At 39.4% G+C, this 72,089-nt stretch overlaps 1 protein-coding gene across 1 annotated transcript; it reads right to left on the bottom strand.

Annotated features, from left to right (window-relative positions):
• Positions 1 to 23,755: 23,755 nt before the first annotated feature.
• On the bottom strand, positions 23,756 to 53,569 carry Itm2b (integral membrane protein 2B). The gene is made up of 6 exons (XM_004665880.2): positions 53,322 to 53,569; positions 30,357 to 30,485; positions 27,241 to 27,447; positions 25,822 to 25,932; positions 25,139 to 25,289; positions 23,756 to 23,990 (listed from the first exon to the last, which is right to left on the bottom strand). Exons 1-6 carry the CDS (start codon positions 53,436 to 53,438, stop codon positions 23,905 to 23,907), a joined length of 801 nt encoding a protein of 266 aa, XP_004665937.2. The 5' UTR covers positions 53,439 to 53,569; the 3' UTR covers positions 23,756 to 23,904.
• Positions 53,570 to 72,089: the final 18,520 nt, after the last annotated feature.

Genomic DNA, 72,089 nt, shown 5'->3' with positions numbered 1-72,089 from the left:
GAATGTTCCAAAGGAGTTTCTATGGACCAGCTGGTCTTTTGATTAATTACATTGTGTAATCCTCATCTGCAAACAAACACAATATCCTCAAACAAACAAGTAGTGTAACAATGCCAGTGCATGCATAAAGGAGTTGTTTAAACCAGTGAAGTAGGTTCCAAGTCCAAATACATGTTGTATCCAGGCATGCTAGTCTTCCAAGTGTGTCCAAACAGGTGCAGTGTCCAATGTCTCAAACCTTAGGGACCCAGGCCAGAGTGTCAATCTGTAAAACATGCATCACATGAGATATAAGATTGACCTGTTTCTCATAGTTTTAGAAATATTGTTTGATAGTATCGTCCATGTTGGTAAACTGTCTCTGGTTATGCTGCAGGAGGTCTGTTAACTTTTGTATAGAGGCTTCTGCCTCCTTATAATACTTGGCATCACTGAGTTGATTAGCTTCATACATCGTAGAATCAAAGATGTGAGATTGTGATACTGTTATTGTGGAGATACAAGTCATGGACATAGTCGAGAAGTTGGTGATCACTTTATACGAGTTAGAAGCCAAATGGCATCCTTCTGGTAACCACCATAAGGATGACGAGTATTCCCATGATGTAACATTGGAAAAATAAGTGGTGATGTTAAATGGCATACTTCCACAAATTGAGAATACAAAGTTACCTAGATCATTCATGATGTTATAAAAGGTGGTCAACGAGACTCCTGAAATCTGTAAGTCAGTAAGCAGAGGTTTGGTGGCTACGTAGGTATTGGCCTCAAGATGCAAAGTGTAGTCTAAATGATAGTACTGGGGTTCGTTAGAAATGTTTGCCCAGATGTATAATCACATAGGTTGGACAAACACATTGCCCAGATTTTGTGGTAATGGTATGGTCAGCTCTGTAGGTACTACTCTGTCCAGAAAGACCTGTAGGTAATTGATTACACATACACCATTTTCACAGTATGACATTTTGTGGCCATCCAGAATAGATTTAAATGTCAGGGTTTCTGCACCCATGCCAGTAGAGAACAAAATGTTCAATTCATTTCAAGCTTATTCATAAGTAATTGAAATTGCATGCATTGTTTTGTGGATCTGGTGTCCTTAACAAGAATCAATAAATTGTCCAGGGACTCATGAGTAGACTTTACATATGACTTCATAGATTCCTGCAATAGTTGTACTTTGTTCTGCACTTGAGTGACTAAAGCATGAGCAGTCTGCAGAGCATCTGGCAACGATGTAATTGTTTGTGCCTGTTCCTATGTCAAGTGTTTAATATCTTTGGTATCTGCTTGTATGGGTGACATAAAGGCTGATGCAATGCTAGTGCCTATAGCTGTGCCTGCTATGAATGCACCAACTGCCAAGAATTGAAGTGGCTTCCTTGCTGACCATCTATTAGTAGAAGAGTAGGAAAATACTGGAAGAAGCTGTTCTGGGCACAACCCCTTAGGTGATGCCCAGTCCTTTCAAAAAAAAAAAAAAAGTCACTGTAATGGGTTGCATATGAGGTTGAATGACACGTCTTACTGGAGTTGATAGGTCAGGAACCAACGTCGGTGCCTCTGTGACTTTATATGGATCTAGCAAAAACCTGGTGTCTCTCATCATCAATAGGAAGGAAATGTTGATGAAAGGTGAATGAGTCACTAAATCCATAAGTCCCCATTTTTGCACTCTAGGTAAAGGCAAAATCATATAGAAATAGTACAGGAGATCATGGTGATGCCAGAAGGAAATGAGTCAAGATCTAAACCATATTCCAGCCAAGTTTCACCAATGCAGAGTTTTCTGGTCAGCCTGTTTAATGGAGTATCTCACTTGTAGTCTGTCCAATGGGTCAAATCTTTGGAAAGGCCATTGGGTGACATCCAGTCTGGGAAAGATGTACTTAATCGCAGACATGTTGTAATTTGTGCTACTCTAATTCCTGCATGATTTATAATGTATTTATATTATTTACAATGTATCTGATTGTTCATATGCACATCCAAAGGTACAGGGTAAAGTGTAGATGAATTTTCTGCTGTGATGTGGATGGTATCGCATAAAGTTCTAATTGTCTGTTGGAAGAAATCTGCATCCATGATGCCACCTGTTGGTCATGCTTGAGCCAGATCAAAGAAGAACATGGAGTACTCATAAAGTGAGGAAGCTGGGTTTGCAACCTTATAAGGCATTGCAGGTTTTATTGATTCTGTTGCAAAAAAATACTGGTACAGTCAGGTTGGGAACCATTTCTGTTGTTTGCCATCATGTACAAACATGTAGGTGGCATCATATGTCATGTTGACATAATGTCATAGGTGTGGTTGGGTCACTGTGAACATCCAATTGACTGCTGTCCCATTCAAACAAAACCTATTAGGGCTGATAAAAGTAGTTGTCATATTGTTTGGAAATAAAGAGTAATAATTATCCTTGGACATAATCATCACATTATGTGCAATCCACAAGTAAATATTCATGGTAAAAGGTAAAGTCTCTGAATGTTGTACACATAGGGCTGCAGGGTACACCTGGGTTTTGGAAGATTTATATAACCCAGGGGCTGCCAGACCCACAATACATAAGGTACATTCAAGAAATTTATAATTTATCTGGGGAGCAACATCATAAGTGGCATAAAGTTGTGACATTGGGTCAGTAAGGATAATTGGGAATTTACAATATTGGGTACCCAAGGTCAGTATCTTACGCCAATCTGGTTGTATTAGTCAGGGTTCTCTAGAGGAACAGAATTACTAGAATGAATTATTTTATAAAGGGAATTTATTGGATTAGCTTACAGTAGTCCAATAGCAGTTGCAGGCCTGAGAATCACCGAACCTGGTAGCTGCTCAGTCCACGTGGCCAGATGCCTCAGCAGTCCCGACCGGCACTGCAGATGGTGCCGGAAAACCTGGAGGCCTCCTGAGGAGCCAGAAAGCCTGGAGGCTTCCTGAGGAGCCGCTGGGTTTCGATCCACGTGGGTCTTCAGTTGATGTTGGTCTTTAGTCCGCACTGGTCTTCAATCCACGCTAGAAGGTAGGGAGCAGCTCTGGCAGCCAAGTGGAAGGAAGGAAGGAAAAGGGAACTCTTCTACCCAGAGCTTCCTTATATCAAGTCCCTCTCTGAGCGGGACCGCCCACTCTGGGGGAAGGGGGAAGTCTTAGCTTCCAGTTCAATAGAATGTTCTTTGTGTCTCCTGGCAAAAGCACTCCCCCCTCTGGGACCAAGACTTGTAGTCCAGCAGAGCATAAGGTTGCGGGAACAGGAAGCAAAAATCTAGCTAACGGGTCACTTGGGGTGATGGCAAGTGGGACCATTCCCATTTCCACCCCTTGATTCCTGGACCCGTGAATCCGGGCTATAGGAGAAACAGTACCATATATAGGACGCTGATTCAGAGCATATACAGCCTGCTGGAAGAGCTGGAAAGCCTGGAGGCTTCCTGAGGAGCCGCTGGGTTTCGATCCATGTGGGTCTTCAGTTGATGTTGGTCTTTAGTCCGCACTGGTCTTCACTCCACGCTAGAAGGTAGGGAGCAGCTCTGGCAGCCAAGTGGAAGGAAGGAAGGAAAAGGGAACTCTTCTACCCAGAGCTTCCTTATATCAAGTCCCTCTCTGAGCGGGACCGCCCACTCTAGGGGAAGGGCTCACCCTGGGAGAAAGACCTCCTCCTTTAGTTGATCCTTCCTAGAAGCAGCCTGTGGATTACTAAACAGATCAAGTTGACAACACCTTAACTATCACAGGTACCCAAGGTCAGTATCTTACACCAATCTGGTACTGGTAGGAAACTGTTATTAGTGATACCCATATCTATTATCTGTGAATTCCATTGCTCAAATTTTCCATAATATGGCAAATTGGAAAGCCAGCTACACATAAAATAGTGTAATTAGTTGAGTTTAACCTCAGGTATAATCCAAACAGTTCCCTGGGGCAAGAAGCCCCATATGGTGATGGGATTGGTGTCCACTTAAAACTATCAATCAGTTGTCTAGCTTCCCAATTGGAAGTCCAGGGATAAGCAGTGGGGGTAGTTAGTGGATCATCCATCATCATCTTGTCTGTGCTATTATCAGTCATAAGAATCATCAGCAAGATCAAGCATCTGTATTGTCTGTCCATGGCACGAAGGAAGCTGACAAAAATTTTGTCTCTGCTCCATAGTTACATGTGAAGGTTTGATCTGTATCTTCATTGTCCCATTCAAAAGTGTATCTGGGGCTGGAGAGATGGCTTAGCGGTTAAGTGCTTGCCTGTGAAGCCTAAGGACCCCGGTTTGAGGCTCAGTTCCCCAGGTCCCACGTTAGCCAGATGCACAAGGGGGCGCACACGTCTGGAGTTCGTTTGCAGAGGCTGGAAGCCCTGGCGCGCCCATTCTCTCTCTCTCCCTCTATCTGTCTTTCTCTCTGTGTCTGTCGCTCTCAAATAAATAAATAAATAAATAAATAAAAAAGAAGTAGAAACTATAAGCCAAAAGAATACGTTTAAAAAAAAAAAAGTGTATCTGGAGGCTCCTCCATTGCGGTGGACTTCCATGATGTGTCTGGTGCGGACATCAACCTGGCATATGTGTATTACATAAATTGCAAAAGCTGCTGTGACCTGGTGCCAGAGTTAAGTACCATGGTAACATAATGGGTTTTCAACATGAATATTCATTTGATCTATATCTTTTAGAGAAGCTCTGACTATTGGGCTATGCTGGGCAGTTGCCTTTCTGTACTGTTCACAGTAAGAATAGTAAACGAGGTGGCCCACATGTTGGCACCAGGCATATTTAACCCAAAAGGAGTGTCTTGCATATGTGACATTGAGACCAATATGGTAATGGTTCCAATACTGTGGGACTAAGCCCTCAGAATCCTGTAACTCTGGATGGGATTTAGTTGGTATTACTGGTGATGCAGCTGTGCTGGTGACTGTGTTGGCTATGATGTCACTGCCAACAGCCCACTTGTCTTGAGTAATAATAGCAAAATATAAAAAGCCATCACACCTATCCTTCTGCAGTCTTGATCCACAGGCTCCATATATCATTGTGTAAAGGTGTCTATCATACAGAGAGTGTAATTGGTTACCCATGTATGGGACTACAGAGTGGTCTCATTATTTTATTTTCTGTTGTCACCAAAGGAATAGTGTCCCAGCAGCAGGACCATTACTATCAATGTACATACTAGTTAGTCCTACTATTTTCATGTTGACTAAAGTCCAATGATATCTTTTAATTTTGTCATGCATAGATTGTCATTTACTTCTGCTGTTCAAACTGTGTTTGCCTTGTTCTTCTTTTTCCAAGGCTTTGAGGTGAAGCATTAGGTCATTTACTTGCGACCTTTTGAATTTCTTAATATAGACACTTAAGGCTATAAATTTACCTCTTAGAACTGCCTTCATTGTGTCCCAGAGATTTTGATATGTTGTGTTCTCATTATCGTTTGACTCCATAAATTTTTTGATTTCCTTCTTGATTTCTTCATTGACCCATTCATCATTTAGTAGTGTACTGTTTAGTTTCCATGATTTTGTGTATGCTCTATAGCCGTTCTTGCTACTGATTTGTAGTTTAATTCCATTGTGGTCAGATAGAATGCAAGGAATTATTTCAATTTTCCTGAATTTGCTAAGATTTGCTTTGTGTCCTAATCTATGGTCTATTTTAGACAATGTTCCATGTGCTGCTGAAAAGAATGTATATTCTGTAGCCTTTGGATGAAATGTCCTGTATATATCTGTTAAGTCCATTCCTTCTATGATCTCATTTAGTCCAGTTGCTTCTCTGTTTATTTTTTCCTGGGATGACCTGTCAATTGACGAGAGTGGAGTGTTAAAATCACCCACCACCACTGTGGTGTTATCTGTGACCTTAGTTCTAATAGTGTTTGTTTGACGAATTTGGGAGCCCCCATGTTAGGTGCATATATGTTTAGGATTGTAATGTCCTCCTGTTGGAGTGTGCCCTTAATCCATATAAAGTGACCTTCCTCATCTTTCTTTTTTTTTTTAATTTATTTGAGAGCGACAGACACAGAGTGAAAGACAGATAGAGGGAGAGAGAGAGAATGGGCACGCCAGGGCTTCCAGCCTCTGCAAATGAACTCCAGACGCATGCACCCCCTTGTGCATCTGGCTAACGTGGGACCTGGGGAACTGAGCCTCGAACCGGGGTCCTTAGGCTTCACAGGCAAGCGCTTAACTGCTAAGCCATCTCTCCAGCCCCCTTATCTTTCTTGACTAATGTTGGACTGAAGTCTGCCTTGTCAGATATTAAGATAGCAACACCTGCTTGTTTTCTAGGCCCATTTGCTTGAAACACCGTCTTCCAACCTTTCACCCTAAGATAATGTCTATCCTTTGTAGAAAGGTGAGTTTCTTGGAGACAACAAATTGTAGGATCCTGCTTTTTAACCCAGTCTGCAAACCTATGTCTTTTCATTGGGGCACTGAGGCCATTGATGTTAAGAGATATTATTGAAAGGTGTGTATTTATGTTTGCCAATTTTTTTGTGGTTCCGGTTCTATCTGTGCTCTCTTGTGTTAACTAGTATTTGAGTATTGCTTGTTTTTTCTATGTTCCTTATATGTGTGCTTTTCCTTTTCTTCAGCATGGAAGATTCTATCAAATATTTTCTGTAGAGCTGGTTTTGTTTTCAAATACTCCTTTAACCTGCTTTTGTCATGGAATGTCTTTATTTCTCCGTCTATTTGAATGGACAGCTTTTCAGGATAAAGTAACCTTGGTTGACAGTTGTTATCTTTCAGAACTTGGAATACATCACTCCAAGCCCTTCTGGCTTTTAAAGTTTGTGTTGAATAATCTGCTGTGATCCTGATGGGCTTGCCTTTGTAGGTAACTTGATTTTTCTCTCTAACTGCTTTCAATATTTTTTCTTTGGTGTGTGTGTTTGGAAGTTTGATTATGATATGGTGAGGAGAGGTTCTTTGCAGGTTTTGTCTGGCTGGGGTTCTAAAGGCTACCTGTATCTGCATTGGCACCTCTTTCCCAATTTGGGGGACATTTTCTTCTATGATTTTGTTGAAGACTCCCACAATGCCTTTGGAGTGGAATTCTTCTCCTTCTACTATGCCCTGAATTCTTATATTGGATCTTTTCATAGTGTCCCGAATATCTTGAAATTCCCACTCATACTTTTGTATAAGTTTGTCTTTCTCTTTGTTGGGCTGTATTAGATCTGCCACCTGGTCTTCTAGCTTAGATATTCTGTTCTCTCCCTCATCCATCCTACTGGTGAGATTTTCTACAGAGTTTTTTATTTCATTAACTGTGTTCTTCATTGCTAGTAATTCTGACTGGTTTTTCTTTATTATTTCTATTTCCTTATTTATGTCTTGTATTGCCTTCTTTATTTCATGAAATTGGTGTCCTGTGTCTTCTTTGATTCCTTTGATTTCCTCTTTGATTCTTTTGATTTGTTCTTTGACCTCTTTGAACATATTTACAATCATTCTTTTGAACTCTTTCTCAGGCATTTCCTCTAACTCGTTCTCACTGGAGGATATTTCTGATGCATTAATACTTTTAGGTGGATTTATATCATCTTGCTTTTTAGTGTTTCTTGTGTTATAATGTATATATTTTTGCATCTTGGATTAAGTTAAAGTTTGGATTTTCTTGTTAGCTGGGTATTCTTAGCTGTATCAATTGATTTGATGTTATATATTTTCAGGGTAGGAGCTTAAGGTGTTAGGTGTGGCTCTTAAGACTCTCAGAGTATCTACAAAGTTGTTCCTAGGGGTTGAGTTTCCCTGCAATGGGAGTATTCAAGCAGGCTGAGTGGAATAAAATACAGGTAGATTCTAAAATTTAACTAAACACTGTACACATTCAATCAAAAACAGCCCAAGTATGCATGCAAGAGTAGTTATATAATGACCAGATCCTCTATCAACAAAGTGGTTAAGATTTATGGTCTGTTGAGGGATCCAAGTCAGCTTGTGACCAAGTGAGACCCTTCCCTGGTGCAATCCCAGTTACCTTGGATGATTTTGGTCTCAGTCAAGTTGCTGCCTGGGTCGTCAGGCTGCTGTTCTGATTTCTGGAGCTGGGCACTGGCTTTTCCTGCAGGGAAAACCAAGCCTGGCAAGTGTGGCCCTGCAGATCAGCACCCCTGCTGCTGGAACTGCTGCTAAAGCTGCCGCTGCTGGGTCTGTAGCCACTGCTGCTGAAGCTGCTGCTGGGTCCATCTCTGCTGCTGCCTCTGCTGCTGCTGCTGGGTCCACTGCTGCTGCTTCCACTGAAGCTGCTGCTGCGGGATCTACTGCTGCTACTGCTCCTGGGTCTGCTGCTGCTGGATCTGCCGCTACTGCCACTGGTGCTGCTACTGGATCTGGTACTGCTGGGGCCACTGTTACCAGTGCCGGAGCCACTGATGTTGCTGCCGAAGTCTGCTCCTGCTTGAGTCCTGCTGTCGGCCCAAGTTAGCGTGGCTGGGTCCCAGGACCACTGCTCTGTTCACTGGAGCTGGGCTCAGGTGGTGTGGGAGGGGAGGGAGCCACAGCTGCTCTGGTTCTCTCGCTGTTCCACGTGTTCTTCTACCTCATGGTCTGCTCCTCCGTTGCTCACTTCCACTCTCCCTTCACGTTTCCTGAGTTGCGGAGAGCGCCGGCGTGAGTGGAAAATCCCTGCACCTGACTTTTCCTGCGTCTGGAGCTGAGCCTGGCGGCTTTGTGGTGTGCTGCCGCCGCGCTTGCCGGAGCTGCCAGGGCTGCTTTTACCAGCCTGTGTGGGCTCTGGATGCTCTGGATCTCTCCTACTTATCTGCTGCTGCTTCAATTTCCTATACACCTCACTTTTCAGTAAAAGTGTGTACTTTGCTGAGTTTTTTCGGTCTTCCCCCCACCCCCCCAGGCTGCTTTGGCGTGGTACCTACGCCGTGATCTTAACCGGAAGTCCTCAAACTGTGTTTGTATCACCGGGTGCCACAATTTCCTGTGGGGAGGGAGACTTGTTAGCATTATTCTGTGTAATTTTGTGTGGTAAAAACATTACAGTTTTACCACTTATTTTGGGGAGTTCAATGACCCCAGGCCCATATACCTCCTCTAAGGAGCTGATTCTGTGCTGTTTATATCTGGAATTTAACTCAAAACAGGCTATTTTCAATGTCTTTTTAAAAGGGGTTTTAACTAATGTTTGAAGTTTATGTTTTAAAAGGCCATTAAAACATTCTAAATTCCCTGCTGCTGTTGGGTTATATGGTAGGTGAAAATCCCAGAGTATATCCATTATGCTTACCCATTTTTGTACTACATTCCCTGTAAAGTGAGATCCCCGATCTGAAGTAGTTATCATGGGGTGCCCATGTTGTATAATCCAAGTCCACAATGTATAAATGGTTATGACCTGATTTGGCTTGTCACGTGCTTTGGCACTTTCCAAACCTGGACAAATGTCTATGATAGTATACACATATTGATTATGGAAAGAAGACGAAGGACCAATAAAATCAATCTGAATAGCATAATTAAATATTTCAGGCTTGGAGATATCACTAGGCAGGTTATGCCTAAAATTCAACTCAGTTCTAGGACAGTCCTCACATAGGGTAATTTCCTTTTACATTTCTGCCAAATTAGCAGTAGATTTTTGCATTGCATCCTCGTAAACATGGAGTGTGTTCCCAAGTGTCCCAAAGTCTTATGCAGCTTTATTAATTCCTCTCTAGTAATTGGTACCTCATTTTCCTGTACTATTTGCCATTGCCTAGGGCCTTTAAGCATCATGCACAAATCTCTATTATCTATAATCTTTCATGGGGCTTTATTTGTAATTCTTAGAGTCATAATTTGAGTTTACTTGTCTGCTTTACTGTTATGAATATTAGTGGTGTCTTGCCTACCCATGTGTGTGTTCACATGTGTTATAAGGAGTTTTATACCTTCTGCCCATTTACTAATCTCTATCCAATCTTAATTAGACAAAATATCTCTGCCATTGATTTTCAAATTAGTTATTTTCACTTATCCGACCAGAGGACTATTCCATTAACCAGACACCATGAGTCAGAGTAAATGTGGATTAATTGCTTTCCTTCCTTTGCTGACTGACATAATAGTAGCAAGGCTGCATACACTTCTGCATGCTGTGCGGACTTTGTCACCCTCTCATCCATCAGGATATACCCATCAGATGATCTCTAGATTGCAGATTTCCATCACAGCTTGACCCTCCCCATGTTTGCAAATGATCCATCTGTGAACCATGTGTTTATTTGCCTAGGGTCTCATTTGGTCATCCCCCATGTTCCGATAGATGCCTCTCTTTGGGGAGGGGCATTCATGATGAATGACAGCTTGGGTATAAGAGGTAGCTGTGCCAACTCTTCTATCCAACCAGGCATGTCCCCTTTGGCTGACACTATATGGTCCCTAATAAATGCCTAAAGGTGCTATTTCCATTTGTAATACTTTCGGCTCTGTTTTCGTTCCAGCCAAGGCTTCGCATGTCATGTGCACCCATTCTAGCAGGGGCACTGGGGTTCTAACTATTAGGCATTGATCCTGGATATTGGGGCTAAATGTCCTTCGTGCCTTATACAGGGTCCATGCTAATTTTTCAAAGAAGGAATACTTATTCTCTGAAAATGGAAACCTTTTGCAATAGAATGTCACTGGTCATCTAATTCCCTGTGGGTTTTTAGTAAAAATGTTCATTATCATAATTGTTAAGAAACAGTATATCCATATATATGTCATCTCAGATTGGATAGCATATAGTTGACAAACTCAAATATATATGCACCTATTTGATCAAAAGCTTGTTGTTGCTCTCCTCATTGGTCAGCAGCCTTTCTGGTGACATCATATAGTGGTTCCAATATTAATTGAAAATTTCGTATATGGAGGCAACAATATCCAGATAAACCAATTAAATGCTGCCTTATGGTTTATTTTCAGGTGGTTTAAAATTAGCATTTTTATTGATAACATCAGAGGGAATCTTGGGGCTCTCACTAGTCCAAATCACCCTTAAGAACTTAACACTAGTGTTGGGCGAGGTGGTGATGGACCTTTTCATTATAAATCATCTATCCATCCCCTTTCAAAGTTTTTACTAGCGCATCTAACACTTCCTGCACCTTCTCCTTGGTATGCCCACAAACAATTATGTCATCCACATAAGATAATATCAGGATATTAGGTGAATGTTTTACCTTATCTAGGCTCCACTGCAGACTGATAAATGCAATGATTAGGCTGTTGTGATATCCCTGCAGGACTCTAGTAAACTGGTACTGTTTATTTTGCCATGTGAATGTAGTACATTCTCTACTATTAGGATGTGCAGAGGAATGCAGAACATGTCTGAAAAATCCACCCTTGCAAAATATTGTGCATTGAAATTCCTAATTTTGTTAAAAATTTCCTCCACTTCAGGTAAATTCCCAGGCTTGGTTGGTGTTTTTGTGTTTAAATTTCTGTAGTCCACTGTGAACCTATATTGCCCATTAGGCTTCTTTACCAGCCATACCGAACTATTATATGAAAAGGATTGGGTGCATTCAATAATACCTTCCTCTAAAATTTTCTTCACATTCTCAGTATTTCCTCATGCCCTTCTCTCAATGGATATTGTTTAGTAAAAGACGGAGGGACTTTTGGTAGTTCTATTTGCAATAGGTGGACAGTATTGCATTGGCCTCCTTTAACCACTTATGTGGTATCCATTGAGGGATGATTATATTTACCATATCCATCCCTAATATTCTGTTGGAGCTGACATATAAACAGCATTGCAAGGTATATTGGTATCAACCACTTTAAAATTTATTCTATGGGAGCTCTCTGGCTAGTTTGGTGGATGCCTTCAATTTCTATTTCCTTTCCAGTTTCATGGGCTGGTAGGTTAGTTATTACCATAACTTGGTTCCCTGTGTCCACCAGAAATGTGAAGCAGTGAAGACTGTCTCTTATTATCTGCACATAGGGGTGGAGGCCCTGTGTGGCCCCCTTGGATACCCTGTGATGAGTTTCAGGGGCGTGCATGGCCCTTGCCTGCTGGGCCTGTCTGATAACAAGGTCCTCTCTTCCTCTCAGGGGTGGTGGCCCCCAAATGGCCTGATGTTCTTGAAAACCCCCTGGGGAACATAACATCCCCAGGGGCCCCACCAATTGTTTTTTTCTCTCCTGCATTTACACAGTCCTTGATTACATCAGGGACATTTATGTGGCTGGGGCACTGCTTGCACCATTGGATTGCATTGCATTGGATTGGACCATAAAGTTGGCTCTTGCCTCTGTAGGCTTAGCAGTTAATGTCACCACCACCTTATTAGTTTCTAACTCTCTTGTTTAAAGAACTCAATTGCTGTGGCTATAGTCTGACATATAGCCAGGGCTGTAGACAGGGTCATTCTCATATGCTGAGGTGGCCCTTTATCACTATTTTCTTCATTCCTGGTGTGAATGGTGCCACTTGTGGAGTAATTATCCTCACATTATAAATCTTGTATAACATCCCTAACTTGCGACATAGCCCCACGGCTTCTTGCATCGTCCTCCACTGTTCCTTAGCCTCGAAAGCTGCAAAATCTAAATTGGGGAAGGCATGGGCCCACACAAGCACTGTCCAAGCAAACAACGAATGTTGATCACTGGCCTGCTCCTCAAGGATTGTGCTAAGACGTTTGTGAATATGTGGATTTTCCATTATGCTGGCCAGGCTACTCATTTCATCTGCCTTCAGAATTAATGTGTCACCGCCTTTCCCCCAAATTCTAGTTATTTAAGTGACTTCTTTTTCTGCTCTTTGAGCAAACTCTTGCCTGTATGTTTGCAATTCTGCTCTAGGTAAAGTTCCGGTTTCCACTATTTGTTCTGTTTCCGTTTCCAGTCCTCTATCAGCTCTGTGGGGAGTACTCACCACTTTCTGAGTTGAAATTGGAAGGCTAGCCACAGAGGTTTTGTCCCCTTCCCATTCTTCAATTGCATCCTTCAAGAATGGGTTATTTTTACATCTCTCAAACACTTGTTGGACAAGTTTTTTTTTTCCTTTCATTCTGTCTTCCTCAATATCATTTATAATTTTACATAAAATGGCGGGTACTTTTTTCTTAGCTCAAGCTGTGATTGGTTCTACAACTTTTGGCTTGTGGAGTGGAATTTCTATCTTACTCCCTTTCTCATACCTAGGTAATTTTCATTCAACTATTTTTTTTTTTTAATGTTTTTCTCCATTCTGACTGTGGCTTAAGCTCCTAGCTCGCTGTACATCTTTGTCTCCACCATTTCTTAAGGTGGTACATTTTGTGGCAAGGCTAAATGAGAATTTCACGGACTTTTTTCTGAAATACCAGCTATAGGAATTTGCACTGTATATTTCTGAGGTCAGGGTTTCCAATTTTTTTTTCAGACAATCTGAATATTATTTGGCAAACCAGTTTCCCATATGGCGGTTGCTTGTGCCTGAGTGCCGTGGGCCCACTCCAGCTACCAGTCTTAGAACTTTTACAAGCCTGTGCCAACTTAGGAGTCTTGCCTCTCGTCCAGAGTGGCCCCCTGCATCCACGTGGTTGTAGGGTCTGTACACTTCCCTGGGTGGCACTCACTCTGCTTCCCTCTGAGTGACCCCCACCATTTCCACTTAAGTTCCAGTGCCCAAATAGAACTAAGGCGCTACCGTGTGGCTAACTGCCGCTCACCTCATTGAAGGACTGTGATGGAGGGGTAAGGAGAAACCTCTTCAGGCAACTGCCTATTGCCAGGGTAATGGTTTGCCCTATGCCAAGTGCACCCAGAAAAGCATGTAATTTAGTTCCACCTTAAGTCATTCTGCCAACTATGTCACCCATTGGGAGCACTAAACTCAGTAGTTAAGAGGCAGATTATGTTCAGTTGCCCCACTTCCTTCACTCTTCACACGTTAATTAAGCCAGGGCCCCTTCTCCTTTATCCTCTCAACTAGCCTAAACCCCTGAGGTACTCACTTGTGATGTCACTTGGCAGGCAGTTGGCTTTCGAGTTCTGCTCTGTCCACTCCATGCCAGGATGCCACGGGGGTCCTGGAGAGGGACCTGGAGTCTGCCTGAGTTGAGTGACAGTGTTCTGAGCGGTTGCTGGGGTTTTTACACCCATTTTTTCCTGTCATCCTGGCTGCTGATAGCCACCTTGGGGTTAGCTCATTCACATTATCAGCATGCAGAGATCTCTGGTTGTGGCCCCTGGTTGCCAGTGATGTAGTCACTGCTGATTGGAGTGCCCCATTTTTACTCCTAATTATTGCTCCTAACACTGCTTTACATTAAAGCAATGGAGAGGATACCCCAGGAAAGACTATGATAAGAATGCAAACTCTTGGAAAGAGTTGAGTGTAAAAGGAACCTGCTCTTCAGGGTTATGATTTATTTCCTTCCTGAATTAAGAATATGGCTGTGTCCTGCAAACCTGATATGTTGGTTTTAGAAACATAAAAAAAAAAAAAAAAAGAAATCCATGGAGTAGTCATGAATTATACATGGTTCCAGGAGCCACTGCGACATGAAGCAGGCCATGATGAAACTGATAGGCTGGCAAGGCCATTGAAAGATATACTGTGGTTTACATAGAAACCTAAAGACATCTCAGACATACCAAACCTGTACAATGGCTACCATGGAGGTTGTTGGCTATGGATGGAAGTGTTCCCTGGCTACTCAGCCTAGCTGCAGGGGTGGAACTGGAAAATCTGGAGACTGCCTGTCACTAGTTATGATACTGGACTTGAACTGCAAAAGTTTAATGTTTGCTTGATGGTTGAGTTATTATTGTTCTAGTCTCTCCCTGTTATGCCTTATGCCACTTTAAAAACGTTTATTCTGTTCCTTTCTACGTTAAAAGTGTATAACTTGTTTGATTTTACAGGACTCACAGCTAAGACACAATCTTAAATCTCACAGAGATTTGGGACTTTGGAACTATCTTAAGTTGATAAAGACTGTGCAGACCTTTAAAATTGGACGGAATACAACTTACAGTGTAAGATGGTTATAAATATATTGCGGGCCAGGAGTAAAATGTGGTAGTTTGAACAGATGGCCCCCAACACATTCAATGTTTTATTACACTTTGTAATTTAGATTTCCAGCAACTTGGCTAGATGAGGTGTCAGTGGGTGGATCTTAGGGTCCAGCCCTTTGGTGTGATGATAGGATTTGAAATTCCAATCTAAAGATATGCAAAGTTCCTGGAGTTCTTGAAGTGTGCTAGTTTGTGGTATGGTTTTAGGGTTTTGGCTTGGGGTTTCTCTCTCTGCTTGGACTTGTGAAAGCAGGCCAGCTTCCTCTGCCATACGTAACTTCCCTGAATCTGTAAGCTTCAATAAATCCCTTCCTCCATACTTCTGCCTGGTCTGGAAGCTCATCTCAGCGCCTGTAGCTGTCTACTACAACTACATGTTACTTACTAACCACTAGGAAGCTGGATTTTCTGGGTCACTTAGTAGAAAATATTTTACTATAATGAAAGGCTGACTTAAAAAGTCAGTATCTAGCGGGGCATGGTGGCGCATGCCTTTAATTCCAGCACTCAGGAGGCAGAGGTAGGAGGATCACTGAGTTTGAGGCCACCCTGAGACTCCATAGTGAATTCCAGGTCACCCTGGGCTACAGTGAAACCCTACCTCGAAAAAACAAAAAACAAACAAACAAAAAAAGTCAGTATCTGATATGCTGGGCACAACAAAATTGTGTATTGGGATGAATCAGTGAGAAATAGCTCTAAGCTTCTACTTATGAATCTCTCTAATACTTGTGGTGTGATTCAGGTGTCCTCCATAAACTTAGGTGTGTGCTGAATGCTAGATTCCCAGATGATGGAGATTTGGGAATTAATGCCTCCTGGAGTCAGTGCATTGTTGGGGGTGGCCTTATGGGTGTTATAGCCAGTTTCCCCATGCCAATGTTTGGCACTTTCTTGTTGTCCACCTTATGTTGGCCAGGGGGTGATGTCCACCCTCTGCTCATGTCATCATTTTCTCTGCCATCATGGAATTTCCCCCTCGAGCCTGTAAGCCAAAATAAACCTCTTTTTACCCCACAAGCTGGTCTTGGTTGTGTGATTTCTACCAGCAACGTGAACCGGACTGCAACATACCCAGACTGCTAAATATAAGATTTGAAAATAAGTAGAACTTTTCTCAGAGTGCCATCTCCAAAAGGACTTGTACTTATTAATCAGTATGCACTTCAATGCACTCTTCACTGCCATTTTTTTTTCCTCCCAGCTGATCCAACATTATCACATTCAAAGAAATCCCACCATAGAAGGAATCTGAACTTCAGGCATTAAAATATGGTGTTATGCCAGGCATGGTGGTGCACGTCTTTAATCCCAGCACTCGGGAGGCAAAAGGTAGGAGGATTGCCATGAATTTAAGACCACCCTGTGACTACAGAGTGATTTCCAGGTAAGCCTGAGCTAGAGTGAATCCTACCTCAAAAAAGAAAAAAAAAAAAAAAAATTACAGTGTTATGCCCCTAGCAAATAGGAGAGAGCCCTTAACCAAAAAGAGGTGCCATGGTTTGAATAGGATGTTCCCCATAAACTCATGTGGACTGAATGCTTGGACCCCAACTGATAGCAATCTGGGAGGTAAAGCCTTGCTGGAGGAGATATGCTGTTGAGGGCAAACTCAGGGGTGTTATAGGTACCTTTGCGAGAGACTGGCTCCCCCTCCTGTTGCTGTTTTCTACCTGCTGTGGCAAGGAGGTGATGTCCAGCCTCTGGTCATGCCATGCTTTCCCCTACCATCATGAAGCTTCCCGTGGAGATGTAAGCCAAAATTAAAACTTTTCTCCCACTAGTTGTTTTTGGTCAGTTGCTTTGTTCTAGAAGTGAGAAGGTAACAACATAAGGTAACTGATTTTTTATTTTAATGTGAGAGAATTAGTGCACCAGGGCCTCCAGCCACTACAATTAACTCCAGATATGTGCGCCCTCTTGTTCACATGTGTGACATTGTGCCCTTGAGTCAATGTTCAGTTGGTTTATGTGGAATCTGCAGACTCGAACAAGAGCCCTTAGGCTTCACAGGCAAATGCCTTAACCACTAAGCCATCTCTCCAGCTCATAGATTTTTTTTTTTTACTTTACCAAAGACACTGTCGAGTTTACTTTCATAACACAGCAACATAACCAAGTCTGAGGTCTATGTAACTTGCATTCCAATGGCAATTCAAATCCTTACAGACTGAAAGGAAAGAAAAACTGCCCAAAAGAAAAGTTTGATTTGTAGTAGCCCCTGAAGTCTATAAAATCAAGCCAATTTCTCTCTCTCTAACATAATGTGGTACAAGATGGCTGTCATGTATGCTAAGCAAGCTAACAATGGTCTTGAATTCCTCTCCAGATCTTCTGTCCCTGAACTCCTTTCCCAATCCTCCTGCCTTCACCTCCCAAGGGCTAGGATTACAGATACATACCACCATGTGTAACTGAGGCTAATTTCTTACAAGGAGGCTACATAGAATCTTAATAAAGAAATTGAGGGGCTGGAGGGATGGCTTAGTGGTTAAGGCATTTGCCTGCAAAATGAAAGTACCCAGGTTTGATTCCCCAGGATCCATGTTAACCAGATGCACAAGGGAGCACACGCATCTGGAGTTTGTCTGCAGTGGCTGGAGGCCCTGATGTGCCCATTCTCTCTCTCCTTCTCCCCCTTTCTCTGTCAAATAAATAAATACAATATAATTTTTTTTTTAAAAAGAAATTGAGCAAGGGGCTAAGATGTAACTCAGTCAACAGAGTGCTTGCTTAGTATGCATGAAACCTTGGTATCAACCCTTCATACTGCCTAAAACTGGGTATGGTGAGACATGCCTATAATTCCAGCACTTGGAGGTGGAGGCAAGAGGACCACAAGTTCAAGATCATCCTGGCTACATAGTAAGTTTGAGACCAGCCTGGAATACATGAAACCTTGTCTTAAAACAAAACAAACCTAGGGCCAGGCTTGGTGGTGCACGCTTTAATCCCAGCACTTGGGAGGCAGAGGTAGGAGGGTCGCCATGAGTTGAGGCCACCCTAAGACTGCATAGTGAATTCCAGGTCAGCCTGGACTACAGTGAGACCCTACCTCAAAAAAAAAAAAAAAAAAAAAAAAAAAACCTGAGCAAAATTCATTCAGCAAATATTTGAATATTTTATGTGTCTAGGTGTTATTTTCAGAGATCGGGACATAGCATGAACAAAAAAATAAAGTCTCTGATCTAAAAGAATTTACATTTTACCAGGCAAGATACAACAAACAAATACAAAACTAAGTGTGTAATATTTCAAGTGTAACAGGTGGCATGGAGAAAAAGCGGCATCATGGTAGGTCATGGCCAAAAAGGCTTAATAAGAGACAGATAAAAGCTCCGGAAAATGCTGAATACTAAAATGCCTATGCTGATAGTATTAATCTAAGTAAAAAGCTGTTTTGAGTTTTCTATCAATAAAAGTAAAAATGAAGCAAATTATCTAGCTCTAAAAATTTAATTAGTCTGATCAGAAAAGAAAAAAAATTAAAACATTTAATAACTATAGGGCTGGAGAGATGGCACAGTGCAAGCATGAGGGTCTGAGACTGCCTGAGTTCAAATCTCCTGATTATGTTTAATAAAACAAATGGACATGGCCACATGCAGCCCCAGTCCTGCAGGGGAGCAGAAACTCAAAAAACTCTCCTGGCCCAAGCTCTGGAATTAATAAGAGGAGACTCAGTGCAAAACAAGATCAAACAGAAGGCTAGAGCAGTTTACCTAATGTTCCACTACAGGTGAGCATTCAGGGCACCACAGGGGCACATACATGTGCATTCAATACATGCATACATACACACATGTGCACACACACATCACATGAGTGCACACATGCCAAAAAATGTATAGATAAGAAACTCTAGATGGAATACAGTATTTTTTCTTTCACTAATACTTTCATAAAAGTTGAAGGAACATTTAGGTTCTATTTCTGTCAGTGCTCAACAAGATAGAGAATATTAAATTATGGTTCAAATAAGGCCTTCCTAAGGAGAGTAAAAGGAAGGCATCCAAGATATAGTCATTTTCTAGAGAATAGCTGGTTGCACAGAGCACCAGACTCCTTCCAGGGGGATAGGATTTTGATTTCAGACTCTCTTTTCTGTACAAATTTAGCAGTGTTTGTGATGGGAGTTAGATATCCAATAATTAGGGGTTAATCTGTAATGTTCTCTGGAGTTCAAAAGAACTAGACATGTATGTATTAGTCACTAAATGTATACTTAGCTAATCATAGGTGCCAAATAATGTTCTAAAAACTTGCCACATTTTACCCAGAAGGAAAGAATTCCTGCCTTTATATAGAGGGGGGCTAATGGATACCTTCATCCCTGGCATTCTGAAAACTTTTCTGAGGTGCCTGTCTGCTTCCCAGCAGAAATGTTAACTGACAATTTAGGCAGGGGAAGCATTTATGTACATTTGTGTACAACTCTCTCCCACTCCCCATATTTTTTTGAGTCTCAATGTGCAGCCTAGGCTGGCTTCCAATTCTTGCCTCATCCTTTTGAATGCTAGGATTACAGGAGTATGCCACTACTACACCCAGCTTAGGATTCACTACTTTAAAGACATTTAACCCTGACCCCATCTACTAAATACAAATAGCATCTGCCAGTCTTGTGACAATAAAAAAATAATAATAATCCTTTGGCTGGAAAGATGGCTTAGCAGTTAAGGCACTTGCCATGTAAGCCAGATGCAAAAGGAGGCACGTGTGTCTGTAGTTCGTTTGCAGTGGTTAGAGGCCTTGGTGCACCCCTTCTCTGTCTGAAATAAAAAAAATTGAAGATACTTAAAAAAAAATCCTTAAAAACAAACAAACCAACCAACCAACAAACGTGGCATCATGGCTGCTTAGCTCAGCTCCCAGTCAGAACCCATAAATGACCCCAGTTTAGATCTCTAAGTGGGCTTTACCCACTCCTGCCTTCTCATGGCAGGAACTTTTCATACTATTTTCTCCTTCTCTCTCTTAAACTAATACCATTGGTAGTGGTTTGAATTCAATGTCATCAAAAAACTCTTCTATTCCAAAATCTTGGATTTCAGCTGATGACAATTTGGGAATTGGAACTGTACTGGAGGTATGTCCTTGGGGGCAGACTTATAGGTATTATAGCCAGCTTCCTCTTGCTAGTGTTGGCACACCCCTGCTGCTGTTATCCACCTGAAGTTGGCCAGGAAGAGATGTCCAGCCTCTGCTCATGCCATGCTTTCCCCTGCCATCATGCAGTTGCCCCTCAAATCGGTAAGGCAAATTAAACCCTTTCCTCTCACAAGCTATTTATGGTCAGACGCTTTGTGCCAGCAACGAGAAGGTAACTACAATAGTAAAACTGTTAGCAATGGAATGGAGTTGTTGCTGCTAAAAGCCTAAATGTGGTTTTTAATCTTTTTTTGCAATAGGAATGTGGGTTTGAATCTTTACCCTAAAAGACATCCTGCAGTTGTGAACTCCAACAACAGGTAACTGCAACAACATTTCTCTAAACTTAAAAAAGAAAAAAATCCTTGTACATTTAAAAATATACATTTTATTATTTGCAAGCAGAGAGGGAAAGAGAGAGGGACAGAAGAGGTGCACCAGGGCTTCTGGCCACTGCAAATGGAATTCCAGACGCATGTGCTCTCTTGTGTATCTGGCTAATATGGGTCCTGGTGAATCGAACCTGGGTCCTTTGGCTTTGTAGCCACACGACTTAACTGCTAAGCCACCCCTACAGCCCAAGACTGCCTACTTTTTAGTCTGCCAACGAATAGTTTGGTTTTAAGTGACACCCATAGTGTACTTATTTTCCCTGGGTATAACTGACTAAGGTGTTACTTTTTTTACTGCACTCAGTGGTAAGATCTACCATATACCAAATATTGAGACCATGGTGAGGAGTAACTTTGCAAATGGACTAACAGAAGATTGCATAGGAACATAAATTAACAATTATGGGACTGAGGACTTAATCTCAGGTATGTGAAAGATGAGAACTTACTGAGTGTTTGTTTCTATAGAGAAAGACATAGGGTAGATAAAAACAGTCAGGGCTAATAATAGCTTATATAAAGGCAAACATGAAAAAAAATGAGAATATGAACAAAAATGGTATAAAAAAAAACTCTAGCAAGTTCTGGATGTTAAGGCTTACGAGTAAATGTATTTTTCCCTACATGTAGCAAAACAAACACTAAAGAACTTCATCTCAGCTCTGCAGTGAACAAATGTGAAGCCAGTCTAGATTTTCAGAGAGGTTTTTTATGAAGTGTCCTATCCTCCAACGTAATTCATTCAATAAATATGAGCTTCACATACGTGCAAGGACTAGAGGCCAAGGACTTGGAGTGTAGCTCAGTGGTACAGCATGTGCCTACCATACATGAGGTACTGGGTTCAATTCCTAATACCACCAAAAAAGATACTATTAATTAGTATCTTTAGTCATATTCAATGCCACAAAAGAGAAATGTATAATGCAAATGTGATTATAAAACAACTTTTATTACCATTGGCTCAGGAAAGGGAAATACACTAAGAAAGGAGGACATGTGCAAACCTTGATGTTGAGCAGATGGCAGGGAACCTAACAGCACTATTTTCAAGGGAGAATAGTATTTATCTGCTTAAGATAAATCTGCAAGGCCAAATAAATTAAAATGTGTGGGATCTTGTATCCCTTCAATGGATACACAAGTGGCATTAAAAATAGTTGCATTCACTAATTAGCTCAGCAAATAGTTCAAAAGATCTGAATTTGTTCTTAATAGTTTTTCAATATGATATAAGCTTAAAAATGTTCAAGAGTGCTGAGACAAAACTATGTCTCTTCCTCAAAGAAGAATTAAAATTAAAGACCTGGAGGGTAGAAAGCTGACAATGACTTTAGATAAGATATTCTACAAAATAAGATAGCTCTACGGGGATTAAGGGTTTGTCTTTTCTCTAAATAGACACAATAAAGTCTCAAAGCATTATCATGCAAGGAATGGTGTCCAATGCAGAACAGGATTTCTATAACTGGATGGCAAATCTTGCATAGTAAAAGGAGTATAGAGCACAATGAACTATTAAAAGTGCATCCAGTGCTAGAGATGATGGCTTAGCTGTTAAGGTGCTTGCCTGCAAAGCCTAAAGACCCATGTTCAAATCTCCAGATCCTAGATAAGGTTGCCCATGCCCACTAGGTGGTGCAAGCATATGGAACGCGAGTACTGCTACTGATGGCACCAGCAAGTCCCTCTCTCTCTCTCAAAAAATAAAAAAAGGGTATCCAGAACCTTACAGATTCAGCCCAGCATTAACTCCAGGCCACACTGAAAAGTAGAATTTGGACTGTTTCCATCCAATGATCTATGAGTTTCTTTAAGGTCTACGCTGTTCTGCTTTGTGGGATAAACACCTCTTAGGACATTGTGTACTTTTTTTTTTTTTTACTCAATTACTAAAATGGGTGTTAAAATATTTAAAAGGTCCAGGAAAGGAAGAAATGCAACATCACACATTGAAAAAAATGAATGCTGACTTGCTAACAGCATTAACTGCCAACAAGTGAGCTGAGCTGGACAAAGTACTTTCATACTCATTATTTTATCAACCACCTTTTAAATATACTTTTTATTTATTTATAAGAGAGAAGAAAAAGGAAGGAAGGAAGGAAGGAAAGAGGCAGGAAGAAAGAATGAGCATGCCAGTACCTCTAGCCAGTGTAAAAATCTCCAGATGCATGTGCCACCTTGTGCATCTGGCTTACACGGGTACAGGGATCCTTAGGCTTTGCAGGTAAGCACCTTAACTGCTAAGCTATCTCTTCAGCCCTCAGCTACCTTTTGAGGCAGAGGTTTACATTTCTGTGTCACAGATGAGTGACCAAAGTCCCAACCATTTGCCAAGATTTATTTAATCTTGTTTTCTTACTTCTGTGCTCTTTAATCAACAAGTGCCAATACACAAAGATGAGGTACTGTACAATCTGCATATATAGTGCCCCTCCGCACCAGAATCTATGTTGAAATCCTTACCTTCAAGGTGATGATGGCATGAGAGATGGGACTTTTGGGGCAGCGATACAAAGGTGGAGCCCCATGAATGTCCTCTCACAAAAGAATCCTCAGAAATCTGTTGTGATATGGTTATTAATTGCTTATTTTTATTCTTAAAAAGTTGTGATTTTACTCACTGCATATAGAGAACTAGATTTTTGTAAGATAGTTTCTTTCTGTATGTTTATTGTCTTAAAATATGAAGAATAAAGTTCTTCAGTTTTATTGTATGAGAAAAACAACACACAGTCCAGTCAAAGACCTTTGTGGTATTTATATTCTATTGCAGATATGCATTATACAAATTAGTAATATGAGTTGTTTCTTAAATTCCAAACATTCTAAAATATTATTATAGCAGATGCCTAGGATATTAAAACATCAAGATTAAAATCATACTCTATATAGTTAAATGCAATACTGAAAATACCACACATTTTAATTAAAGGAAGATTAATAGATAAGTGCTGAAATTCTATAATAACCTAGGTAGCAGGGAAGCTTACTAGAAAAAAAGTCATTGTGGCCCATTTTAACATATGATTATTCTTTTGACAACCTTCTTCTTTAAGTGGATAATTAAACCATAAAAGTCCAGATAAATGATTTCAAAAAATTTATATTCTTCCTAATATCCAAGTTTTATGAGCAAGTATTATCTAAGACTTCATACATTTACTCAAATAGAAAAAACACCACACTTTGAGAGAAGAAAATATTTTAAAGATAATGGTTTTAATTGAATTAATGAACGTGAAACCCTGTTTGCTACTCACATGAAAGAAGATTTAAAAAATAATCACTGCACACAATACAAAGGGTGAGTTATGCTATGGTGTTACATTTTCTGTTTCTTCTTGACTGTTCAAGAACAAATTAAAGTTTCCACAGCAAATTTGTTTTCAAAATGTCGAATTGTGACACAAGAACTGACTTCGCGTTTCTGAATACCTGTATGGGAGGGAAGTATTTTAGGTTCATTAGATAGTCACACTAATTCTTAGTTATTTTTGGATCTACAGAAATATTTCACTCTATGTTCCATAAGTTTCTACAGTTTAAGTTTGTTCTGAACTAGAAAATTTTCATAAGAATAGCAATAGTAATAATGTCTTCCAAATTACTTGCAAATTTATAGCTTAAGTATTGGTAATGCTCTACAACTGAGCACAGTTGTCTCTGTATGCCCATGTGTGCATTTGTGGAAATTCAAAATTGTACACTAAGAAAGACAAATTTCAAAGGTAACTTTTAAATGTAAGAAATCAAGTAATAGATTTCAGATGACTCATCAGTCTAAGGTTTAGTTTTGTATTAAAACCCACAAAAAAGAAGAAGAAAAAACAGAATGATGCTGGGCATGGTGGTGCACACCTTTAAACTAAGCACTCAGGAAGTAGAGGTAGGAGGATCACCATCAGTTCAAGGCCAGCCTGAGACTTCATAGTGAACTCCACATCAGCATGGGCTAGGGTGAAACCCTACCTCAAAAAAACAAAATAAAACAAAAGAACAGAAAACACTTTTACTAGGTGACATAATCCCAAGAAATACCCTTGTATACTTTCCATATTTCTGTCACATGGGTTTGTATTTTATTTTTATAATGAAAAGGAAATGGGGACATACTGCTAACCTTATTGTTCAGGACAGAAAATAAAAGTTGAGTGATAGCAGAACTATAACATTAGTTATGTGAATGCTTTTATCTCCTAACTAACTTATGATTATCCTCAATGTGATCCAAAAGGCAGCTGAGAATCCAGACCTGTGAGGATATAAGTGAAAAGCTAAACTTCAGACGTTCTCAGTAATGAGACCCTCTCAGTGTGGGATGAACTCAGATTGGGGAGCTCTGTGGAAAGTGAGGTAATAGTGTGTCAAGACATTTCACACTGACCCATTTCTATCAAAATAGGAGATTTAAGACTAAGTTGATGCTATGAAATCTGGAAATAGAAATATAATGACATATACAACTATTTTTCACTTATGACAATCACATTGGTAATAATGACTAGGGCTTACCTAAGATGGTTAGCAAAATGAAGTAGCAAAATGGAATTTTCCACCAGCATTTTGAAATTACATAGTATTACCTTTAATAGTTTCTCTGCGTTGCAGTTTGTAAGTTTCCTTGTCATGACACAGCCGGTAAATAAAGAAACCCAAGTGATCAACATTTTCAATGCGATCAGTAATAACCATGTGTTCATGAATGAGATACGACTGAGGCAAATAGGTTCCAGCCTGCATTCATAAAACATTACAAGTCAATCTCAAACTGCACTGCACTGAGGAAAGTACAAAAACAGGTGATACACAAAACTTAGCTTTAAGAGGGTTAGAAACTTTGAGTTTTGTTTGTTTTGAGTTGGGGCTCACTAGGTTGCCCAAGCAATTCCCAAACTCTGGGGCTCAAATGATCCTGCTGCCCCAGCTTCCCAAATACCTGGGATTACTTGTACCCTGCTATATGGAATACAGCCGTTCTCGATCACACTATCTGAGTTATCAGAATTCAGTAATTAATATTTACTTTCCTGTCCTTTAGGAAATTTAAAAATAATGAAACAATGTTGTCATACTATGTTTTTAATTTTAAAAGGTTAAATAATAAAGTTATTTTAATTTCAAAATATAAACCATTAAAAAAGGACCCCCCTAAAAAAATCTTAATTCTTTGTAAAACTCTTGACTATATTAGAAAGATGGGATCCAATAACCTAATTTCTCAGCAGGGAATTCCAAGACCTAATCAGAGACAGTAAGATCTTTATACCTTGATGTTAATAAGTAGCTCCAACAGGTTTCTGGGTGGCATAACAATGGAAGTGTTTAGAGGGATCACATAGCACTTGTCCAGGTTAAGATCTAAATAAGCAGTGAGTTTCTGAAGATAAAGGGATACATTTCAGTTAGGTTAGTTACTGTGTATCTCCAAGATATCCGGTAAATGAACTTTTAAGAACTGCTATCATTAAATGAGTTGGCTTTAGCACTTATAAATCACTTGCATTTCAACAAATCAAGACCCTAGTAAGATAGAGATGGAAACAAGAATTGAAAAGAAAATAAAATATTGCTAGTAAATACAGTTTTTATCAGAGGCTCACTTCTATAGTAAGTAATTATAATAACTATTACTATGAATTACAAATACCATCTGATTGAGATATTTAGGGTCCTCACTCAAATCCTGTAAGCTTCTATATCCATTGCAATAAATACTCAATTCTCTTCGATGTATCTGAAATACCAATGCTATCCTTAGAAAAACAAATCTCAAAGAATGGTTTTAAGCATTTAATTAAACCAAACCACATAAGCACTTGGATTTCCAAGAGTGCAATAAATGTTAGCTACTGTTTGTTTTGGCTAAGCAATTTTTCAAAATGGTTTATAAATGTGTATCAGATATATTTAAGACATGACATATTTAGAAAGCTCACTTTTAGTTATATGCTTGAATATTCACATTGGCAAGCTTATGCAGAGACATGGAAAACAAGGGGAATAAGTAAACTTCTGCATCTTGGAATTCTAATTTGAAGAAACAACACTTTGTTTGAGCAAAAGCACCAAAGAAATTTAAATATAAACTAGATAATTTTCTTAAATGTGATGATTTTGGGATTTACAAAACATGCTCAAGCTTTATAGACAAGGGCTAAGTACTTAATGACATAAAAATAAAGCAAATATGGTAAAATGTTAGAGCCAGGTAAATTTATTTATGTAATTCAATCCTGACATACTACATAAAAAAGTTTAAAAGGTGGTAGAAAATATAAAATGAGAACTTATTACTGAATTTTGAAATTGTATGAGGAAATGTGAATACATTTTTAGAGTAAATATGGCTAGAATCAGGTAACAAATAGTAATTTGTCTCCAAGGGAACAAAAGCCAGGTATTGGGTTCTAAGAGTAGGCAAGGGATAGGAGAAAGCACAGCATCATACAAGAAAAAAAGCTAAGTCTTTTGGGTAGAGAATCCCAACTCTAGTTGCTTAGTTTTGTGTTGTGTTTTGTTTTGCTTTGTGGACCAGGCTAGCCTCAAACTTGTGATCCTCTAGCCTCAGCCTCCGCGGCACTGGGTTTAGATTAAAGGCATGCTTGGATTCTCCATTTTTTAAAAAAGTAAAATTATAAAAAGCATGAAGAATCCATATTTTCAAGATTTTGCATACTTGGCTCACCTTGTTAAAGTCATGGACAATGTTGGCAGGATCACTGTCTGAAAACTCAGGCACTGGCACACTGATGAACTCAACCTCATCTTCTTCAAAGATCTTTATGTTTTCTTCAATTGTCTGGTAGCGAGCAGCTGGGACATCTGCAGAAGGCTCATTTAGCATGACATCATCTTTGATGTACTTTATTCCACAGTAGTACACATCATCTGGCTGTAGAGTTCAAACATCCATTTCAGCAATTCAGCATGAGACAGGTTTTTAAATATAAGCATTACTTATGCTGCCACATTTATCTAAATAGTATTTTGCTTACAAACTCTTCCTTTTAGATGTCAGGTCAGACGGTTTAATCATAGAGTTTACACATTCTTTAAGATCAACTGCTGAATTGGCTTTAAAAAAAATAAAAAGGTTTCAGAAGGAAAAGCTGCTAATTTCACCTTTACTCTGGTATATAAAAACAGAACGTAATACATCTGGGGAGCCAGGCTTGGTGGCGCACACTTATAATTTCAGCATTCGGGAGACAGAGGTAGGAGGATGAGTTTCAGGCCACCCTGAGATTGATTACATAGTGAATTCCAGGTCAGCCTGAGCTACAGTGAAACCCTACCTTGAAAAACAAAAAACAAAAAACAACAACAAAAAAACCCATCTGAGCTGGGCGTGGTGGCGCACGCCTTTAATCCCAGCACTCGGGAGACAGAGGTAGGAGGATCGAGGCCACCTGAGACTACATAGTAAATTCCAGGTCAGCCTGAGTCAGAGTGAGACCCTACCTGGGGGGGGGGGGGGGAACCATCTGGTAAGGGAATGATGGCATACACCTTTAATCCCAGCCCTCAGGAGGCAGAGGTTGGAAGATCACTGTGAATTTGAGGCCAGCTTGGGACTGGCCTCAAATATACAATAAAGACTGGGGCTATATAAAAAGACAACCAAATGCTATCTATGGACAAAAGAACTAGAAAATTTTTTTTTCTGTACCTTATGTTTTTTACAAAACAACCCCCCCACCAAAAAATACATCTTTAAGACCCTACCTCACAAAAACAAACAAACAAAAAAAACCAACAAAAAATAAATAAAAGATCTGGTGACAAGTAAATCTCAAGAAACTTTAACCTGTAGGCAGTTTTTCAGACAATATCCAGAAGCAAGTAATATATCCCTCCTTTCTTCCTTCCAGAAAGCTATCATGTAGTCTGGGCTGGCTTCTAACTAGGTAGCCAACATGACCTTAAAATTCTGATTGACCTGCCTCTATCCCCCAAGTGCTGGTATTATAGGTACATAATGACCAGTATATGTGGTGCTGGATTAAACACCGGGCTTTGTGCATGCCAGACAAGAATTCTACAGGGGATATCCCCATGTATTTCAAGAACATATTTGCAAAACTTGAGACCTTTTGCATGTGTATGTTTGTGTATATATGTGTGTGTGAACATGTGCATATGGAGGCCAGAGGAATAAATAAGATGTCTTCAGCTCAGTGTCTCTCTGCCTTATTGAGACAGAACTTCTGGCTGAACCTAAAGCTCACCTTATTCTGCTAGACTAGCTAGCTGCAAGCCCCAGAGATCCTCCTGTCTCCACCTCCCCCACACTACGGTCACAGGCATAAGCCATCATGCTTAGCTTTTATGGAGATGCAGTGAATCTGAGCTCAGATCCTTTGAGTTTGCTCAGTTTACCCACTAAGCCATCTCCCCAATCCTACTTTTAAAACCTGATGTGGTTCATTTATTATTTTCCTTTTGTTAGCAAAACAGAGGATTTACTTTCCTGTTTCTACATGCATACAGTTAATTTTGATATTTTTCCTTGAACACACAATAAAGTGGATATTATGCTATAGCAAATATTTGTAATATTGTCTTTTCCATACATAAAAAGTATATATAAGACTGGAGAGATGGCTTAGCAGTTAAGGTATTTGTCTGCAAAGCCTAAGTCCTGGGATCAATTCTCTGGTACCCGTGTAAAGTCAAATGCACAAAGTGGCACACATGTCTGGAGTTCGTTTGCAGTGGCTAGAGGCTCTGACACACCAATTCTCTCTCTATCTGCCTCTTTCTCTCTATCAAATAAATAAATAAAATAAAGTGATTTTTTTAAAAAAATATATACCTATTTACAATAAAGACTGGGGGGAATATAACAAGATATTTCAGAACCAAATGCTATCTATGGACAATAGAACTAGAGTAAATTTTTTTTCTGTAGGTTATATTTGTTTTGTAAAAAAGAAAGAAAGAAAAAAAAAACCCATCTTTAAAAAGAAATAACTGGTGTGGTGATGGTAGTGATGTATACCTGTAATATGACACTTGGGAGTTGGAGTCAGGAGGATCAGGAACTCAAGGTCTCCTTTGGCTATATAGCACATTTGAGATCAGCCTGGACTAAATGAAACTGTTCTCAAAACAAAACATGCATGGGCTGGAGAGATGGCCCAGTTGTTAATTTCATAAGGGGAAAGAATGAACCCCTGAATTATTGTCAAGAGAAATATATCACAAAAGATCATAATCATAATTAAGTAGAAGAAAAATCTATGCCTTAATTCTCTGGGATTACTATTAAACAATAGTTATAAATTGTCACCCTAAGTTACTTAATATCACTGCTGAAGTCACCAAAGTCTTTAGATAAACCAATAAACAGAAGAGGCAGAGAAACTTGAGGCCAGTCTCCTGTGGGCCCAAGAGTGGAAGGCTACTATGTAGGTGCCCCAAACTAGCAATCAAGTGATAAATCTATCAACATGACACAAATGAGGCTAATGTATTCATACAAATGACAATTCATGATTAGGTATCTCTTAGCCATTATAGTAAGAAAATAAAAGTCTATTTTGAAAAATCATCTATCAATCTAAACTCTTTAGTAAACAATATTTCAAAACACTGACATTCTGCTTTTAGTGACTGTAAGTCTAATTGTGTGGCAAACATATGGTCAGGAGATTTTAAAGCAAATAGGACCATCATGCAGGCTGGCCACAGACAGAAACTACACGCTTAAAACAAGTTAGGGACAATGTTCCAGTACACAGTGGGGTTTTTTTTTTTTTTTTTTTAAGTACGAAGACAGAATACATCTTTTCTGCTTACTTGAAGTGCAAAATATTTGTATAGGTATGCTCCTCCTAGAATGACACCAGCAAGCATGAATGCCAGTCCAAAACACATGCACCAACACCAGGCTCGCCTCTGTCCAATGGGGACCACATCATCTGGGTCCTAAAATGTGAAAAGGACAGCCAATCAATACCTTTACAAAGAAGCACAGAAGGCTCAAGATTAATAAATGAAGACACAAAGAGCAAAGGAGTTAGGTCTTTAGTTAAAATCAACCCAGGTCTCACCCCAATGCCTTTTCAGTCAGAGAACAAAGATTCGGAGGGAGAATTCTGCCTACTTCTCTCAGCACCCCATCTACTAACAATGTGTTGAGCAATAATACACTCCATTTCTATCCTCCCACAACTGTTGGTGGTATCTTCTTACATTTAAAATTCAGAAAGGTTGTTATGATGCATTATATATTATAGCTCTAAGGTTTTTACCAGATCATTTATAAAATCATTAGCATGCTATAAGTAAATTATATTACAAGCAAGCTCTTTTAACCTCTGAGCCATCTCTCCAGGCTGTAATTTATATTTTATACCAAATGTAAAACTGCACCTAACAATCCACAAGAAAAAGTAACAGGAGAATAAATAAAATTGTTTAAACTACTAGAATCTTAAAAATCAGGGCAGGGTTATTTACCTAGAAATAATCTTAAAATTCCACTCTCTAGCCCAAATCCTAGTTTGACAAAGTTCTTAATTTTAGTTTTAAGATAGAAGCAGAGAGAAAAGTGATGAGTTGCTGGGTAAGGTGGCACATGCCTTTAATACCACTCAGGAGGCAAAGGTAGGGAGATCTCCATGAGTTTGAGGTCACCCTGAGACTATAGAGTGAATTCCAGGACAGCTTGGGCTAGAGCCAGATCCTACCTTGAACCCACTCCCCAAAAAGTGATGAGTTATTAATTAAAAAACTAGCTCACGCAAGGCATAGTGGCTTATGTTTGTAATCCCAACTCTTGGGAAGTAGGTAAGATCAAAATTCAAGGCCAGCTTGGGATACATAATAAGGCACTATCTCAAAATAAATAACTCATCACTAATTCAACAGTAAAAAACTGTACATAATATGGACTACCTCATGAGAGAATGAAGTAGACTTAACCTATGTCAATAAAAGTTAGATAGAAAACTACTTAACACAAAAATAGGGTAGATCTATCAGACTGTGGTGGTTTGAATAGAATAGGTGCCCCTCAATATTATATTCAGTTGTTTGTTTGTAGTTTGCATCTGTAGCCACATGCTGGAGGCAATGTCACTGGGTGATCTTAAGGTGTGGTGGTGGGTTTCAGATTTCAGTCTAAAGATATGCAAAGTGTGCCTAGCTGGATTTCCTGAAGTGTGCCGTGCTTTGTGGCTTTTGGCTTTAGGCTTGTACTTCTCTGTCTCTGCGTGGTCCTGTGAAAGCAGGTCAGTTTCTTCTGCCATTATGGAACTTCCCCTGGATCTGTAAGCTTTAACAAATCCCTTCCTCCATAACTGTGCCTGGTCTGGAAGTTCATCTCAGTGAACCTGAAGCTGTCTACAACACAGACCAAGAATCAAATATGGTTAAAGCAACAATTCACCTAAAAATGAAAGCTACAGGGAGGAATTTTGCCTTGACAATACTGGGAAAAGCCCAGTTCCAGATACTGAAGCAAGTAAGAACAATCCAAGGCTAGAATAGTGTGCTCCTAGGTGAAAGCTCTTATTTCTTTTGAGATAGAGTCACTAAGTAGTGCTGGCGGGCCTTGTACTTGTGGTGATCCTCCTGACTTCCCAAGTGTTGGGTTTTTGGCAAGTACCACCATGAATGGCTCAAAGCTCTCTTATTAAACATAGAATTTCATACTGAACAATAAATAATATTAAATCTAAGAATCAGATCAAATGCTGTGAAGAAAATTACATTTTGGGTAGTTCTTGTCAATATACTGTGTGTACATTCATGGCAACAGTTATACAGAAATGTAGTATAAATAAGAACAGGCAGAGAGGAATTTATCACACATCCTATTTGTTTGCAGTTTTAAGAATTCTACATATCATAAGGCATTATAAAACCCAAGAATAAGGCATATAGGTTTTACATGAGCTCTTGTCTGACATAAACATCTCAGTAGATAAGAAACAGTTCTTAATATAATTAATTTCAGGGTGGAGGTTAAGTGGGGGATGACAGATAGAAGTAGTCATTCTCAACATTTGTTAACATGTGCTGAGATAGCCATATTTGTGCACACACCCAACCCTGTCTGGCAGGCTCTATCTTCTACAGTACAAAAATGAATAGCTGAAGACCACAATAGATACCTAAAAGGAATATGTAACCTAAACTGTCAAACTGATGGCAAACTTCAGACTTTCAGATTTATCATTTTGGCTGATCAACAAACAGTAATTTTGAGAATTATAAATGTCAAAAACATTTGTTACTAATATGTACTAAAAAGCTATAGCAGGCACTAAGAATATAGCCTCTGGCAAAGATAAGACTAATCAGTCTGAAAAATAGATAAATAGACAAAATGTTTGCATACAAATATACAGAAAGAGGAAGGTATGGTGCACATCTGTAATTCCAGAGGATTGCCATGGGTGTGAGGCCAGCATAGGCTACATAAGTGAGTTCCAGGTCAACATGGGGAATAGTATGATATCCCGTTATTTTTCTTCCAAAAAGATCAACAACAAAACAAAAAACCCAAAATATATAGATGATATGGACTTGGGAGAGAGAAAATGCCAGGACACATGGAAGGAGGAGTACAGGGAAACTTCTAGGGGAGAAGACTCAAGTGGCACATTAAAGAACAGTTACACATTCCTAGGCAGAAGGTTGTTCCAGGAAATCAAATGAAAGGTAAAGAATGAATAACGTCTAGAATCACAACTTAAACCTGGTGTGGTAGCTGACACTCAATAGTCCCTGCACTTAGAACACTAACATAGGAAAATCAGGAGTTCAAGACCAACCAACAGCAAAGTTGAGGCCAGCCTGGGCTCCATGAGACCCTACCTCAAAGAACTAAAACAAACAAAATGAAAACAAAACAAAATAATTAAAATTTCAAAACCAGAATACACAATATTGCCAAGGGCAACATTTGGTATAAACTGAGGGTCCAATGTGGTGAAAATGAGAAGTGGAGCAGACCACAAAGGAACATGGTATAGAGTTGCATACTCATGTTATTTTAAAAAATAATGTTTTGGGCTGGAGAGATGGCTTAATGGTTAAGGAGCTTACCTGCAAAACCAAGGGACCCAGGCTTGATTCCCCAGGACCCACATAAGCCAAATGCACAAGGTGACATATGCATCTGGAGTTTGTTTGCAGTGGCTGGAGGCCCTGGCACACCTACTCTCTCTTGTCTGTTTCTCTCTTTCTCAAGTAAGTAAATAAACAAAAATTTTAAATGATATTAAAAAAATGTTTCAGGGGCTGGAGAGATGGCTTAGTGGTTAAGGTATTTGCCTGCGAAGCCTGAGGACCCACGTTCAACTCTCCAGGTCCAGACACACAAGGTAACGCAAGCCAGATACAGCAGGTGATGCAAGCACTCAAGGTTGCACATGCATACAAGGTAGCACACACGTCTGGAGTTCAATTACAGTGGCTGGAGGCCCTGGCAAACAAATTTTCTCTCTCTTGCTTGTTCTCATTCCCTGTCATAAAAAGGGGAGGGCAGTCTGTTGGATTAGTTTTGACAAAACAATGTTTCAGGACTATTCTAATAATAACAACAACAAAAGCAATTTCTTAAAGAATTTAATTTGTAAAATACTTATCCAAAAGTCCTTTTTTCAGCATGTCAACAATGTGAAGCAGGGCTTGAAAATAAGGAAATAAACAAGAATCTTAATAGCTAACATATGGACCCAAAATCTGCACACCATCAGAAACTTCACAAGAGCTATCTAATTTTTTAACTCTCTATATAGATCGTATCTCTTGCTAGTAGGTTAAAAGGTTTCCTTAGTGTTTACTCATATTCATTTGACATTATTAGTAACTCTAAGCCAAGGATCATATAAAGAGCTTGACTTTTAACTTTTCATAATGCACAAGTTACATTACATCAGCAGTTAGCAAAATAACGGAGAGGAGAGAAACAATTTATGGTGCACAACTAACTGGCTATTTAACAAAAACAGTCACCCTATTTAACTTAGTTTGACCTCTATTAAGACATGGTTCATACCGACAACATTTTATAGTCAAGAATGAACATTACGTATAATAACTGAATGATTATATATATATATATATATATATATATACACACACATACAATCTGAGTCACTGAAAAGGGATTAAAATGGATTCAAGATTTAAAAACTTTTTAATTAACCTAGACATGGTAGCAGAGGTACAAAGATTCCCACAAGTATGAGACCAAATTGGTATTACACAGTGAGTTGCAGGCCAGCCAGAGCTATAGTTTGAGACCCTGTCTTTAACAAAAAAAAAAGAGGCCAGGCATGCTGGCACACACCTTTAGTCACAGCACTCAAGAGGCTGAGGTAGAAGGATTACCATTTCAAGGCCAGCCAGGAGCTACAGAAGGAGTTCCAGGTCAGCCTGAGCTAGAATGAGACCCTGACTTGAAAAATAAAAACAAAAAGGGGCAGGGGAGATGACTCAGCAATAAAAGGCACATTCTTGCAAAGCCTGTTGGCCAAGGTTCAATTCTCACTGGGTACTCAACCACATAAAGCCAACCACATAAAGCCAAACACACAAAGTGGCACACAACTAACTGGCGCATGTGACTGAAGTTCATTTGCAATGACAAGAGGCTTTGGCACACCTATACACATACACATACACACACACACACACACACTCTCTCTCTCTCTCAAAAAAAAATAAACAAAAAGTCAAGAGAAAACAAAACAAAACAAAACAAAAACCATGGAAAACTTCATCGTTAATTTACTTAAACTTCTATCATAGCCTTTCTAGTCAGAGACAGAGATGCTTACTAAAATTGACTCTTTGTTTCTATGCAACACAGTACTAGATCCCAGACAGCGAGTACACAAATAATAACATGTGTAAGATTAGGAAAAAGAAAACTAAAGTATCATTATTTGTAAATAATCTATTTAGCTGGGTGTGCTGATGCACACCTTTAATCCCGGCACTTGGGAGGCAGAGGTGGGAGAACTGACGTGAGTTCAAGGCCATCCTAACACTACAGAATGAATTCCAGGTCAGCCTGGGCTAAAATGAGACCCTACCTCAAAAAAAAAAAAATAATAATAATAATAATAATATATTCTAAAAAAATCCAACGAAGTCAAATTATTCAAACTAGTAAGAAGTTAGCAAGACTACTAAAAGACAATTATCAAAAATTAACAGTCAGATCTGGAGAATGTAGCTCAGACTGATAAAAAGCTTGTTTTGCTAGGGCATGTACAAAAATCCTGGGCTCAATTCCCAGCACAGCAAAAACCAGGAATGGTAGTGCACAAATTCAATGACATCCTTTACTATGTAGTTTTCAAGGCTAGCCTGAGCTATATGAAACTCTGTCTCCAAAAAATAAAGTAAATCTTTTCACTAAGGAATACAGCTTTACTTGGCCTAATTTAGAAGAAGTCACTTATACATTCCTCTCCATGTACTGCAGTGAAACTGGTGCACCTTAAGCTATGCTTTTATGGGAACAGAATTCCCATAGGTCCTGCACAATTACCTTCTCATTAATCTTCTTGAAGCTTCAAGATGTTAGCTCAATTGATAAATGAAGACAGAGAAGCACACACTGACCTATAACCACCCTCAATAATAGGCATATAAAGACATAGCATTCAGAGACAGGATAGGCCTAGCAGTGCAGGCCTTAAATCCCAGCTACATGGGAGGCTGAGGCAGGCAGATTGCAAGTTAAAGGCCAGCCAGGGCAACTTACTAAGAGCCTATTTCTAAATAAGTAAATAAAAATAAAAGGGCTAGAGATGTAGCTCACCTAGTGCTCACCTAGAATGTATGAAGACTCAAGACATGTATGAATATGCTCAAAATATTCTCATGTCGGCAGCACAATATTTTCTGGTTGAAATAAAGTAAGATGAACCAATTATATATTAAACATAATGTAAGAAAAATTGAGTTGTTCAATTAGTTCAAAATCAGGTCACCTCAATCATTTCCCCATGAGACTTCAATAAATGTACTTCAATTATAAATTTAGTTCAAATAAAATTTAAGTTTCTTTTATATTTTTATTTTGTTCTCAAACTAACAAATAACTTCATACCCTTCACTTCTACTTCAGCTATCTTTATGTGATGAATGAAGTTTTTTAAGAGACTTTACATTATTATAGCAAATGCAACAGCAATGCTTTAGAAAACAGAATGCCAGGATGGAGCTCAGCTGGGCAGAGAGCACTTGCCTACCATGCACATAGTCCTGAGCTCAATCAGCAGCACCACAATACAAATAAATATACAAATAAAAACTAGGTGTGAGTGTCATGCCTGGAATCCCAGTATTTGGGAGATCCAGGCAGGAAGATCAAAAGTTCAAGGTCATCCTCACCTACTCAGTGAGTTAGATCACAGCCTTGGCTACAGGAAACCTGCCTCAAAAACAAACCAATTATAGGTCCAAACAGAAAGTTGGGGACAGAGGAGACAAAGGCATAAAAATACTAATATAAAAAGGATAGAAATATGGAAAGGATCAATACAACTTACTCAGAATAGTATGAGTTACTAAACTAGTAGGGGTTCTACCTAGAAATGCACATTTTAAAGTTGGTAAATATAGGTGTATGTATACAGCTGCCTATGATGTGTTAGACTACGTACTGTTCAAAATAAGAGAATTAGTTACCAGTGTTTAAATAATTAAATAATTATTTCTATTAAATGGTGCCACATTTATTAGAAAAGCAGATTTCTCACTAATGTTCTAATTATTCTAAATTCTTCTCATCACTTTTCTTTCTCCTTAAAAAACAAACATAATGTTATCAGATTTTGAATCCTGGTCTTCATTTTCAGCTATGACTGGGTGAACATAAAATAATTCCAAGGATTTCCTCATATAAAACATTTTGACATTCATGTGAAAACTAAACAATTTTTTTTAGAAAAAAAAGAGACTGACTGACTGCCCCCTTTCCCTCCCCCCTCCCTCCCTTCCCCCCCCTCCCCCCCTCTCTCTCTATATGTATGTATGTATTATATATATAATTCAGGAACAGGAGTAAAGGATGTATGCATGTAGCTCAGTAGTGGAGCCACTTGCCTGCCAGGCACAAAACCATGGATTCTATCCCTAGTACTAAGAGAAAAAGTTGGATAATAAATATTTCTATTCCTTAATCTCTGCTACATTGTAATCTTGGGTTTACTCACCTTAAGATTACTTATTGCCTAAAGAATTTTTCTTCCTTTACAGAAAGTTATAACAAAACATTTCAGGGGCAGCCAGGGATTTCATGATACTCAACACTGTGAATTGTTTCTAGAAAGCACAATTTGGATGTGTGTTACATAAATTTTACCTGAGCTCCTATGTTTACAAAACTCTTACTAAAATTTGGCTTTGTACTATAACCAAGTTTTTGCCAGATTACAATGTAACTGAAAATAAACATTCTTGAAAATAAGTTTTTAAAAAGCGGCCTTAAATCTGGAAAAAGGATATTTTGAGTTGTCTTTTCCCCTTTGGGTACTGGGATTTAACCAAAGGCCTTATCTAACTAGCACTGAACCCCAACCCATTTTTCCTTTTCTTTATCTTTCTTTTTCTTTTTTAATTTTTTTTTAAAGTTCTTACTTTGAGACAAAGTCTCATAAATTGTCAGGTAGCAGGCCATCCTTGAACTTGCAGTGTTCCTCTCTGAGTCTCCCTAGTAGCTGCAATTATAGGAATATACCACCAGGCTTGGAGACTTATGGGTTTTAAAGGAAGACAAATGGTCTATTCACCTAACTTCTTTCTACAGTGTGTTGCTTTTTGCAGTATCAAAACTGACATCCTACTAATCTGCTCATCATTAATAGCATGGTGTAGTAGTTTGAATGGATATACCCAATAGATTCATAAATTTTATTCTAGCATGTCACTTGGCTAGAGAAGGCATTATCGGAGGTTGTGGAGGTTTGATTCAGGTGTGTCCCATAAAATCAGGTGTTCTGAATGCTAGGTTCCCAGCTGATGGGAGATGTGGGAATTAAAACCTCTTGGAGGCAGTGTATTGTGGGGGGAGGGCTTATGGGTATTACAGCCAGTATCCCCTTAGGAGTGTTTGGCACTCTCTCCTGTTCCTGTTGTCTACCACATGTTGGCGAGGAAATGATGCCATCATTTTCCCATGCCATGATGGAGCTTCCCCTCGAGTCTGTAAGCCAAAAATAAACCCCTTTTTCCCATAAGCTTCTCTTGGCCGGGTGATTTCTGCCAGCAATGTGAACCTGACTGCAACAGTAATGGTGCTACTGAGAGTGGCATTGCTGCTAGACACCTTGGCCTAAGAGATGCCTTGTGGTGCTGTAAGTATAGCTTGATGAACTACTCTAGTCAGAGTTGAAAGATCTTAATGCAATAACAACTATAGACTGTGAGGTTTGGCTTATGAAGGTGAAAAAGAACTTTGCTTGGACTGGGCTAGAAGCTGTGTGTATGAGAGGCTTACTGTTATGCCTATGTCCTGAGAACTTGTACAGGGTTGCATTGTGTAGAAATGGACCAGTGTGAGCAGAGGGATATGGCACAGAAATGAAATCCTTGGAATGAAACTTCTGTCCATTCAGCTGCAATTCTAAGAAAGATTACAACCTTTGAAATTGGGCCAGCTGACCTGCACAGGGCAACAAGAAGAATGTAGACACTTTTGAAGGAGACTGGTATTATGAAGTATAAGAAATGCAGGAAAGAGAGGGTCATTGAGTTTGCAACATGATCTTGTGTTTTGGAAACAGCCATGGGCAGTGTGAAGCAGGTTTGCTGGATGCCTGCATGGAGACCCCATGGGGCCATAAGGATGAACTGTGGGTTGCAGGAGAGACCCAGTGGAGATGCTTGGGACCATGAAATGACTGCCAAGGAGAGTTGCCGACCCTGACAAAGTTTTCCAGGACTGTGAGTAGCCTAGCTGGAGGGGCGGAATTGCAACTCTTAGAAACTTCTCAGTGGTTACAATTATCAGACTTGGATGCTTGTCAGTGACTAGAGTTGTTGGTCTTGATGCTACAGAGTTTGATGTTTGCCCTAATTATTTTAAATCTTGCATTGCTTGAATATTTCCTTGCTATGCCCAATGCCATCTTTTGCAGTGTGAATGTTTATTCTGTGTCATTATGGGTTTGGGGGGGAACTTTTTGGTATTATGGCTCAGTTAAAAGATTGTGGATTATGGGAATGTTTGAACATCATTGGGTTGATTAAAAACTATGGGGATGTTTAAAGTTGGGCTGAATACATTGCATTTGACATCATGGATGGTTATCAGTTTACAGGGGCCAGGGGCAGAATGTGGTGGTTTGATTCAAGTGTCTCCCATAAACTTAGGTGTTCTGAATGCTAGGTTCCCAGCTGATGGGAGACTAGGGAATTACCACCTCTTGGAGGTAGTGTATTGCTGGGGGCAGGCTTATGGGTATTATAGCCAGTGTCCCCTTGCCAGTGTCTGGCAACTCTCCTGTTGCTATTGTCCACCTTACATTGGCCAGGGGTGATATCCACCCTCTGATCATGCCATTTTCTCCTGCCAATTTGGAGCCTCCCCTTGAGTCTGTAAGCCAAAATAAACCCTTTTTTCCTACAAGCTGCTCTCGGTGGGGTGATTTCTGCCAGCAATGCAAACCTGACTGCAACAGGGGTGGATCTGAATTTCAGATTCAGATACAAAAATTACCTGAGCTCTACCATTTATGGAGCTTCTAAGTGCTTGCAGGTGATGGTGGTGTTTTTTTTTTCTCTCTGCTTGGACCTGTGGAAGTGGGTCAACTTCTTTGGTCAGTATGGAATTTCTCCTAGATCCTTAATTTTCAAGTAAATCCCTTCCTCTATAACTGTTTCTGGTTTGGAAGTCCAATTCAATGACCTAAAGCTATTTGCTACTCATGAATTACCAAACATATGTGCTATAATAAACAAAATCTCTGGTAGAAAAGTTGATAGTCTATAAGGACACTAAAAATGTGCTCGCATCTTCTGTAATTCACTTAAATCAGTCTACACATAAAATCTAAGAAATACTATTTGACATGTAAGTAAGAAGCAGTCCTCCAAGTGCTTGGCATTATGCAGATATGAACAGAAAGCTGGTTTTGACAGGCAGGCTGGCCTCGAACTCACTGTCCAGTAAGGATAACCTTGAATTTCTGATCATCCCTGTTTGAACTTCCTAAATGCTGGAGACCAAAACCAGGGACTTGTGTGTACTAGGCAAACACTCTACCAATTGAGCCATATCTCCTCCCCTCAGAAAGTTTTTCTTTCTATTTTTAAGTGCCACATTTCACAAAGACCTCTGTTTTCTCACTGTTGGCTTTTCCTCCAACCAAATGAATGAGGACTGAGTAAGAATTAGAAAGTATACCAACATGTTTAATTAATAAAGTTATTGAATCATTGTATATTTGGAATAGGAGGAAGTTTTAAAAAGAGGTACTTAATTCCAATGACAATTCTACAACATTGTTTCTCACTAACATACTTCGGTTTGCAAATCCCACAATACACAAACAAAAGTACAGAAGGAAAAAGAAAGTTAAATCTATAGAATCTGAACCAGACTATTAGCATCATACTAAATTTGCACATATGGGTCAGAACTAAAAGGAAAAAGGTAAAGAACAGGCTGTAAGTACGTGAAGAGCTGGATCAGAACTTAATCAAATTAGTATCATTGTGGATAAACAGAGTATCTGGTGCAAAGTAAAATACTATAAACTATTAGTTTATGAATAGCTTAAAAAATCTTCAGGTCTTTTTCTATCTAGTTTAAAATCACTTTTTCCTACATGGTTCAAAAGTTGGTATCATTTTACAGGTACATATTTAATACTAGCTTTATAAATCTTTCCTTTATCAGTGGTAACAGTTTATGAAGCAAAAGTTAGTAAACTTTCACGTTCATATAGATAAATTAAAAAAAACACACATTAGGACAGGGCTAGGGAAATGGTTTAGTCATAAAGGTACTTGCTAAATTCAATTCATTAGTACCCATGTAAAGCCAGATGCACAAAATGAAGCATGCATCTGGAGTGAGGCCCTGGTGAACTTATATTCTTCTTCCTTCTCTCTCCCAAATAAATTATATATATATATATATATATATTTACAGCAACAGGGCAAGCTGGGTGTGGTAATGCACACCTTTAAACTCAGGAGGCAGAGGTAGGAGGATCACGGTTTGAGGGCAACCTGGGCTAGAATGAGACCCTACTTCAAAGAATGTCTGTTACAGGAGAAACCAACTGCTGTCTAATTGGACTGGAGACCGGCTCCACCAGAGGGAATACATGCCTGTTACTGAAAACCTAATCAAAAACCTATGAGGAAGGGAGGTCACAAGGGTGACCTTAAGGGTGTAACGCCTGCTGGTGTCAGGGTAAAAGCTTATATTATGCTCAACAAACTGCTATGTAAGCATTTTTCTTAATGTTCATACCCATATATTAATGCTACTCTCACTTTTGGTTAGAGAAGCTTCTCTTTTCAGATGGCAGTGACCACTAGGATGACTCCAAAGGCACCGTAATGCTGAGAAGACATGACAGAGAAGTGTTCAACACTCTATCTCACCTTCTAAGGCTCAGGATCCATTGCAGAATAGGTGGCAGAATGAATATAAAAGCCAAAGGAAGAGTAGGAATGTTTACAATGCAATCTTCCAAATACAAATTGGCCTCAATATCCATAACCTCACAGTGCCTAATACTACCTATATAAGACCCTCATAATAGGAGGTAATGATGATAAAGGCACCCTGACTTGTACAAACTGGTAGATGTTTGTAAGCAACAATAGTACATGCAAATTTAACCAACTGCTAATATCCTTTTCCAGGGACTGGTTAAGATAGATTCCCATACAACTGGCTAAATTATACTAGACTCTTACTGTTCCTAATATTAAATGTCTTCCTCAAATTTTTAAGCACGACAAAATGGTCTACTGTTATACATTCATGAAGTAAAAACAATGGAAAATACTCAGGCTTACCAACATGAACACTTGAAACAAACAAAAGTCAAAGATATGAATTAAAGACTGAGCATGGTGGTGCACATTTATATCCCCAGAGATAGAGGAAGGAGAATTGTTGCAATTTTAGGGCCAGTCTGGTTTACATAGCAAGTTCTCGTTCTCTCTCTCTCTCTCTCTCTCTCTCCATATATATACATATATATATGATATATTATACACATTAAAAATGAAACTTGCCAGGCATGGTGGCCCACACCTTTAGTTCCAGCACTTGGGCACTAGAAAGGCAGAAATAGAAGGATCACTGTGAGTTTGAGGCCAGCCTGGGGCTACAGAGTAAGTTCCAGGTTAGCCAGGGCTAGAGTAAAATCCTACATCAAGAGGAAAGGAAAATAAAAGATGAAAAAGAAACTCCAAGTTAGTGTAGTAAAGCCATAAACCAAAATCACAAAGCCAGAGAGATGAGCTATCATGAAAATAACTCATGAAGGCCATAGTCCTGGCACTTTGAAGAAGACAGAATGATGTTGGTTTATCTATCTATCTTTCTAGATTGCCATGTCAGAGCTTAAGTTAGCGCTAATAATTCAGATGTTTTCCATCATTATCATTGCCATTTGTAGTGCAAAAGAAAACATTCTAATTAATATTTTAAAAGCTATGAAGATAGCTGAATTGGAAGTCATAGTATTGATTTTCAATTAAATATTTGTCTTTCTCCTGCAAACTCAACAGAGATGGCAAATGGAAAAACAAGTGAACTATTAGCCACATAGAATGGAAATGAATGACAGCAGGTAAGTTCTATTAATAAGGGCTTGAACTGTATCATAAGAGGAAAAAATACCAAAGCATAAGAAGAAAATCTTAAGCCTCTAGAGGAAAAATTAAACAAGAGAACTTATATATGTATGTATGTATGTATGTATTAAAATAAAAGAACTAGGAATCAGAATAGCAAGAGACTAGAAAGCAATGCCAGTGCTAATAAACTGTCAGTGAAGTGCAAGGGTCCACTGAGCATGTTGGTTTGTGCCTGTTATTCCTGTACTCAGGAAGCTGTGATAGAAGACTGGTGTTAGTTGAGATAAGGTGAGGCTATGTGAGTTCTAGGCCAGCCTGAACTGTAAAGTCAGACCTTGTCTCAAAAAAGTAAAAAGGAAAATAAAAAGGAAGGAATCAAGATGCTGACATGCAAGGCTTAAAAATTTCTATCATGGACACTGTTTTCTCAGATTTATCATACAGCAGATTCTTGTGCAGGTAAGAAGAGGTAAAGGCAATTCCAGAGTATTTCTGACACAGTGGTATCAATCTATGCTCTGCTCACCAAAACCCAGAAGCCACTTTATAAAATTTGCAAAAACACAAAATATGGCCCAGTAGCCATCCTGGTAATAAAAAACCTAGAAACTGAGGAATGAACACAAGTGCCTGTGATTAATTTAGGTGCACAGTTATTAAAACAGCAATTGACTCAAGGACAGAGGATAAATTGTAAAGGAGCGTCACTAGCCCTGTTAGCTGATGACACTACTCTATCTATACTGACTAGGGTGCTAACTCAGAAATTTACAATGAAATTACCTGTTCACTCAAGATCATGCATTTTACTGTATATAATGATGCTGCAGCTTTTAAAAACTGTGTTCCTTTACAATTCAGGATTATTTACACTTTAAAATTAAGTATTAAAACCTCAAATTAGCCAGGCGTGGTGGTGCACGTCTTTAATCCCAGCACTCGGGAGGCAGAGGTAGGAGGATCACCATGAATTCAAGGCCACCCTGAGACTACAGAGTTAGTTCCAGGTCAGCCTGAGCCAGAGTGAGACCCTACCTCTAAAAATAAAAACAGAAAAGAAAAACTGTCAAATTAAATTTGAAAAATTCTGTTAGTACATACTATGTAATAGAGAAATACACATTTTAAATTGTAAAGGTTTTACATTGCAAGAATGAATCCTTGCCAGAATATTCTGCTGAAAAAGTTGCCAACAATATTGTTATATAACTGACATGTGAGGTAGGAATATACAGTCAAGTAACACAGAAGTAATATTCTAAAATACAAAGGATGAACAAGGAGAATGAGGACTTATAGATATTATGCTGATGGGAAAACTGATGCACAGAAAGCTGAAACAAGTAACTCAAAGTATAGTATGTGAACACAATTTAAAATGTGAAGTACGACTGTCCTGATTTCTCAAATACTTACTAAAGTGCACTCCACCCCTATTCACTAAGGGTACTGTGCAAAAGGAGATATATCATTCTTTTCATTTCCTCCTAACCATTTAAAAATATAGAAGTCATTCCTTTTCTTTCTTTTTTTCATTCCTTTTTTTCTTTTTTGGTTTTTTGAGGTAGGATCTCACATCAACTCAAGCTTACCTGGAATTCATTATGTAATCACAGGCTGCCCTTAACTCACTGCAATGCTTTACCTCTGTCTCCCAAGTGCTAGGATTAAAGGTGTGCACCACCACACCCAGCAATAGAAATCACTCCTATCAGACAAAGTATAGAAAAACAAGCACTAAAAGTCCATCTGAACACAACAGCCATAATTTACTAGCCCTGCTTTCTATTTTAAGGATTATAAAGTTGTGATCCATGTCAAGCCATTATATTTCTAGCTAAACTATTACATGAATTTAAATAAATCCTGATTTGTAGTTTGCTTTTAAGTTTTGTAGGCCTGGTGGTATACAGCTCAGTAGTAGTGTGTACACTCAGCACGTAGGTCTTAAGATTCAATTCCTAGCACCAGGAAGCAACCAAATAAACAACAAAGTCCAATATAAAAACTGGAGATTTGTACAACATTGGAACCAAGATTTAAAAATTAAAACTAAGACAATTCTAACTTGCTTAATATGCAAAAACTCCACCTTCATTAATTCACCTTCTTGGGCACAAGAGGCACTAGGGCTCCCATGTCTGTTTAACATACCCAACACTGCTCTATCAAAAGCAGATGGGCTCCTTGAGTTTTATGTCTCAGCAATGAAATAAAGGCAAGGAAAAATGAATTCAAAGAAAAAGTTATAAAAGACTAAAACCTGATTATGCAGACCTAAGCAGACTCTCTCTAAAAAAATTAAAAATTTCCCCAGTATAACACATGGGTATCCTTTTGGATGTTGCAATAAGCTAAGCTATTTAATTCACAAAATTACATCTTGGGGCCATAGTGGTGCATGCCTATAATCATAGTACTCAGAGGCTGAGGCAGGAAGACTGCTGTGAGTTCAAGACCATTCTCAGCTACATATTGAGTTCTAGGCCAGTCTGGTCTACATAGCAAGACCCTGTCTCAAAATAAAAATATATAAACAAACCATAAAAAAGAAAGAAAATTACCTTTCTGGGTCTTATATTAAATAATTTTAGATGGTGTGACAGCTCAAACCTGAAATAAGAGCACTTAAGCTAAAGCAGGAGGATGGCACTGAGTTCAAACCAATCTGGACTACATAGTAAATTCCAGTTGAGCCTAGACTTCAGAAAGAGATCCTGTTTTAAAAAAATAATTAAGGGCTGCAGAGATGGTTTTGCAGTTAAGGCACTTGAGTGCAAAGCATAATGACCAGGGTTAGATTCCCTAGTAGACACATAAAGCCAGATGCACAAAGTGAAACACACATCTGGAGTTTGCAGTGGCTAGGGGCCTTGATGTGGACATTCTCTATTTCCCTCTGTATCTCTCTGCTTGCAAATAAATAATTCTTTAAAACCAAAATAACAATAAAAATGCCATGTGCCACCACACACAGCTCAAACTTAATTTTTAGAAATAATCTTAGCATTAAGGGATTGCTCAATGGTTAAAGGCATTTGCTTCCAAAACCTGGTATCCTTGATGCGACTCCCCAGTACCCACGCAAAGACAAGATGCACAAAATGGTACATGCAGCTGGAATTCCTTTGCAGTGGCAAGAGACCCTGGAATGCTGATTCCCTCCCTCCCTTGCTCTCTGCTTGGAAATAAAACAATTTTTAAAATAAAAGTTAAACATCCAAATATACAAAAATTCAAAGCTGGAATGAAATTCAGCTATGCCAAAAAATTTATTCAAATATTTCAAAATTTCTAAGTATTAAATTTCTAGCCAGGTGTGGTAACTCACACCTGGAATCCTGGCACTCTTAAGACTGAGGCAGGAGGTAACATAGGTTCTAGCTAAGCTTGGGGCTACATAGTATGTTTTAAGATGACCTATGTTACAGTGAAATCTTGTCTAAAAAAAATTACAAGAAATAAAAAAAGGCATATAATAAGACATGAAGTGAAAAACCAGAATATTCCTCCAATCAAATAGTTATTTTTACATTTCTCATCACTATAACTCACAATTTAAATTGTTCTGCTTAGAAATAAAAAGTCCATTAGCAATCTAGATTTTTCTTACAATTGGACAATGATCAAAATATTGCACAAGTTCTCTCCCATGCCCTGCCAATCAACTTAATAGCTTTTAAAATTTATTATTTTGGTCTGGAGAGATGGCTCAGCATTTAAGGCACTTGCCCACAAAGCCTAAAAACTTGGGTCCAATTCCCTAGTACCCATATAAAGCCAGATGCACCAAGTGGCATCTGGAGTTCTTTTACAATGACTGGTTGGGGGTCCTTGTGTGCCCATTCTGTCTCTCTCTCTTCTATTTCTCTCTGCTTAAAAATAAATTTAAAAAATTTAAAATTCAATTATTTGAAATAATCCTGTTCATTTAATTGCTGGGAAAAAAATATATATATAATTAGATTTTCTTAAACATGTTGTAAGAATATATATTATAAATACTAAATAAAATGGAGAACCACAATTACATGGAGTTTTAAAAGTTTTTTTTTTTTTTTTTTTTTTTGAGAGCGACAGACACAGAGAGAAAGACAGATAGAGGGAGAAAAAGAATGGGCGTGCCAGGGCTTCCAGCCTCTGCAAACGAACTCCAGACGCGTGCACCCCCTTGTGCATCTGGCTAACGTGGGACCTGGGGAACCGAGCCTCGAACCGGGGTCCTTAGGCTTCACAGGCAAGCGCTTAACCGCTAAGCCATCTCTCCAGCCCGGTTTTTGTGGTTTATTAACTTTTTAAGTTAGGATACAAAGTAATGAGTTTCATTTTAAGAGAAAGTTTCAAAATAATATCCTTAGAGTTCCAGCTATAATGTAACCTAAAACCTTTAACTTTTAGCTGTCTTGTGAAAGACTTCCACTGTTAAGCTCTGTATAAAGAGCACCCAGGAAAAACTGTCTTTACATGTAACATAAGCTTTCTGAACGCACAGCTCCCATGCCACTGTTTCTTAAGGCATTTAAATTGTCACCTTCTTCAGATTCCTAAGTATGAAATCCTTTATTTTGCCAGGCTACAGTTAGATCCCAAATCTTTTGGTGTGAAAGTCCTTCAAGCTCTAGTTAAAAGTGGCACATTTAGGGCTCAAGAAATAGCTCATGGGTGGAGCCTTTGCTTAGCATACATGAGGCCCTAGGTTCCCTTCCCAGTATACCAGTGGGGAAAAAAGTGAATTCACTTTGACCTACTTTCTAGTGGGTCTTTTCTAAGACACCTTTTTCACCCCACAATCTTGTTTATTATTATTAGCAAGATGTTAGACACAAAAGTTCAAGAGGCTTTAGTCAAAACACAAATTCAGAAAGCACTTCCTTTTGGAAAGATAATGTAGCTTTTGAAAAGGCTTCAGATATTTGAGTTATGGTATGCTCAAATTGAGAAGTCCTCCAACTGCTGCTTAGTTCATTTTTCAATGGATAGCTACACTAACGTCAAACTTTAGCAATGCATAATAAACTTGAGTTGAATACAGACTCAATTAAGTCTAAACCATAAATGTATTTGATATTTTTTTGGTTAAAAAAAATATGGGTTGGAGAATTGACTTAACAGTTAAAGCGCTTGCCCGAAAGGGCTAAGGAACCAGTTTTGATTCCCCAGAACCCATGTAAGTCAGATGCATGAGGTGGCACGTGCATTTGGAGTTCATTTGCAGTGGCTAGAGGCCCTGGCTCACCCATTCTCCTCCTGGCCCACCTCTTTCTCAAATAAATAAATGTTTAAAAGTTACATAAACCTGTCAGGTGACAGAGCTAAATTTCAAGAGGTTTTACAGGCTTAAGATTATGCCAAGGATGACACATGACCTGGCCTACCCAGGAAGACTACATACTAACTTATCCTCCAACTGGACAACATGCAACTTTATCCATCCTCAAAAGTGGCAGTGTCCAATAGGGAATGCATACACAGAACATCTTTCCCAAGGTACCTGAGATGCCAGGCAATTCACTGACCTCCCAGCACCACTCACTCACTTCAAATACCCACTGCCTACATGGCAGCCAAAACATAATAAGCATACAAATCGTAACTGGCTCTGGGCATGGTGGAACACACCTACAATCCCAGCACCTGAAAGGTGAGAGTCAGGAAGACTACAGCCAAGTTCTAGGTCAATCTGGTCTACAAAGTGAGTTCCAGGACAGCCAGGTCTATAGTACCCAGATTCTTGTCTCAAAAAATAAATAAATAAAATAAAAAAACTGTAAATCTATAGCCTGATGTTTACAAACATGAAATAATGTGACTAAATCATGAGATGCACTCTGGTTAAAGAGAACCAAGCTCCCAGTCCCCTCTAAATATTAACACATTTCAGTGAATGTCCAGTCATGCATAGGCCCACAAAACCACCCCTCCCAAAAGCACAAAAACTTAAACTTATTAAACCATTCACTCCAGATTGTGCAAACAGAGAAAACCAGAACGAATCAAGAGCTAGGACCCACTCAGTCATTCTGTAATGAGTAACTGAGAATCAGCTGTCCTTCCCAAAAGCACCCATTCTATTCAATTTTTTCCCCTTACACAAGCACTTCTCTCTTTATAAAAACTACAACCTAGCAGAGGCAGAAATGTAATAATCAAGCTACCTAATCAGATACCTAATGAAGCATGTTTAAGATTACTTGGGGGGCTAGTATTGAGAAAAGGAGTTCATGAGCATGATGCATAAAGTAGATGACAACTGGGCTATTCTATAGTAGGTAACCAAAACCAAGAACTTGCTTTATTCCATAATACTTCTGTTTGTTTCCTTTTTCTTTGAAATGAGGGAAGTATAGAACATGCTAAACATGGAAAGGAAGAAAGGAAACATCTACTTAGGGTGAAGAGGTAGGTGTTATTTTTCACAATAACAACTGGATTGTTAGCTGGGTGTGGTGGTGAGGCAGGCAGTTTAGGGGTGGCAGGACCCCACAGTGAACAGCTTTCTTCTTAAGTAAATGTGGGAATTATCCTTGAGCCTATAGGGGAAAATCCAGGTCATTACACTTGATTGCAGGGCAGAAAGTCTGAAAGGTCTGGCCTCTCTTTAACTCTTCCCCCTTAGGGAATCCTTCTATTCCCATCCTAGAGAAGTAAGACTTCTGGGAAGATTGCCCTTTTCCACAAATCCTGACCCCAGACACCTGAAAATAGGACTAGACTGGAGAAACCAGTCAGTCAGCCATCCACAGAGCTTACATAAAAATTCCCAACCCAAGTCTCCAAGGTGGGCTACTCAAACCCCCTCTTGTGTTCCTGGGCAAGAGCTCTACCTTCCTTCCTTTTCTAAGTTCAGGGCTTCCCAAACCCTATCTTGCCTCCTTAGGCAAGAGCTGTATCTGTCTTTCTTCCCTTAAGCCCTGCTTCTCTTAAAGCTATCCCTCCTTAAATATCTAAGCTATAATAATAAAATCTTTCTAAATGTTATCCTCTGAGCTGAGGATTTCATTCTTCAAAATCGTAAGGTAAGAATCCAGAAACACACCCAAATTATTGGTGCACTGATGAGGAACCCCAAAATTCCTATAACAGTAGTACAAACCTATAATCCCAGCACTTGGAAGGATAGGAGGATTTAGGAGTTCAAGGTCATCTTCACCTGCACAGTAAGTTCAAGGCCAGCGTGGGCCATGTGAGACTATCTCAAACACCAAAATCAAAAACAAAAGCCAAAACAATTTAATTCTTGCTCAAATATAATTATAGAATCAGAATATCTTCAAAGAATATTTTACAAGAAAGAAAACTAAACTTTAAGTTTAAAATCAAACAGTTATATAAGGGCAAAGCTGGAGCTTCTGATGCAGTACAATTTTCTTTTCTTTGAGATGTATATACATAATTATATAAATATGTGTGTGTGTGTGTGTGCGTGCGTGCGTGTGTGTATGCAGTTTCCAGAGGTTCAAAGCTATACACAAAAAACATGTATGCCATTTCAGCTCCTACTGTTTTTCTTCAGGTTTTATGCCTCTAAGAGATTTGTGCCTATCAGGATACATGAGAGAAGGTGAAAATAGGAAAATACGAAAGAAAAATGCAAGCTAATTGAAATACTGAAATCAACAGAAATAGCTGCTGGAATTAATAGCTACTGAAAAGACAAAATTGAAACCACAACAGAACAGTGGAGCTGATTCCAGAGCATTCTTCCTCCTGCAAAGAAAAACAGCAAAAGATGGGAGCAGTGTAAAAGTACTGGAATGCATGTTATATAAGACAGGTGACTAGAGTGATCAAAATTAGTGTGGCACTGGGTAGTAGAATCCACATTTTAAGACCAGAGCAGGTAGTCCTCAAGCACATTATTAAAAAAAAAAAAAAAAAAAGGACTATGAATATTACAGTCTAGGAGAGTTGAAAAATACTGAATTATTTTATTTAGGAGCTCTGGGCCATACCTAACCTAGCTTGGTCCTCTAAACCAAAGGAAATGCCCCAGGGAAAACACATTAATGCTAATTCAGTTCCCAGACCAGGCAGTCAGACAAGGTGGTTGCCTCACAGTCTTGCCCAGAGGAGCCACATTATGTAATCATTCCCCAAGCTCTAAGATGAGATCAGAAGTTCTCACACAAAATTATGTCATTAAGGTTTTTCTTTATCCTTTCTATGTCTATTGAAGTGAAGTACTGTCACCCACTGAGAAAAGTCTTCCAGCTTATAGATGGGAAAAGAATTAGTTATATTTGTATTTCCCAGTTCAGCTGTGATTTCTGTGTGGCTACCAAGAAAGACTAGTCCCTCACTGCCTTTCTTTGGATATAAGGATCTGAGAAAATAAGAAATGTAAAACAAAGTACAGAGCTCTAAATGGCTATTGGTCATAGCAATTACAAACATAAAATTTAAATTATGGTAAATGTGAGACATGCTATGAATGTTAAAAGATTAGTATTTCATAAATGACAAAAGTCAGATTAAAGCTGCTCAGCAAAGGTACTTCTGATATTTGTCCAGTTTCACTACAGTAGAACAGAGAGAGGCTTCATGAAATGACATCATCCAATGCTTTCTAAGTGGGAGGAGCTAATTTTTTAGAATTTAAATTAATTAATTTGTTTATTTGAGGGGGCAGATAAGTCATCTCTACAGCCCTAGAATTTAAATTTTCATGTATATATAACAACATTATATATTGTTATATATATGAAGCTGGGCATGGTGGTACACTCCTATAATCCTACAATTTGGGAGGTAGAGGCAGAAGGATCAGGAGTTCAAAGCCAACCTGCGGAACATGAGAAACAGTCTCACGTGACAAAAAGTATACTTGAGGCAGTTGTGACTAGTATTTGACTGTCAATCTATTTTGAACACAATGTAGCTTATATAACAAAGAGTTAAAATAATGGCATTTTTTAAATATGTGCATTTTAAAATTTTCTTTTAACATCAAGACATTTGCAAGTGGGTTTTAAAAAAAACAATCCTGAAAGCCAAAACAAAACCTTTCATCCCCTTAGGGAATCAGCTCACTGTTGCTATTTGAAGGAAAGGAGTCATTTAAAAATCAACACTTGATATTTGTTTTTAACTGGAACATTTCCAGGAAATTAAGTAAACACACATCTGGGTTATCATTATATTCTCAAAATTTTTACAGTGTATTTGGTGGCCTGTTTTTCAGTCGTAATTTTCACTAAGTCAGTACCTGAGCTACAGATAATTCTTTTTAAACCAAAACTATACCCATGATAACAGATCTTGAAAAGTGCTAAAGAAAAATTAAGCAATATCTATAGTTAATTTCTACAGGGAACGAATTTTGCATCTCCTAAAGGAGATGTGGTAGAAAGAAGAAACTTATGACGTATATAAGTCACGAAAAAGTTAACATGGTAATTGCTTCCCTCGTAAGTTTTACTTAGTGCTAAAGGAAGATCTTATAAAATGAAGGTGAACTTTATAGGGTCAGGAGAAAATTTCTTGTGCTTGGTTTCAAGGTTTCACTTAATATGAATCCTTACAAAGATGCTGATAGAAATTAAGTCAACTGTTGGTTCTACACTAACATCCACAATAGCTGTTACTGACTTTTACTTGGAACATTTGTTTTAATTATAAAATCAACAGCCAGAACCTACTCTCAGCCAGTTCCCTTTTCCCAGACCCCACGCAGAAGTTCACCTGCCAAAGGCCGTGGCATGGAAGGGAGGTTTAAAAAAAAGGTTTTAAAATAAAGACGCGTACAGTGGCTGGATTGGGTCCAAGGGCTAAAACGAAAGTAGGAAACGACAGCAGTCGGGCTGTCAGCCATTTTGGGCTCGTTATTTCCACTGGGAAGAAAGTGCCAAAGTCGGGGCAGTGTGCGGGCGGCCGCGGGCCGGGAGGACGGAGCAGGCGCCTCCCGCACCGCCGCCGCCGCGCCGGCCTCACCCAGGGGCCCGCCAGCCCGCCGCCCGCCCCGCCGACCTTGCAGTCCACCGCCACCGCATCCGGGGGGACAATGAGCGCCTCCTCGCTGCTCTTGGGCACGTCCTTCTTGGCCTCCTTCTGGGCCAGGGCCGAGTTGAACGTCACCTTCACCATGGTGCGGCCTGGGCCCGGAGCGGGCGGCGGCGGGCCGGGGCGCAGAAGGAGGGCTTGCGGCTGCGAAGACCGCCAGAGGCCGGCTGGGGAAAGGGGGAGCGGACAAGAGCAGAGGCGGCCGAGAGCAGGCGGCGGTCGAAACCTCAGCCTGGCAGCTGGGGACGCGGGGCGGGGCCTGAGCGCGGGGCTGGGGCGGGGGCGGGCGGGGCCTGAGCGAGGGGCTGGGGCGGGGGCGGGCGGGGCCTGAGCGCGGGGCTGGGGCGGGGGCGGGCGGGGCCTGAGCGAGGGGCTGGGGCGGGGGCGGGCGGGGCCTGAGCGCGGGGCTGGGGCGGGGGCGGGCGGGGCCTGAGCGAGGGGCTGGGGCGGGGGCGGGCGGGGCCTGAGCGAGGGGCTGGGGCGGGGGCGGGCGGGGTCTGAGCGAGGGGATGGGGCGGGGCCTGAGCGAGGGGCGGGGGCGGGGGCGGGGGCGGGGGCGGGGGCGGGCGGGGCCTGAGCGAGGGGATGGGGCGGGGGCGGGCGGGGCCTGAGCGAGGGGCGGGGGCGGGGGAGGGGGCAGGGGCGGGGGCGGGGGCGGGGGCGGGCGGGGTCTGAGCGAGGGGATGGGGCGGGGCCTGAGCGAGGGGCTGGGGCGGGGGCCTGAGCGAGGGGCTGGGGCTGGGGCTGGGGCGGGCGGGGCCTGAGCGAGGGGATGGGGCGGGGGTGGGCGTGTCCTGAACGAGAGGATGGGGCGGGGGCCTGAGCGAGGGGATGGGGCGGGGGCCTGAGCAAGGGGATGAGGCGGGGGTCCTGAGCGAGGGGATGGGGCGGGGGTCCTGAGCGAGGGGCGAGGGGCTGGGGGCGGGGGCGGGGGCGGGGGCGGGCGGGGCCTGAGCGAGGGGCTGGGGCGGGGAAGTGCGGGGTTCTGAGCGAGGGGATTGGGGAGCGGGTGGGGTGATGGGGGTCGGCCCCCGGGTCAGACCCTGCCAAGCCCAGCAAGAAAACTGGCCAGTTACTGTGTGTGTTCTGCTCATGGGCTGGTCGCCTCTCTAGGCCTCCTGGATTTTCCGGTTCTTAATTCACTTCCAACTAGGTTATCTCTGAGGCCCATAGTTGTAGGTAGTTAGAAAACAGGATTGGTTAATCTCTGCCACCACCAAAGTTTCCTCTTCCTTTAAAGTTGCGGAGTCAGAGACTATGGAATTTTTGTGTAGAAAAATCTTCATTTTCCCACTTATTAGTGAACTCTATGTTCTTGTGATCTGACTTATCTTTTACAGAGCTCACTCAAGGGTATTGCCTGAGTGGCTGCCTTTTCTTCCTGCCTTAAGAGGTCAAACCCTAGTCTAACATTGGCACACTGGAAAAACCCAAACATGATAATATTGTGTAGAGCAGATTTGGCAAAGCAATATATGCACTTAGAATAGTTACCTTCCTGGTCCTGAGACAAAACATCTGACAAAAAGTGAACGGGAGGAAAGTTTTTATTCTGGCTGACAGTTTCCAGGGGAAGCTCCATGACTTGGGCAGCGGAGTTGGGGGGTGGCGGGCACGGCATGAGCAGAGGCTGGACATCAGCACTGCCACTGCAGGTGGAAAACAGCCACAGGGGAGTGGCTGAATTCTGATAACAGAGAGCTGGCCACAATTCCCTAAAGCCTACCCCAACAACATACCTCCTGCTCTACCTACTCAAACTCCCATGAACTACAGACTAAGCATTAACAGTTGTACAGTGAGTTTATGGGGAACATTTGAGCCAACTCATTACATACACTGGGCTGATTTGGGATGCTCAGCCATGCTTCAAAATGCAAAATACTCATTGAAGGTGCACCAACATTCTGTTTCTAAAAGAGTTCACATACAAATGATGGCAGAGAACACTGGCCCACATGTACTGGGTTTATATCAATGGCCACAGTTGGCCTTTTGGACAGATGGTTGATCCTGTATCCTTTTACCATCCCACTGTTATCCCAGAGTTGGGCCTGGGCTCTACAAGACGTGGGCCATTTAAGCTTTGGCCTAAGTAAACCTTGAAGAAAGTGGTTGAGTCTGAGGTTCTTGGGGACTTGGCTCTGCTGAAACAGCATGTCTTAGAACTCTGCATAGAATTCTGGATCACAAATCCTTCAGAAACAACCCAAGATGTCCAAATCTTGGGAATATCCTAGTCTAAGAAAGAAATCCAGTATAGACTTAGAATTTTTTGCTGAAATCCCAGTCAAAATTAATAAGTGTTCAAGTGAAGTAGGGGTATTTAGTTCCAGTCTGGATGAGTTTTAATAGTAACTAGCCATGCGACTTAGAACAACTTGTTTAATTTTTTTTTTTTTTTTTTGGACAGTGTTATTTACCTGGACGTCTACTCTGTAGGGTTCAATATGTCAATTGACATAGTAAAACTGGAATCTTTTAAAATTATATTTTTATTTGCTAGCAAAGAGAGGCGGGGAAGGGAGAGAGGGAAAGAGAACAGGTGCACCAGCGCCTCTAGCCACTGCAAACTCCAGCACATTCACCACTTTGTGCATCTGGCTCTATGTAGGTACTGGGGAATTGAACCCAGATGGTTAGGCTTTGCAGGAAAGCTCCTTAACTACTGAGCCATCTCTCCAGCCCCCTAAAAATGAAGTCTTGGTTTCTTAAAGTTAACTAGTGCCCCAGCTCCCTCCTTTCACAGATTCCCTGAGACATAACAATTGAACCTCAAGGAATTCTGAGAACAAGATCTTCAGGAATAAAAATGTATGTATAGGTGTCCCCATAAATTCAGGTGTTCTGAATGCTAGGTTCCCATCTGATGGAGATTTGGGAATTGACACCTCTTGGAGGCAGTGTATTGTTGGGGGCAGGCTTATGGGTATTATAGCCAGTGTCCCCTTGCCAGTGTTTGTCACACTCCTGTTACTGTTGTCCACCTTATGTTCTCAAAGGGGTGGTGTCCAGCTTCTGCTCATGTCATTGTTTTTTTCTGCCATGGTGGAGCTTCCCCTTGAGTCTATAAGCCAAAGTAAACCCTTTTTCCCAAAAGCTGCTCTTGGTCTGGTGATTTTTGCCAGCAATGTGAACCTGACTGCAACATTATATAAATCTGTCAAAGGAGAAATTTAAGATCTTACTTGTTAAACTACGATTGTTTTATGCTAGAATTGAGCAACATTCTATAAAAGAGGATGCTGGCTTTTTAAATAGAGAAAAGAAGTACACAAAAGAAACAGCCGAAGAAAGCAGATTGTCATTGTCAAGTTTCATGTAAGGCAAGGACAAGCAGTTAGAACAAGAGAAAAATAACTAGTTGGTTAACATCACGTTGTTTCAGTTACCCTTTTATATAATGAAAAATGCAGATGGGGGCTGGGACTATGTCACAGATGCAGAGTGGTTACCTAGCATGCACAAAGCCCTAAATTCACTCCTCAGCACTGCATACACTGGCAGAGATGGCACAGCTATAATCCCAGTACTCAAGAGGTGGCTGTATGGAGCTAAGAAGTTCAAGATCATCCTCAGCTACCTAGGGATCTTGAGGCAAGCCTGAGCTATATGCGATTCTGACTCAAAAGAAAAACAGGAAAAAAGAGGGGATTTTCAGTCAAGATGGAGGACTCATAATTACACAATAGCTCCTGGCATGATATCAAAAGGCATTGAGAACCTAGGACAACCAATATCTATCAACAAGACAGGAAAGGATAGCTAACTCCCTAGCAGGAGATGAGCCACAGATGGCACATCAGCTAGGGCCCAGGTGAAACCACAGAGGAATTGATGAGATGAACAATGACAAACCTGACAACCTGTGCCAGAGTCATGGAGATAAACACTGAGGATACTCAGCATAGTACACCAAAGCAGAAATCCAGAAGCTGCTGAGAGTTAACACTAAAGTAGACTTAACCCTCCCTCCTCACCCCAGGGCTCAGTAAATTTTGTGAGAGGACAAAAAGATTGTAAGCACTACAGGGTGGGAAGGATTATCCAGAGACATTGCCCCCACACAGACACACACTGCTGCTCTCACAAGTCATGAACCACAACTCCATGGTAAATACCAGCAATCCCACTGAGGAGGGTTCTCAGCGGAATGAAGGCAGGGAGGATGGAAATGCATGATGCGACCATACAAAGTACATACATAATAAAGATAAATAAATAAATAAAAGAAAACAAGGAAAGAAAGAAAAAAAAAGAGCAGAGGGAAGTTCATTAACCTATCATCTGGAATAGTCCTGCATTGGAAGTTTGGACTATTATCTTTCTAGTCCTTCTAATCATATAAAATAAATAATTTCTATTGTGACATGGAACTTCAGTGTGAATTGACTACAATTTGATTTTTAGTCTACTGTTCTGGGACTACTTGCAGTAGCTTAGTCCAATACAACAACCTTGTATAATTTTTGTTTAAGCCTTCCTAGTTCTTTCTATGAAGAATGAAATGGTTGAAGAGTACCCAAGGCAATTTGCAACTGCTAGAATTAGAGAGAAAAAAGTTTCCTGAATAACACAGTCACGTAGATAAGCAACTGAGGGAAAGGAACAAGTGAGGTAGACATATCCAGAAGTCCTGTCTGCCCTAGGACTTTTATTTAAAAAAACTTGTGAATAAAAGATTATCCCTTATCTTGTCTACAGAACTGTGTAGTGCACAACAGCAGGGATAAGAAAGAAGCTGGGTCAAGTCCAAACATAGCAAATACAGGCTCCTGATTTATAAAAGGTTGCCCATTGACCCTGGAAATTAAGGAGTTGGGGTGTAGGAGAGTGATGACTCAATAAAAAGTTAAAAAACACTGTCATAAGTTACCATAAACTATGAATCTAAAGGAGTCTGAGAACTGTGTTCTCCTTTTTCATGTTAGCTTTTGAAGGCAAAGAAGACTTTTTAAAGAGATAGTAACCTTATGTTTCACCAGGATCCAAGTTGGCTTTTTCTTCTTAATGAGGAAGAAAGGTAACTAGAAATGGGGGATTCTAGAATCATAGTTCCTTTAAATTTCTATAATGTGCTTTGGCAGATTCTTTTTTTAAGAGTCTTTCTACTTCTATTTCTTCTTTCTCAGGAAAGTAATTTCCTCTTCTTTAGAGAAATCTTTTGGAGTTGACTGGAATCGTTAGAAAACATCTTTTTGTAAATACAGGGATTGATGAAACATTATCACAGAACATACCCTTTGAAATTTGTCCTTAGCACCTCTTCTACTCCAGTATGTGGCTTTATGTAGGCATCTTGTGGCTTTGTCCTCTGACAGTACATGGGTGTTGGGATCCAAATTCAGGTACTCATGGTATGTGGCAAGCACTTTATCCACAAAGCTATCTCCTTAGCCCCAATCAGTGCTGTTCAGCACAACCAGCTTCTGAGCACTTGTTTTTGAATCTTGGCCTATAACTGTCCTAAACCCTCTTTGGAATTGTCCTTATAACAAATGTAAATCTCTTTTGATTCCATTGATTAAGGCATTGGGAGTTTTGTTTGTTAAAAGACTAGGTCTGTCTATGTGGGGTGCTTTATTCTTCAGTTGTCTTTTCATGGCTTCCCTCCAAAGCTGGATAAAGTCTGTGTCCATGTTTAACATATTGTCTTTACCCTGAAAAGAGAAGAAGAAAATAAGAAATGGTAATAAACATAAAGAAAGAGAGAAAGGAAGAAAGAAGGTAAGAGAGACCGGAAGGAAGGAAACCGGAGAATAAGGTGACAAGAAAGTATGGTGGTATACTCCTATAATCCCAACATGGGGGAAGATCTCTTGAGTTCAGGGCCAGCCTCAGCTAGATAGCAAGTTTTAGACCAGTCTGATTTATGTAAGCTGTCTCAAAGAACAGAAATGAAAAAAGTAGGATGTGAAGGATAAGAAATGTAGTATAAGTGGTATAGAAGTAGTTACTATATCATGTTGTTTAAGGAAAATGGCAAGAAAAATAATGACAAGTAGAGATGCAACCTTTTTGAATATTTTCAATTTGCCATTGATTGATTCCACAACTGGTGATATGGAAGGCTGTTTGTACTTGATAAACTAACTGTTGACCTTATGATATTAGAATCTAGAGTGAGCTGCCAGTAGACTGTTCAGATTTCATAGATAAGAGAGAGTTTTATAGGAATGGAAAGGATTTGGATGAAAACAAAGGAAGAAGAGCAGCCTGAGTAGACAAAGAATGTCCTGAGTACAAGGAAGAGCATGAAGGAGGGTACCAAGACCAGAAGAAAGGACTGAGCCAGGTGGAGCCACCTGAGCAAGCAGAATGCATCTGCTGAGTAACTGTGGTAAATTTGGCAGGCAGTGTATGGAGCCATCCTCTGTATGTTCTATGCTCCAGAGGCAGTCAGTTTATAAAGAAGAAAGGATTGTTTGACTCACAGTTTTGGATGTTTCAGCTCATGGTTAGTTATCCATATTGCTTTTAAGCCTATGGTGAGGTGGCATATCATATCAGGAACATGTGGTAGAGAAATACGCTTACCTTATGACAGCCATGAAGCAAATAAAGAAAGAGACGGAGATCCTTCAGTTCCTTTTAGGCCATGTCTCCTGTGACCTAAAACCTTCCCCTAGATTCTACTAGTTAAAGGTTCCACTGCTTTCCAATAGAATGTTTGAAAGGAGAATAAACAATATTGTTCCCTGGTAATATTTTTATTTTCATACGTTTGACAACTTAAAATTAGTTTGTCTAGAATCTTTATGAGAAGACTTAAACCATTTAATGTCCTACATCTCTAAATATTCTAAATATCTAAATATACAAATTATATGTGTGAAGTATATAAGCAATTTACATGTAAGTTGAAAGAGAAAAAGAAACTTTCAGGTAGAAAATTAAAAATAAAATATAGGGCTGGAGACATGGCTCAGTGGTTAAGGCACTTGACCGCAAAGCCTAAGGACCCAGGTTTGATTGCCCAGTACCCACATAAAACCAGATGCACAAAGTGGCACATATGTCCGGAGTTTGTTTTCAGTGGCTAGAGGCCTTGGCATTATCATTTTTCTCTCTCACTCCCTTAAGTAAATAAATATAAATAAAAATAAAATGCATCTTGGCCGGCTTGGTGTGATGGTTAATACTATCAACTTGACAGGATCTAGAATTACCTAGGGGACAAACCTTTTGGCATGGCTGTAAAATAATTTCTGGATTGGGCTAATTAAACTAGGAATACCCATCCTAAATGTGAGTAGCATCTTCCCATGAACTGAGGTTCTAGACTAAATACAAAGGAGAAAGTGGGCTGAACACCACTATGCTTCACTCTCTGCTTCCCCGCTAAGGAGGCAACATGATCAGGTATCTCACTCTCTTCCTACCATGACTTACCATCATGATGGACTATACTCCTGAACTGTAAACCAGAACAAACCCTTCCTTCCTTAAGTTGATTCTGCCAGCTTTTTTGTCACAGCAATGAGAAACTAATGCCCCTGGGAAATGGCAATTCTTAAAACAATAAATTTTAATTTTCATGTTCATAGATTTAGTAGGCAGAGGTCTTTGCCATGGGTTCAAATGGTGTGCCAGCTAATAAAATCAAAACCTGGAGAACAACTTTAAGAACTCTCTGATAGTTGGGTGTGGTGGCACATGTATTTACTCTCACCGTGGCAGAGGTAAAAGATTTCTGTGAGTTCAAGGCCACCCTGAGACTTGAATGGGAGAAATCTTTCCAATGTGGGACTCCATGGCACATTATTTCAGGTAATATTTACTAAGAAAGTAAAATCTCCATAAAGCAACATAATTAATGAAATAAAACAGTAATGCCTTTATATTCTATACCTAATTTTCACAATTATTAGGTTAGTACTGGCCTGGAAGAGATACTCTGGAAACTGTGAACTAAGGGACCATTTTCTAAATCAGTATGGATATCTGTCTAAACTGTGCTCATATTCCAGGCCACTAGACATATAGACCTGGGAAAGGCTCCCAATGGGTTACTCATAAATAAACCCTTAGAAGTGACTGGCACAATTCACCCTGTTGTGGACTCCTTGTGCTGCTTCCTAGAGCAAGCAGGCATGATCTAGCATGGGTTGCTGTGTCTCAAAGTGTGGGGAGCATTGCAAGGTCTTTGGGCTGGCTGATTTAGAGAACTCTGTCCCTCCCTCTTTTCTTCCCTCTGTCCATCTGCCCTTCATCCTGTCTTCCCTCCCTCCCTTTTGCCCTCTATTTTTCCTTTTCTTCCTCCTTTCTCCTCTTTCTCCCTTCTTCCCTCTATCCTTCCTTCCTTCTCTCTTTCTCCCTTCTTGCTTCCCTTTTCTTTGTTTCTTCCAGTTTAATTTCTTAAGTTAGCATACAAAACAGTACATTTCATAAGACATTTTCATACATGTCTCATACTGTGTTCTAATTCATCCTCCTTTTCCACTGACCTCCCCTGTGCCCACTGATGCCCTCTGCCTTCTTTCCCCCACATAGTTCCCACCTCCTGCTTTCATGCCACATGAATTTCATTACCTTCTCCTTTTTTTTTTTTTTTACCCTCTCCTTTTCACCTTTGCTTAAGATCACGTCCTCCCCTCTCAGAATCCCCTTTTTTAGATTTCTGGCCTACACATACATATACATGTACACATGTATACACATGTTATTTTAACTCTAGGTGCACAAATAAGAGAGAATATGCAGTGTTTGCTTTTCTGAATCTGGGTTACTTCAGATAACATGATTTCCAGTTGCATTTTTTAAAAAATATTTTTATTTGTTAGTCATTAGAGAGAGATAGGTAGAAAGAGAAAGACAGAAAGAGAACAGGCATGCCAGGGCCTCTAGCCACTGCAAACGAACTCCAGATGCATGGGTCGCCATGTGCTTCTGGCTTACATGGGTACTGGGGAATTGAACCTGGGTCCTTAGGCTTCACAGGCAAATGTCTTAACCACTAAGCCATCTCTCCAGTCTTCCAGTTGCATTTTACTACAAATATCATGATTTCATTTTTCTTCACAACTGAATAAAATTCCTTTGTGTATTTTGTCACATTTTCTTAATTCTTCATGTGTTGATAGACATTTATGTTGGTTCCAATTCTAAGTATTGTGACTACTATAGCAACAAGTGCACATGTGTATGCACGCGTACGTGTGTATATCTGTGTGTGTGTGTGGTGTGTTGACTTAAGGATCCCAGGAGTGAAATAGATAGGTCATATTGTAGTTCTGTTTTCAGGATTTTTTGTTATATATTATTATTTGTTATATATATATGGTATATAGTGTCTCACGTATCCTAGGCTGGCCTAAAATTCATTTAGCCAGTGATGACCTTGACCTTCTGATCCTCCTTCCAACAGGCATGCAATACCATGCCTGGTTTATTTGGTGCTGGGATCACAGAGCTTTTTACAGGCTAAGCAAGTATTCTACTGACTCAGCCTCATCTCCAACTTCTATTTTTTTTAGTTCTTGAAAACATTACAATATTGATTTCAGTAATGGCTACACAAGTTTACATGCCCCTCACTCCCACAGCAGTATATATGGGTTCCTGATGCTTCACCACATCCTCACCAGCAATATTTTTTCTTGATAGAAGTTCTGACTGGGTTGAGATGAACTCTCAAAGAAATTTAATTTTCATTCCCCTGATGGCTAACAGCATTTTTTTAAAAAAAGTATTTCTTCACTTGAGAGTTGTTTAATTTAGTTCATTTACTTTACTGATTGACTGATTTGGTCTGATTTGTAGTAGACAAAGATATTTTTCTGTTACTTTTTCTCTTATTGTGTGGAAAATTTTTAGTTTCATATAAACCCATGTGTCAATTATTGGGATATTTCCAAAGTCTTTTTCAAAAAACTCTTGCTTATGCCTATATGTTAAAGTGTTTTACCTATGTTTTCTTGTGACAGTTTCAAAGTTTCTTACATTAATCATTAATCCAATTTGAATTTATTTTTAGTGCACAATAATAAATCAGTTCTAGTTTTACTTTTCTATGTATGGAAATTCAGTTCTCCCAGCATCATTTGTTAAAGAGCCTAACTTTTCCCCAAGGCATGTTGCCATGGTTTGTGAAAAATTAGGTGGCTGACTGTGCAAGTTTATTTCTGGGACCTCTACAGTAGTCTACATGTAAGTTAATTTATTTATGTTTACTGATTGATTGATTGATGAGAGAAAGAGAAAGGACATACCAGGGCCTCTTGTCACTGCAAACATACAACAGATACAAGTGCCACATTGTGCATCTGGATTTACATGGGTTCTGGGAATCAAACCCAGGTGGTCAGGCTTTGGAAGCTAATGCCTTTAACCACTGAACCATCTCGCTAGCCCTTCATGTCAGTTGTATTTAATTTTTATTTATTGATTGATTTACTTGCACATTGCATGTGTTTGTGTGCCCGTGACAGGGTCTTTAGTCACTGCAAATGAATGCCTATTTGGCTTTACATGGATGACAGGGGACTAGAAGGCTCTGCAAGCAAGCTCCTCTAGCTACTGAGCAATCTCTACAGGCGCTATATTATAATTTTTGTGTCAGTATCATGCTGTTTTGTTGCTATTACTCTGTAATATAATTTGCAATTAATATAATGAGATTAAGTATTTTTTCTTACATTTTTTTCTGCTCAGGATTACTTTCACTACTTGGAGCCTTTTGTGCTTCCATATGAATTTTGGGATTGCTTTTTTTAGTTCTGTGAAGAGTGTCATAGGGATTTTGATGGGTATTGCATTGAATTTGTAGATTGCTTTTGGTAATGTTGACATTTCCACAATATTAATTTTGCTTGTCCATGAGGATGGGAAGTCTTCTCATCTTCTCATGTGCTCAGCTCCAGTCTTCAGTGTCTCAGTGTTTCATTGTAGAGGTCTTTCACCTCCTTGGCTAAGTTTATTTTATGTATTTTAGTTTTTGCTTTTTTTTTGAGGTAGTGTCTCACTGTAGCCCAGGCTGACCTGGAACTCACTCTGTAGTCCAAGCTGGCCTTGAACTCACAGTGATCCTCCTGCCTCTGCCTCCTGAGTGCTGGGATTAAAAGTGTGCACCATCATGCCCAGCTTTATTTATTTTTCTAAAGCTACTTTTTCCATGATTTCTTTCTCAGAGTGTTTGTAATTGGTAAATAGAAAAAGTACTGACTTTATTTTTTGTGTGTTAGTTGTATATCCTGCTACTTTGTTGAAACTGTTTTATGAGTTTTTGGTGGAGTCTTTGGCGGATTTTAAGCATAGGATTACATCATCTGCAAGTAGGAATAACTTCATTTCTTCAATTCCTATTTGTAACCCTTTCATTTTTTTTTCTTGTCATTGCTCCAAGACTTTGAGCACTAACTGAATAAAAGTGGAGAGTATAGATACCCTTGTCTCATTCCAGAACTTGAAGGAAATACTCTTTTTCCCCATTCATTAGAACATTGGCTCTTAGTTTATAGTTTACAGTATATAGCACTTATTATGTTAAGCTATATTCTTTTTATTCCTAATTTCTTCAGGGCTTTTTTTTCCCCAGAACTTTATTAAAATGATGACGTGATTTCTGCTCTTATGTCTATTTGCGTGCTGTATTACACTCATTGCTTTCAGTATGTGGAACCAACATTGCAACCAGATCTTAATGTGTTTTTCCTTTGGTTTTCAAGAAATTTATTGAGAAGTTTGTATGTTCACCATGATGAATTATTCATGATTTCCTTTTATTGCTATATCCTTATTTAGTTTTGGTTATCAGAGTAATGCCAGCCTCAAAAAGTGAGTTTGATAGTTTTCCTTACCTTCCTATTTTATGGAACAATTTGAAAACCATTGATGATATTTCTTGTTTCAAGATATGATAGAATTCAACAATGAATTCATCTTGTCCTCAGCTTTTCTTTGTTGGGACACTTTTTATTACTGCTTTAATCTTGATGATTATTACTGTTTAAATTGTTTACATTTTCTTGATTATAATTTTATAGGACATATGTATTTGGAATTTTTCCAGTTCTTGATTTTCCAATTTTTTGAATGTATTTTCTAAATATTCTCTAATGATTTTGTGGATTTTATTGGAATCTGTGGTAAGCTCCCTGTTTTACCTCTACTTTTATTAATTTACATCTTCACTCTCTTAATTTATTCCTTGATTTTATATTTTCTTATTGTCTACTGCCTATAGGTCTAGACGGTTCTTGTTTTGTAAAATCTCATGGTTTATCATTAGGTTATTTATGTAAGATCTTTTTAATTTTTCAATGTCAGCACTCATAGCTTTCTTAGTACTGCCTTGGCTGTATCCTAGTGTTTCTGGTAAGTTATTATTTTTGTTTGTTTGTTTGTTTGATTCTAGGAATCTGTAAACTTATTTCCATATTTCTTCAATGACTCAGTGGTCATTCAAGAATTTATTGTTCAACAGGCTATTGCCAAGGCTCTCAGTGACCCACTAGAACTATCTGGAAAGACTCTATTGTTGAAGATACCACATGCTTAGACTGTAAGACCAAAACCAAAGACATGAAGCTGGAGCTGAGCTGGAAGGCTCATCACTGTTGACTAGCTGTCATAGTGTGCTGGAAAGAGCTATGCACCCTGTTGGGGGAGAACAGTCATTAGTAGTCTTAACCAGAAGTGAATGCTGCAGGATTCACACCTGACCAGCCAGGCAAAATGTGCCAACTGGTATAATTGTTGCCTGTGTCTGTTAGGGGGGAAACCAACTGCTTTCATATTGGGTTTAAGATCTGCTTCAAAGAAAGAAATTTAGGCTTGGTACTGAAAACCTAATCAAAAGCCCATAGCTAGGGACCCCATAAACCCTAGAGGGGAAGCTACCACTGTTGTTTGGTCAAATGAGCACATTATGTCCATCAACTTGCCCTCTATGTGTTTACATTTATAACCATATATTAATGTGATTCACACATTTGGTTAGAGAAGCTTCTAGTTTAAAATGATAGTAACCACTGGGGAGATTAAAAACTCATCAAAATGCCGAGAAATGACAGTGGAGTGCTCAGCACTAAGTTAGACATCTTTATCACACAAGGCTCAGGGCCTACCACAGAAGAGGTGGTGGAAAGAACATCAGAGCCAGAGAAAGGGAAGCAGTGCTTTGCAATATGTCTTTCAAATACAAAGTGGCCCCAAAGTACCAGATGATGCCTATACAAGACCTATATAATATGACACCAAAATGCAATGATGAAATCAAAATAGAACACAGTCTAGTTGGAAAGAACAAGGGGCTCAGTGGCAGGGAGACAAGGGAAGTGGACAAAGCAGAGTGAAAGAGATAATTATGATCATGGTACATGTAATATATGTGTGGACATTGTCAATGAATTTTTGAAAGGAGTTTATTATTCAAACTCCAAAGATCTATGTAATTTCTCTTGCTAGTTATTTCTAGTTTTATTCTACAGAGATCTGATGAGATATTAAAAATTCTTTTTTTATTTGTTAGGACTCTTTTGTAGTTATCTATTCTGGAAAGTGGTCTATTTTAGAGAAGATCCTATGACCTAGTAGGTGAATGCCTATTCCATATCTGTTAATATTCTGTTCATATGTCTTAAGACTATCTCTATGGTGCTGCTGAATTCTAAATATTCCTTGCTGATTTTTAGTTAGATAATAGCCTATCTAAAGATGAGAATGGTGTGTTAAAGTCATATACTGTTACTGTATCCAAGCATGTCTGAAATTTTATGTCCATTAGAGTTTATGAAATTGTTAGCTTCTATACATTTGGTGGATATATGTTTATGATTGTTTCATCTTCTTGATGATTTTTCCCTTTATTAATATGTAGTGGTTTTTCCTTATCTCTTATAAATTTGGTTTTGAAGTCCACTTTATTAATTATCAGAATACCTATGTCAGTTTGTATTTCAGCTCCCATTCACTTGCTAGATTATCTTGCATCATTTAAAAAATATTTACTTACTTATGAGAGAGAGAGAGAGAGAGAGACAGAGGGAGGGAGGGAGGGAGAGAATGAATGTGTGTGGGTATGTGTGTGAATGGATATGCCAGGGCTTTTCAAGAAAGCATTTTTAACCACTGAGCCATCATTCCAGCCTGTCTTTTTTTTTTTTTTTTTTTTTGGCTTCTTGAGGTAGGGGTTTACTATATCCCAGGCTGACCTGGAATTCACTATGGAGTCTCAGCATGGACTTGAGCTTACTGCAAAATCCCCCTCCCTCTGCTTCCTGGGTTCTGGGATTAAAGGCATGTGCCACCACACTTGGCTATTTCATTTTTTGTCTCTCACTCTGCACGTCTTTACTAGTAAAGTATGTTTCTTGGGGATAACAGATAGTAGGATCTAGTTTTGTAATCCAGTCAGATAGTCTGTTTCTCTTTCTTGGTGATTTGAGGCCATTTATATTTAAGCTTATTATTGAGTGATGTCTATTAATGTTTATATTATTGGTTGTTTTATGGTTGGTTGCATTATTTGTTTTTCTTTCTCTTCTGTTAGTATTAGGGGTTTTCTGCTTTTATCTGTTGGATATGATTATTCCTTCCTAAGTCTCCTTTGCTCATATATTCCTATTATGAAAATTAATTATTTCCTGTGCTTTCATGATTGAAATTGTGTTTCTTCTTTCTATATGTACAGAATCCCTTCAGGTATCTTCTGCAATGCTGGCTTGGTAGTTATGAAATGCTTTAGTATGTGATTGTATGTGAAATCTTATTTTTATATCAATTTTAAAAGATAGCATTGCTGGATATGGCAAGTTTGGTGATCACTTATTTTCTTTCAGGGTTGAAGTACATCATACCACACTTCTTATGGCTTTCCTACTGATGAGAAATGTGCTGTTATGTTGATGTTTTTGCCTTTGATGTTGAGTTGGTTTTTCTCTTACAACTTTTGTTTCTTTGCCTTGTATATGTATTTTTTTTTTTTTAATTTTTATTAACATTTTCCATGATTATAAAATATATCCCATGGTAATTCCCTCCCTCCCCACCCCCACACTTTCCCGTTTGAAATTCCATTCTCAATCATATTACCTCCCCATTACAATCATTGTAATTACATATATACAATATCAACCTATTAAGTATCCTCCTCCCTTCCTTTCTCCACCCTTTATGTCTCCTTTTCAACTTACTGGCCTCTGCTACTAAGTATTTTCATTCTCACACAGAAGCCCAGTCATCTGTAGCTAGGATCCCCATATGAGGGAGAACATGTGGCGCTTGGCTTTCTGGGCCTGGGTTACCTGACTTAGTATAATACTTTCCAGGTCCATCCATTTTTCTGCAAATTTCATAACTTCATTTTTCTTTACCGCTGAGTAGAACTCCATTGTATAAATGTACCACATCTTCATTATCCACTCATCTGTTGAGGGACATCTAGGCTGGTTCCATTTCCCAGCTATTATAAATTGAGCAGCAATAAACATGGTTGAGCATGTACTTCTAAGGAAATGAGATGAATCCTTTGGATTCATATGGTAGATCAATCTCTAGCTGCTTTAGGAACCTCCACACTGTTTTCCACAATGGCTGGACCAGATTGCATTCCCACCAGCAGTGCAGAAGGGTTCCTTTTTTTCCACATCCCCGCCAACATTTATGATCATTTGTTTTCATGATGGTGGCCAATCTGACAGGAGTGAGATGGAATCTCAATGTAGTTTTAATCTGCATTTCCCTGATGACTAGTGACGTAGAACATTTTTTTAGGTGCTTATATGCCATTCGTATTTCTTCCTTTGAGAACTCTCTATTTAGCTCCTTAGCCCATTTTTTGATTGGCCTGTTTGATTCCTTATTAGTTATCTTTTTGAGTTCTTTGTATATCCTAGATATTAATCCTTTATCAGATATATAGCTGGCGAAGATTTTTTCCCATTCTGTAGGTTGCCTCTTTGCTTTTTTCACTGTGTCCTTTGCGGTGCAAAATCTTTGTAATTTCATTAGGTCCCAGTGGTTAATCTGTGGTTTTATTGCCTGAGCAATTGGGGTTGTATTTAGAAAGTCTTTGCCAAGACCAATATGTTGGAGGGTTTCCCCAACTTTTTCCTCTAGCAGTTTCAAAGTTTCCGGTCTGATGTTAAGGTCTTTAATCCATTTGGACTTAATTCTTGTGCATGGCGAGAGAGAAGAATCTATTTTCATCCTTCTGCAGATATTTATCCAGTTTTCAAAACACCATTTGCTGAAGAGGCTGTCTCTTCTCCAATGAGTATTTTTGGCATTTTTATCGAATATCAGGTGGCTATAGCTACTTGGGCTTACATCTGGGTCCTCTATTCTGTTCCACTGATCTACATGTCTGTTTTTGTGCCAGTACCATGCTGTTTTTGTTACTATGGCTCTGTAGTATAGGTTAAAATCAGGTATGGTGATACCACCAGCCTCTTGTTTGTTGCTCAGTATTATTTTAGATATTCGAGGTTTTTTATGATTCCAAATGAATTTTTGGATTGTTTTTTCTATTTCCATGAAGAAAGCCTTTGGAATTTTGATAGGGATTGCATTAAATGTGTAGATTGCTTTAGGTAAGATTGCCATTTTCACGATATTGATTCTTCCAAGCCAGGAACAAGGGATGTTTCTCCACTTTCTAGTGTCTTCTGCAATTTCTCGCTTGAGTGTCTTAAAGTTCTCATTGTATAGATTCTTTACTTCCTTAGTTAGGTTTATTCCAAGGTATTTTATTTTTTTTGATGCAATTGTGAATGGGAGTGATTCTCTGATTTCATCCTCTGTGTGTTTGTTGTTAGCATATATGAAGGCTACTGATTTCTGTGTATTTATTTTGTATCCTGCTACATTGCTGTAGGTTTTGATTAGCTCTAACAGCTTGCTAGTAGAGTCTTTAGGGTCCTTTATGTATAGAATCATGTCATCTGCAAATAGTGATAACTTGATTTCTTCCTTTCCAATTTGTATCCCTTTTATGTGTGTCTCTTGCCTTATTGCTATGGCTAAGACTTCCAAAACTATATTAAATAGAAGTGGAGACAGTGGACACCCTTGTCTTGTTCCTGATTTTAGTGGAAAAGCTTCCAGTTTTTCCCCATTTAGTAATATGTTGGCTGTAGGCTTGTCATAAATAGCCTTTATTATATTGAGATATGTTCCTTCTATTCCCAGTCTCTGTAGGACTTTTATCATGAAGGGATGTTGGATTTTGTCAAATGCTTTCTCTGCATCTAATGAGATGATCATGTGATTTTTGTCCTTCAACCCATTTATGTAATGTATTACATTTATAGATTTGCGTATGTTGAACCATCCCTGCATCTCTGGGATAAAGCCTACTTGGTCAGGGTGAATGATCTTTTTGATATACTCTTGTATTCTGTTTGCCAATATTTTGTTGAGAATTTTTGCATCTATGTTCATGAGGGAGATTGGTCTGTAATTTTCTTTTTTTGTTCTATCTTTGCCTGGTTTTGGTATCAGGGTGATGCTGGCCTCATAGAAGGAGTTTGGTAGGATTCCTTCTTTTTCTATTTCCTGGAAAAGCTTAAGAAGCAATGGTGTTAGCTCTTCCTTAAAAGTCTGGTAAAATTCAGCAGTGAATCCATCCGGGCCTGGGCTTTTTTTAGTTGGGAGATTATTGATAACTGCTCGGATCTCCATGTTTGTTATAGGTCTATTTAAGTGATTAATCTCATTTTGATTTAATTTAGGTAGGTCATATAGATCAAGGAAATCATCCATTTCTTTCAGATTTTCATACTTTGTGGAGTATATGCTTTTATAGTATGTCCCTATAATTTTTTGAATTTCTCTGGAATCTGTTGTGATGTTACCTTGTTCATCTCTGATTTTATTAATTTGTGTCTCTTCTCTCTTTCTTTTGGTCAGATTTGCTAAGGGTTTATCAATCTTGTTTATCCTTTCAAAGAACCAACTCTTTGTTTCATTAATTCTTTGGATTGTTCTTTTTGTTTCTATTTCATTAATTTCTGCCCTAATCTTTATTATTTCTTCCCGTCTACTACTTTTTGGTTTGCCTTGTTCTTCTTTTTCCAAGGCTTTAAGGCGAAGCATTAGGTCGTTTACTTGCGACCTTTCTAATTTCTTAATATAGGCACTTAAGGCTATAAATTTACCTCTTAGAACTGCCTTCATTGTGTCCCAGAGATTTTGGCATGTTGTGTTCTCATTATCATTTGACTCTATAAATTTTTTGATTTCCTTTTTGATTTCTTCATTGACCCACTCATCATTTAGTAGTGTATTGTTTAGCTTCCATGATTTTGTGTATGCTCTATAGCCTTTCTTGCTACTGATTTGTAGTTTAATTCCATTGTGGTCAGATAGAATGCAAGGAATTATTTCAATTTTCCTGAATTTGTTAAGATTTGCTTTGTGTCCTAATATATGGTCTATTTTAGAGAATGTTCCATGTGCTGCTGAAAAGAATGTATATTCTGCAGCCTTTGGATGAAATGTCCTGTATATATCTGTTAGGTCCATATCTTCTATGACCTCATTTAGTCCAGATGCCTCTCTGTTTATTCTTTCCCTGGATGACCTGTCTATTGATGAGAGTGGGGTGTTAAAGTCACCCACCACCACCGTGTTTGGTGTTATCTGTGACCTTAGTTCTAATAGTGTTTGTTTGACGAATTTGGGAGCCCCCATGTTAGGTGCATATATGTTTAGGATTGTAATGTCCTCCTGTTGGAGTGTGCCCTTAATCAATATAAAGTGACCTTCCTTATCTTTTTTGACTAACTTCGGACT

Source organism: Jaculus jaculus, chromosome 3, assembly GCF_020740685.1.
Source record: "Jaculus jaculus isolate mJacJac1 chromosome 3, mJacJac1.mat.Y.cur, whole genome shotgun sequence".
Lineage (NCBI taxonomy): Eukaryota > Metazoa > Chordata > Mammalia > Rodentia > Dipodidae > Jaculus > Jaculus jaculus.
Note: the sequence above shows the minus strand (reverse complement) of the source record. Positions and strands in the feature narration are given on the sequence as shown.

What these genes read in the sequence shown, in the direction of transcription:
- Itm2b (XM_004665880.2), bottom strand. Translation starts at nt 53,438, where the DNA reads ATGGTGAAGGTGACGTTCAACTCGGCCCTGGCCCAGAAGGAGGCCAAG. An exon ending in TTGTCCATGACTTTAACAAG is followed by an intron (nt 25,933 to 27,240) that starts GTGAGCCAAGTA and finishes CTTTATCTTCAG; the next exon opens with AAACTCACTGCTTATTTAGA. An exon ending in AGCTACTTATTAACATCAAG is followed by an intron (nt 25,290 to 25,821) that starts GTATAAAGATCT and finishes TTATGAATGCAG; the next exon opens with GCTGGAACCTATTTGCCTCA.